Source organism: Rattus norvegicus, chromosome 13, assembly GCF_036323735.1.
Source record: "Rattus norvegicus strain BN/NHsdMcwi chromosome 13, GRCr8, whole genome shotgun sequence".
Classification (NCBI taxonomy): domain Eukaryota; kingdom Metazoa; phylum Chordata; class Mammalia; order Rodentia; family Muridae; genus Rattus; species Rattus norvegicus.
Window position 1 is genome coordinate 98,126,530 of NC_086031.1, and position 71,316 is coordinate 98,197,845.

Sequence of the window (71,316 nt, forward strand, 5' to 3'; positions counted from 1 at the left end):
GAGATTTGAACCATCAGAGCACAAAAAGAGGGACTAGAATTTGTCAAACTCCCATCTGTCTCCGAGATAACAGCCACACTTAGTGGATTAATAAATATCTAAATTTTGAATGAATTAATGCTGTTTGTTCGTTTGTTTTGAGACAGGGTTTTCCTGAGTAGTTCTGGCTGTCCTGGAACTCACTCTGTAGAGCAGGCTGGCCTTGAACTCAGAGATCCTTCTGCCTCTGCCTCCTGAGTGCTGGGATTGAAGGTATGTACCACTGCCACCAGCTCAATCATTCATTTCTTGCTGCTGTTTTTAACAGTCAGGGAGGGAGATAACTATAGTCTTGGGGGGGGGGGGGCTAACCCTGGGATAGGTTCTGATACATGTACCTTGCTAGGCAATTTTGTCATCTTGCAAACATCACATGGACACATGCTAAGTTACTTAGGATATCAGGTGATATAACCACATGATTGCTAAAAATATCGATTTGACAGGATTTAAAGTCACCTAGGAGACAAACATCTGGGCATGTCTGTGAGGAAGTTTCTAGACTGTTTTGACCCAGCTTAAATGTGGGCAGCATCATGTCATTGGTTGTGGGCCTGGAGAAAGTGAGTAGAACACCAGAATTCATCTCTTTACTCTTTGACTGGGGATACACCATGAGCAGCTGCCTCATGCTGCTGCCTTGACTTCCCCACCATGATGGACTGTACCCCCAAATTATAAAACAAGATAATCCCTTCTTTCAGGAAGTTGATTTTGTCAGGTGTTTTTGTCATGGCCATGAGAAAAATAACTCATGTAAATCTTTGGGACCAACATCTTCCGGGGACCAAATAGTCTTATGTGGTATGTAAAAGACGTACAGTCATGGTAGGAAGGAACTTTCTCGTTGTGGGCTGAGTGCTCTGAGTTCACCAGAAGGCGATGGGCAAACCCCAGCTGCCCTGGCTGACTGCCTTTGTCAATCAAATCAGGAAGGGGTAGTTTGTAGCTGTGTAGCTGTGTTCCTCAAGGAAACAGCCTTAGGCAGCTGTACACTGTGGTAAAGATGAGCCAGGGCCAGGAATTTTCTTACTGAATAACAATTAAAGGGGCTGGGGATTTAGCTCAGTGGTAGAGCGCTTACCTAGGAAGCGCAAGGCCCTGGGTTCGGTCCCCAGCTCCGAAAAAAAGAACCAAAAAAAAACAAAAAACAAAAAACAAAAAAAAAACAATTAAGAACCTTTAAAAAAAATGGGTCTCACTGTGAAGCCCTGGCTAGCTTAGAACTTGCAATGTGGATCAGGCTGGCCTCAAACTCAGAGAGGTCTGCCTGCCTCTGCTTCTTGAGTGCTGGGATTGAAAGTGGACCACCGTGCCTAGCAAAAATACAATTTTGTAGCCATCAGAAATGTATCGTGCACCCCTTTAGTTCCAGACCCTCCTGTAAGTGTTGTATCAGGGATTTGGGGTTGAACACAATCTGTGCAAAGTGAAATGAAATCACTGAGCAAGCAAAAAAAAAAAACAACAAAAAAACAAAAAAAAAACCAAGCCAGATGGTGCCACCGAGGGTAAGTACAGAGTTCTTAAGAAGTACTGACAAGGTCGACTGGAATGTGTCTCCTTGCCTCACAGTATGAGAAATTTATTCAGGGGTTCTTTTAAAATACACATCAGGGAGGGATCCTTGAACACATGCAGCCTGGGATCTTAATAATTGAGTGTCTCATAGAGCAAGGTGTTCCCCTGGGCAGTGCTAATAAAATGGCCTCATTCTGTGACTGACTCTACAACGAAGAATGGAGTAACAACTTCCACAGGCATTTTGATAGTGAATTTATTTCAAACAAAAATCATACAAGCAAGAGACAAAAACTAGAAATTGACATCTCATCTCTGGCATTAATGTGTAACTAGCATATCTCGTGCCCTTGAACAAGGTATCCTACTTTCTTAAGTTTTCTTTGCCTTTCTTAGAAAGAAAGCCGGCTGCCATGTGCAATCTCAAAGTTCTCTTTCTCTTGACATATTCATTCTGTTGGGTCTCAGGAAGGATTATTTGGAGAGGTTGGAGACTGGAAGGTGGCTAAGTATATAGCGGACGCAGGGACAAAGCCACTAAACCATTCCAGTTTCTCAGATTTGTGGGTGTAATCTCTTTGTACTATGTGGAAGTATCACCTGTCAATAAAATAACTGTGGCCTATAGGAAAGGAGAGAATAGAAGGCGGGACATCGAGCAGGAAGCAAAGAACTCTGGGAATGCGGGACATCGAGCAGGAAGCAAAGAACTCTGGGAATGAGTCTATTACAGGAGATTCCCCACCCAGTCTCGGAGGAAGTTGGATGTGTGAAACTGAGGAGAAGTAGCTAGCTCTTTAATAAATAATATAGCCTCCGAGTAGCTATTGAAGAACTGGGGCATCAGTGGAAGTCTGTAGTTACACATCTCTCTCAGGGAGTCCAGATACTCAGACTCTGGGATCATTTACTGGAGAGCTCATTTGTCTAGTTGCCGTGATCTAGTGACATTAGTGGCCTCTCAGCAAGCTGTGCATGAGGAGACAAATGCACATGTGTATACATACACACACACACACACACACACACACACACACACACACACACACACACACGCGCGCGCGCGCGGAAACACAAGATCTCTTGAAATTATGGTGTTCTTCATGATGGGAATTTCCAAAGACGCAGATTTACATCTGTGAATACCAGTGTTTCAATTTTTAGCCTATTTTTCACCAGTGTCAACAGGAGGAATACCTCTTCCCTTCCTTCTATGCTGAACTACAGGGACTTTCTCGGTCTTGTCCTGAAATGCAGATATGACCCCAGATCGCTGGGTGATTGCTCTCTTGTATACTCTTTGCTCTGTGACCCACTCTCTCATTTGGTCATGCCTTTTGATTTTTTGTCTGTGTAATCTTACACATCAATTCCTAGGAGGAGGCTTGAAGACAACTCTATGAGTTCGGTATATATCACCTAAGCTTTGGGGGAGTTTGTTTCTTTTCTTGAAGCTTATTAAAACTTTTTTACTGAAGTGGTAGAGCTATAAGGGTGAGCTTTGTGTAGTTGTCAGATATGAAAACCTGGGTTTAGAAAATCAAGAACTTCTAAAATGAGGTGTAGACAACTGCAGAACCCTCCCTCTCCAAAAGGGAGGCCTTGGAATAGGGAGGACTAGCGCTGAGGGTGAAATCAGATGTTGACAAACTAGGAGAGGCTCTTGCTCTGTGGAATGTGAAAGATCACTTTTCCCCTTGCACTTCCTGCTTTCTTATCTGCAGAATGGGGCTGGGAGAATACACCCAAGCATTGTTGTGAAGATCTGAAGAGCTTCAGTCAGAGTCATCTGCAAGTCTCTCAGACCCTGTGAGTTCTCTCATCTGCTAAACCCTAAACCAGCTAAAGGCAGGAAATTTCTATACCCTTGATGGTAACCGATATTTTACAACTAGCAGGACATCCACCAATCAGACTGCGCCTTGGCCTAATCAAAGCAAATGCTTTGAAGAGCCAAAATGGTTCCAGCAGACTGTTCATGCCCACAGGCCTCTTCCATAGGAGCCAGTGGACTGTCTCTCACATACAGGTACTCAGAGTGAATTTAAAACGTCGTTTGGTGAACTAGGGAGGTGCCTCCTTGGGAAAAATACAAACTCTAGGATCTAAGTTTGAATCCTAAGAACCCGTGTAAGGCTGGGCAATGCATCTGTAGTCCAAACTCTTCCAGGGAGAGATAAAAGAGGGAGACAGGAGACACTCCCCCCCCCCCCCGAATTCCCTGGCAAGTTAGCTTAGTGGGTGCTGATGAGTGATACACAACAAAGAGACACTGTATCAAGGTAGACCTCAAGGACTGACACTTGTGTTTGTTTTTCTGGTTGCACGTGCTCGCGCTCTCTCTCTCTCTCTCTCTCTCTCTCTCTCTCTCTCTCTCTCTCTCTCTCTCTCATATATGCTTTGTGAAGTTTTACTCCGTACACATTTTCAATTACAGAAGCAACCCCACTGTAAAGTAACTCTGCCTCCCTTCCCCTAAGCTTTCTTGGGGCCGTGCGACCCAACCTTGCCCTACTTGACTCTATAGCCAAATGTCTTTTATTTTTCAGAGCTCAGTCCCACCTGCCAGTCCCAGAACACGTGCAGCCTCCTTTATTTTACTTTATTTTATGTTTTGTTTTATTTTATTTTTTGCCTCAGTAACAGACTCATTAACCCAGACTTTTTAAAAAATGTTATTTTTAGAACTTTAATCACCCATGTCCTCCTTTCAAGTTCTTTCTAAAATTAATTTCTGACAATAATAATTATGTCAGTCAGGGGCCGGCCAAATATACCTGTGGCCCCTGGGCCAGATCAAGATGGCAAGACGGGAGTTTCCAGCCATAATCTATTTTCTGGCTCCTAACGGGTGTACTACTTTCCCTACCTGCTCCCCTCTCTCTGCCCCACAGCAGGTGAAGTAGTAGACGGGCCTGCTCATCTGCTGTGGCCTGACTCTGTAAATTATATCTTAGGGAACTTGGAGATAACGATGAGTAGTAAATAAATCAGGTCTAAGTCAAGGGCAGACCTCAAAAATGGCAGGGGTCTGGCAGGCATGAGGGTGTTAATAGTAAAACTGGAAGAGAGAAACCAGGGAAGCTTTACAAATAGCTGACAAGAGTGTATGGGGGATGGGGAGGAATCTTATTTTGAAAGATGTTCTCAAGCCACCATTGTTTTCAATGTGCTCTAGGAGAGGGTTGGTTAAAGATAAGTCCATGTCAGTATGGCCTGTCTCTCTTCTTCCTCGCTCCACAACCCCCCCCCCCCCATATTACTGGAACACACCTCTGTCCATACATACAGCATAGAACTTAGGGTGCAAAACCGCTGTGGTGGTTTGAATATGCTTGGCCTAGGGAGTGGCATTGTTAGGAGGTGTGGTCTTGTTGGAGAAAGTGCGTCATGGTGGGAGTGGGCTTGGAGACCCTCCTCCTAGCCACATGAGAGCCAGTCTTCTCCTTTTTGCTTTTAGAACAAAATGTAGATCTCTCAGCTCCTCCCACATCATGTCTGCCTGGATGCTGCTTTGCTTCCCACCTTTAATGGTGATGGACTGAGCCTCTGAACCTGTAAGCCAGCCCCCAATTAAATGTCCTTATAAGAGTTGCCTTGGTCATGGTGTCTCTTCACGGCAGCGGAACCCTAAGACATCCACTCTGATTCTAGTCAGGCTGACATCAAACACACTCACCATTTCTGTCTTAACAATATTTATTCACCCAACAAACACATAATGGGTGCCTATTTTCAAACCATTTACTTGGTTATAGCTATTCTAATTTTTTAAAAGATTGAGTTATTTTTATTGTTTGTGGATAAATGAGTTTCTGCAGATATGTAGTACATGTCTGCCTGTTGCCCTCAGAGGCCAAAACAGGAGTTAGACCCCCTTACAGGTGGGATGTAAGCTATTGTATTGGTGCCGGGAACTGAACCTTGGTCTTCTGTGAGAAGGGTAAAAGTAACTGCTGAGCCATCTCTCCAGCCCCACAGTTTTTAGTCCAAGGAGTAAGGAATTGAGGTGACTCACCTTACTGGCAATCACCTGTGAAGGAAGCAACACCCTGAAAAGTCAGAGATCAAAGAAAGAAACAGTGGTTTCCTAGATGGTGGGTAGGGGCTTATGAGTCACTCCAGATATTTATGTAGAGTATTAAGTGAATGAAAAAAATAAATAAAAAGGAAAGGTATGGTGGAAAAGGTTTATTGTACAAAAGGGAGAGCCTAACTAGAGGCAGGCACATCTGGGAGACTCCAGAATAGACATGACCCAAGCCATGAGCAGAGAAGGCAAGGAGGTAGGGGGAAAGGAGCCACTGGCCAAGAGCAGAGGCCTGGGCCAGGAGACTGACCAGAGGAGAGTCTTAGCCAAATGGCTGGATTATATATGAAGGAGCAGCTGGGGGAAGGGCAGCCCAGGGCTGGAGAAGGGGAGGGGGCAGGTATACCAGCCACACCCTGAACCAGATAGGGACTGAGGGATGCTGGGAGAACCTGGTGGCCAGGTATGCTTTACTTTGATGTTAAATAGGCACCTCTGGCCATTTGTCCCCGGGTTTGAGACTTAATGGTAGGAGCCCCTGAGGGAGCATTCAAGGGAAGAGTGCTCTGATTTGTGTATGCAGCCCTCTGGGGCAAAAGTGTAAAGCAGGGAGTGTCTGTGTCAGACAGCAATAGCTAAGGAAAAACCCAAAGTGGCCAGACTGAATTGGTGACATGGAAGGTTAAAAAAGTGTGCAGTCCTAGGAGATATAAGTACAGGAGGTCATGAGCCTGGCTGAGTAATTGTTCAGGCGAGGTGAAGGAGAAGGGGGCAGACTCCCTCCTCTGTATTCTTGCCCTAGTGCCCTGGTGGAAAGGACAGCAAAGCCACTCACACAGGATCAATGAAGGAAGGCAAGTCAGAAGCTGGACTGTCATTGACATTGTGTCTCCTGGGTATTGCAGTGCAAATGTATGGATAGGTGTTCCCCCCCCCCCTCCGAAGAACCTGTCTTGCACACTATGGTAGCATACAGAGCCCTGCTGGAAGGTAGGGCAATGCTCTGAGTCTGAGAGGGAGGAAACAGCCTCAGCTGCACTAGAGGCCTGACTAGAAAGTTATCATGGGAAGATGGACTTTTATCAGCTCAGTTTTGTGACTGGAGGCGTGTGTCCCTGGGATGCTCTCTGAGGTAGTGCACTTTGGAACATGATGTCTTCCATCGTTGCTGGGGATCATGAAGCAGAGAGGGGGACAGGGAGGGAGGGAGGGAGGAGGAGGAGGAGGAAGGGAGAAAGAGAGAGAGAGAGAGAGAGAGAGAGAGAGAGAGAGAGAGAGAAAATGAGAATGAATGAGAATCTCACTGTCTAGCTCCCTTTCCCTTCCCAACCCTCATCGTGACCATATTTCCTCTAGGTAGACCCCCCATCTCCTGAACTTTCTACAACCTTCCCGAACACTACCACTGTCTGGAGACCAAACATCCAAACCCGTGAGTCTCTGGGGCATGTTCCACTTGTGAGCCATACCACGAGAAACACGTGTTCAGACACAAGCTCTTCTTCTATGGTTTTGCCTGAGGAAGCCTGAGTCCAGGCTAGGGGTCAAGAGAGCCATCAGCGTTGGGTATCTTCCTTGCTCCCTGGAGGATCTTGGCTTCTTTATTTTTTTTTTTAACTGCCATTTTTACTCTTAACATTTGAAGACATTTCCCTACCTTTTGTTCTCACTAAACACAGCCCCTCCCTTTCAAAGGCTAAGAACCCCAAGGCCTGCTGACCCATCCACCCACTCTGCTGCTTCTGTGTAGTACTTGGTGCTGATACTCACCTCCCCACTCCTCTTTCACACATCTCATCCCATCCTCAGCATTTGTCCTCTGTCTGAAAGATAGAACAAAGGTCCTGTAGGCCCTCCTCCACCTCAGAAGAGCTGTTTTGCGATCTCTCTCTCACTGGAGATTCTTGAATAAGAGTCCTCGTCACTCTTGCTCTTCATGTCCTTACTTCACAGCTACTCTATAGCTTCTCTCATGGAGACTCCCTCCCCTTGCACCTATGCTTCTTAATAGCCCTTAACCAAGGACATCAGTGCCTCCCTCGTCCAAATTGGGCGTATGTGTCTGTGTGTGTGGACATGTGTGGAGACCAAAGGTTGGTGACGGGCATCTCCGTAAATCATTCCTCCACTTTATTATTTAAGGATTATTAGCATATGTTAATGATTCACAATATTGGGCTGCATGTGTTTTCATATACATATACTGAAGGGCTCTAGCAGGCTAAAGAATGGCAAACATGGTGCTGGTAGGCCTTGCCCTTCCCCGAAAGCCAGCCACCAAGGTCTACTCTCTTATTTGGGTACTTTCTAACGCCAGATTCACCCCTGAGGCCGATCACCAAGGTCCAGCATCAAAGTATTCGAAGTCCAGCAATCAAAAGTTCCCAGCCCCCACCTTTGGCTAACCTAATTCACATGCTCAATCATGTGTACTACCACATCCTAGCCTGTTCTAACACAGACATCCCCCTTTTTCCCTCTTAAAAATTATACCTGCAAGATGGTTTTCTGCCTTCATTAGAAATCAGCCACTTGACTTTTCTTCCCCACTTAATAAAGGCTCTCTCTGTGAAAATGGGTGCTTGAGTTGCCCCCACCACACACACACACACACACACACACACACACACACACACACACACACACACGGTATCTCAGTAAATAGAAGCTTACGATTAGGCTAGGCTGGTTGCTGGGGATTTGAATCCAGGCCTTCATGCTTGTATTACTGACTAGGCCATCTCCCCATCTTCTCTGAGCAATCCTTCCCAGTTCTCCATACACTTCTTCCTGCAGTCTTCCTCTTCTACAAATGACTGGAAGACATGACTAGTGTGTTGTTTTCTAGACCTGTTATTAAAGGCGTGTGCCTGGGTAATATCAGTCTTATCAAAGGCACCCTTACTGCATGCTTTGGCTGAGAACAGGTGTGGAAAAGGAGCTCAGGGGATGCAACTAAACAGTATACCTACCAGAGACTGCCAACACTTCCTAGAGTGGGGCAGTATACAGTTGTGATGGCTATTCCTGGTTGTCAGTTGACTACATCTGGAATGAACTACAATCCAGAATTGGAGGGCACACCCGAGATCCAGATCTTGAGGCTAGAAGACACAAGTTTCTGACATGGATCTTGGCATGGAGATCTTGAGACATAATGGCCATGAAATACTTAGGCCCAGGCAAGGTAGTACCTGCCTTTAGTCCCAGGAGACTGAGGCAAGGAGATCTCTGAGGTCAAGGTCAGCCTGGGACAAAGCAAGTCCCAGATCCAGGCGTGGTGGTGCACACCTTTAATCTGGGCCACACCTTCTTGCTGGAGGCCTACATAAAGATATTGGAAGGAGGAAGAGTCGCTCTTCTTTGCCTGTTTGCATTTACTGGCCAGTACATTTGTTGGAACCTACTTCTACAGAAGACCAGCTGAAACAATTAACCTCGTGGAACTGAACTACTACTAGATCCTTGGACTTCCAATTGACAGCTGCCCATTGTTAAGGAATATAATGACTGTAAGTCATTATAGCAAATTCCTTCAACATAGAGACATTTTTATGACATTCTAGAGAACCCTGATAATATAATAATTAAGGAAGTAAATATGAGGTGCTTTTTCATTGTGACATCCAACAGACTTATTTTATACCTTAGGAGGTCTTAATTAGGACTGGCCACAGTTTGAGTGATTAGCTACATAATGGCTTCTGGCTTCCTATCCAACTGTGTGGATTTAGATATAACCAGTCTGGCCTGTGGACCAGCAACAACAAGGTTACCATCAAGGGGTCTGGGGGGACATTTCAACAGTGAGGTGTTTGAGTATCCTGTGCAAAGCCCAAAGTTTGATTACTGGAAGAAAATTTTAAACCAGTATAACTTTGGACGGAAAACGTGGACTCTCTGATGTCACTCCTGACCTGTATTGAGTCCCCTGGTGATCTGGGTGATGGAGAGACACTGACCCAGATAGTGGGCCAATGGTTTCTAGTGTACCAGAACCTATGTAGGATTCAGACAAATACTGTATTCATAGCCACGCACACTACACATCCCCAAGAGACAGCTGGTGAGAACAGGGACAACAAGAGGCTTTGAAAAGAAAAGGAATTCTGCTTTGCAGTTAGCTTTGTGAATCCTAGTCCCAGCTAGTGTAAGCCAGCTATGGTGGGCCCCTATGCTGAGATTCCACAAAGATTCCACAGCATGCTAATTAACTTGGGGAAGCAGAAGCAACAAGAACTAACAAAAGTAAGATGTCAACAATGATTCTGGGATTTAAAGTGGCATTCTTTAATACATGCTGTAAAATTCAGAAAGCAATCTGTACTTAACAGCGGGAGTTCCTGACACGTTCAAAATTCAGAATACTTAGGTAATCATTAGATATGTACTTGGGGAAAGGAAACTATCTCTTCCTTCCCTCTGGCAGAATGGGCACAAACCAGAGGCTCAGAAACCTATCTATACTTGTATGTCTGTTCTTCAGACTGCCTCAGAATCCTGTAGCCAGAGCACCCACCTGGATTTTCTTTCTTCTAGTAAACAGCACAGAAATGTGTCTGACTTCTGTATCTGTCCCAAGTTTAGTAAATGAATCTTCATCTTTCAAGGTAGTTTTAAACTCCTGGAAGTAAAAAATGGTAATGAACTCAAGTGGATCTATAGTAGGGCAAGGGAGGAATGAAGGCACAATACGACCTCATCTCTCAGGTTGCCTGTGGCACCAAGGTAAGAATGAGTTGGGATGAAAAAGTCAATCTCTTTCTCTCCCCCTCCCTCTTTTTCCCACCTCCATCTCTTTCCCTCCCTCTCTTCCTCCCTTCTCAGAGAAAGGGAGGAAAAGTTTTCCTTGGATTGGCTCATGCCATAGAAAGATAGCAAAACTCAAGAATCTGTAGGGTTGGGTGGTCAGCCAGCAGGGTGGAGACCCGGGAAGTCAATGATGGATTGAAATCAAATGGCAGAATTCCCCCTCATTGAGGGAAATTTGACTCAAGCAGACATTTGGCTTATTGGAAAAGGCTCACCCACTCGGGAGTGGTGGTCTCTTTACACAAGTTAGTCAATTCAAATGTTAATCTCATCCCCAAACATCCTCACAGAAACAAGCTGAGTCACATCTGCTCACACATCTCTGTCGGGCTGTCAAGTTAACAAGTGAGCTTAAACCATCTGGAGGAAGGTGGCACAGGCTTAAACTGGGGAAGGGAAGAAGTCTGCATTCTTGAAAGCTGGCTGCCGTGTTTGGTTTTTGGACTTGTAGTTTGGATAGAGTGTCTCTGAACATCTCTCAGAATTAATTCCTCAACTTTCCTAGAGGCCTATTTCTGGCCTCTTTTGTCTCAGAAGCCCTCAGGTTTGGGTATATAAACAGCGACTGTCATTTGAATCAGAACACTCCTGCTAAACACCCACCTTCCTCTACAGGAGCAGACATTTGTGTCTTCTGAGAACCATCATACTAAGCTTCCGAAACAAGAAGGCTTAACTACTAAGGACTCAGTAGACCCATCTGTCTCCAGGCCCCATTCTAGGCAGCTTGACTTAGGACATCAACCAGTTCTGAGTTCATTTCTTCTACTTGAATACTCCTTGTCTTCTCCATTTTCACATCTACCCTTTCTAAGCCAGATGTTAAGAAAATTAAAGGCTCAAATATGAGTCCAGTGCTAGCCAGCTTTCTGTTGCTGTGACTTGATGCCCGAGAGAAAAAGGTTAAAGGAGAACAGGTTTGTTTGGCCGGTAGTTTGACTATACATTGTTCCTGGACTTGTGGTAAATTATGTCAAGGTGGGGAATGAACCTGCTCACCTCATTGTGGTCAGGAAACAAAGAGAAGGCAAAAGGAACAGGCACAAAACTATCTTTTAGTGGCCCACTCCCAGTAATCTATACACTTCATCTAGACTTCACCCCACCAAGTTTCTAATACTTTTAGGCAGCACATTAAACTTCAAAGGAATAGGAGAGATAATCTGAATAAGAGGTCAAAACCCTCATGATTCAATCACCTCCTCAAAGCTCTTGGCCCTCCAAGAAAGTCAGTAGAGGGCTGGAGAGATGGCTCAGAGGTTAAGAGCACTGACTGCTCTTCCAGAGGTCCTGAGTTCAATTCCCAGCAACCACATGGTGGCTCACAACCATCTGTAATGGGATCTAATACCCTCTTCTGGTGTGTCTGAAGACAGCTACAGTGTACTCATATAAAAATAAATAAATCTTAAAAAAAAAAAAAAGATCAGTTGAAAACAAAAATGGCCGACTTTTATAGAATCAGTTCAAGGAATCCTAGAGGCTGAGCGATGAGGAAGACCTCCACAAAAATCACAAAGAGGACAGGCTAGACAGTTGGTCTCATCTCTGGTTCAATTGCTGGTTCTGTTTTCTGGCTGGATGAGCTTGGGTAGATCGTGTCTTTGCTGATCTCAGAAGAGAGTTACTTCATCACTGATGCTAGTGTGGAGATTTAAATGGGTCCTTGTTTGTAAATTATCATGGTGCTGCTCAGTGCTGAGCGAGGAGGTCCCATCAACTTCTCCACACCCTAGATCATTAGAATCAGGTCAGGTGATAAAGACATCAGAGCACCTTAGGGCACACTGGGACATCCAAAGGCCAAGCAAGAGTCGCTAAGATTAAGTTTGCAGACTTAGAGAAGGCTAGATATCCCAAGCTCACAGTGCCTGAGAGCAGAGGTTTCAGGTTTACTTTTCCTTTTAGGGTCGTGGAACACATGTACAAACAATGAGCCATTGGGAGGGGCGAGCTCCAGGTGGTTTGAATAAAGTATGTTCCTCATAGACTCAAACATTTGAATGCCTGGTTCTTAGTTGGTGACTCTGGAGAGGTTTTGGGGAGGTGCAACCTTGCGTGAGGAAGTGGGTCGCTAGGGTAGGCTTTGAGAGCTTTTCTTATTTTATTGGTTTTATTCATTTCACAACCCAATATCAGCCCAGCTGAGAGCTTTGTTGTTGCTGTCCTGGTCATTGTTGTTAATTTATTGATTTATTCACTTTACAACCACTATCAGCCCTTCCTCTCCTACCCCCACCCAGTGCACATCGAGTCCCTTTGGACTATGTGTATCCCTCCCCCACTGAGGCCAGACAAAACACTCCATTTAGGAGTGCAGGATCCGCAGGCAGGCAGGCAGGCAGGCAGGCAGGCAGGCAGGCAGGCAGGCAGGCAGGCTCAGGAACAGCCTCTACTCCTGTTGTGGGGGTTGGGAAGACTGACATGAAGACCAACACCGTCTGCCATGTATGTGCAGTGGGCCTAGGTCCAGCCAGTGCTTACTCTTTGGTGATTCATTCCCTCGGAGTCCCTCGGTGATTCATTCCCTGTTTACTTGACTCTCTTGGTCTTCCTTCCTATAGAGTCCTAGTCCTTTTCAGTTCCCTCAGTCCTTCTCCCAAACTCCCCGAGCTCCATCTAATGGCTGTGGATCTTGGCATCTCTTTCAACTGGCCGCTAGGTAGAGAGCCCTCAGAGGACAGTTATGCTAAGCTCCTGTCTTCAAGCATAACTGAGTATCATCAATAGAGTCAGGGATTGGTTCTTGTCCGTGGGATAGGTCTTAACTTGGGGCAGTCGCTGGTCGGCCATTCCCTCAGTCTCTGCTCTTTGTCCCTGCACATCTTGTAGTCAGGACACATTTTGGGTCGAAGGTTTTAGGGGTGGGTTGCTGTCCTTATCCCTCCACTGTGAGTCCTGTCTGGTTTCAGGAACTGACCACTTCGGGATCCATATCCCTCACTGCTAGGAGACTCAGCTACAGTCACCATAGACTTCTGGGACCTCTCCCTACCTCAGGTCTTTGGCATGTCCTAGAGATTGTGGGCCCCACCCCAACCTCCCTTCTCCCTCTCCTTTGCTTCACTTCCTGTTTGCTCTTGTGTGTTCATGGTTAAATATGTGAGCTCTCAACTTCCTGTTCTGGCTAAGTCTACTGCTTGTTTCTATGCCTTTGCACTTTTATGCCTTTGAAACTGTAAACCTAAACTCTTCTGTAAGTTCCCTTAGTCGTGCTGTTGGATCATAGCTAATTTTCTTTCTTTATTGTGTGTGCATACATGTTCACAGAGGGCATGTGTGGAGGTCAGAAGTGAATATTTGGGTTATTATTATTTTTTAAATGTGTGGCTGGTGTGTGTGTGTATGTATGTATGTATGTATGTATGTATGTATGTATGTATGTATTTGTATTGCATGTCTGGAAACCATGGAGCCCAGAGGGGAGTGGATTCCCCTGGGACTGAAGTTAAGGTATTTATAAGCCACACTGTGGGTTCTGGGAATCAAATCCAGATTCTCTAGAAGAGCAGGCAGTGTTCTCACTGCTGAGCCGGCTCTGTGGCCTCTGGGATATCATTTCTCTACCTTCCTTTTTGGGGAGGTCTCTCACTGCCCCTTCGGCCCCTCCAGCTCACTGCTTCAGTTAGACACACCGGGAAGCGAACCTCCAGGATCTGCCTGTGTTCCTCCTTCCGCACTGTGGTGATGGGCACATGCTGCTTTGCCTGTCCTTTTAAGTAGGCGCTGGGGATCTGAACTTGGGTCCTCAAGCTTACACTAAGCTCTTTTACCCACTGGGCTGTTTTCCACAGCCCTCATTTATGAGTCTTAATTCTTTTTAAAAAGAATATCTTGTGGGAGTATGCGCACATGAGTAAAGGTGTTCTCAGAGGCCAGGAGAAGGTACCTGAGCGTCTGGAACTGTAGTTAAATTTGGTCCTGAGTTGCCACAGGTAGGTGCTAGGGACAGAGCTGAGGTCCTCTGCAAGAACAGCAAGCATCTGTAACAACTGAGCCACTGCTTCAGTTCCCCCACTTATGTTTTATATAAATCTTATACACATAACCTGGAGGTGGTTTTATAAACTTTTTAAAAAGATTTATTTATCTTACGTATATGAGTACACTGTAACTATCTTCAGACACACCAGAAGAGGGTAGTGGATCCCATTACACATGGTTGTGAGCCACCCTGTGGTTGCTGGGATTTGAACTCAGGACCTCTGGAAGAGCAGCCAGTGCTCTTAACCGCTGAACCATCTCCATTTTAAACACACCTGCCTTTGGAAATTTCCAGTTGTACTATCATATTGGTGCTCAAAATATATTGAATTTGGGAGCATTTTATATTTTTCACATTGAGAATGTTCAACCTGTGTTAGACCTGAAGTCCCAGGAATGGTTAGCAATGTCACATACAACACAAATTTCCCTCCCAGCACCCTACCTCAATAAGGTCACATGCAGCTCTGAGCCTGGCCCTGGTAGTGACTTCTAAGGGTAAAACCCGATGGTCCAACTTGCTCCCATGGGAAATGTGGAATCTTTAGTGTGGCAACACATCGTAATAATTAGAAGCTGTCGGTGACAGCCGTGGCTCATACATTCGGTATAATCAGACCCTTGGACCTACCAGAATGCCCTTTCTGACAAAGAGCAACAGGTATTTGTGACATCACAAGGCAGTGGCAGTCTACTGGGCAGGAGCAAAGACCGCTTCAGAGGAAGGGGTCTTGCTGCCTAAGTCAAGACCAGACTGGGACTCACCTGTCCAGCCAGTCACCTCTGTGTGACCAGTGGAGGTCAGGCTTGAGTTTTGAATAGATATCTGGACCAAGTCCCCATCTCAAACACGGTTTTGGCTCATGCCGTCTTTCTCTGGGCCTCTAACTGCCTTGCAGATAAATTGATTTCAGAGACACAGAAACAATACAGGTGGAGCAGTCAGGCTCTGCCTTACAAACAAAGACCTCTTTGTAGTCTCTTGAGTAAAACATGCCCCTCCCCACATCTGTAGATCTACATACCTGTGTCAAGTGTGGGGGTAGGGGTCTGTCATAGAGTCCTACAGCAGGTCTCCACTCCCAGTCACAGGCCCCACTTCTAATTCATCCTATCTGATAGCCTAGATGGGACTCTCAAGTCCTGATAGAGTGGTTATCTTCAATACCCAACTGGCTTCAGATTGAAGTAGCCATGGGGGGGGGGGGTTTCCCAGAATGGTGTCATCCAACAAAAATGGAATGAGTAAATCATCTTAAACGCTCTCTTAAGTCATATTTGAGCTGAAAGATGAGTGAAATTAATTTTAATGACAAACTAACCCAGCATCTCCAAGACATAAGCAACCTACACGTTTCACAAGTTTTCAAAAAAAAAAAAAAAAATCCAATGTCTTTTTTAAACTTGATGTATCTTGGTTCCAACAAATCACATTTCAAGTGTTCAAAGTCACATGTAAATGTCCGCTATTCTGAGCTACAAATGTCTGCTACTCACAGGTAGTAGCAAAGATAAGTACTCCTGCCTCCAGGGCTACATGTTGCTCCAATGACTAAGCACATGGCCTGATGACTAATAACAGTATCTGCAGTCAAACACAGAACTTGACTTCCCATGGTTCTTGAGTCTGAGAAAACAGATGAAGGCCACCTCTGGTGAGGGCCTGGCCTCTGCTTCCAAGGTGGCGCCTTGTTACCTTGTAACTGGGAAGAAATAAACACTATATATACACACACACGGGCAGGGAAGACAGAAGGTAGAACTTCCTTCCTAGTGTCATCCACAAAAGTTCTACCTCACGCCATTCCCACCTCAGAAAAGTCTCTGCCCCTTAATGTTATCACTTTGAGAATTGAAGTTCAACACGTGAGTGGGTCTTCATGGCCACTTTCTCTAGGGGCTCCTCCTATCCTAGCAGGCCTAGGCTGGGGAGTGTTGTGAAGTATTTCCCAGGCTTATTCCTATGACTTCATCCCCTACTTCCTCTCTTTCTCTTCCTCAGTGCCATCCCTACTTGCTGATTGAATACCACTTTTACCTGGGGATTTGGTACTGCCAAATTCCTTTCCCTGACTTCATTGTAGAATCTCCAAGAATCTATCTTGACCTTCAGGCTTGTCGTGAAGACCTCGCCATTCTGCCACCAAGCAAGTACCTGACTTAACCTCTTGAACATGTCATGTCCGTTTAGCTATCTGTTTTCTGTCTCTGATCTTGGCCACGGTTAGCTTTGTTCTTTAGCTTTAACACACAGCACAAGGATCTTGCAGAAACCACATGCTTCTCACAGTTTGTAGGAACAGAGCTACAGACCAGCATAAGCATGTGAAGAAGCCCAAGGGCAATGAAGATGCATTACTCTTTCTCTGGGACTAAAACTGAACAGCAGGGTGTTACAGGGTATTTGATACTGTGTTCAAGGCCTTTTGCTGACTGACCCCGTACGTTTAAACAAGGCTAAGTTTCAGAAAGTATTTTTACATTATGACTTCAAATCAGTAATTGAAATCACCTCCCTCTGCACAAAAACATCCTGGAAAAAACCATCTGGAATCTGACTTCTTGGGGCATAGCTATGCAAACTGCCGCCTAATTTAAAAGCCTCCACACCTTTGCATATGTTAATGACCTGGTAGTTATCCATGCATATGCTAATGGATGGGAATTATTTAATGCTTCAAGGTTTGATAGGATGAGTAGTTTTTGTCAGTTTTCCCAATTTTCCAGCCCGGATGACAGACTTTTAGTCAACCGAGATACTATAACTTATCGGTTTGAAACTATAATAATCATCTTATTAAATGATTGCATTTCTTCCTCACATTACCTCCATCAGGGTCTGCGAATCACGACTTACAGGTTGTAGGTACCTTTAGACAGAGGCTCCTAAAGCAAACACAGCCCTCCCAATACCTTTAATCAATAGAGAACCTTGCCCTACCATCCCCACACCCCCCAATCGTTTCCACAGCATCTTTTCATCTTTTTCTGGGCTAGGGAATTTGCGGTTGACAAATGTACACAGTGAAGAACACAGCGAAAGTGGCTGGCAGACAAAGGGCTTGCAGACAAATGGCAGACCTAAGTAATACCTAGCACTCAAATGGACAATGGGGACCCCAGGAGGCACACACTCAGTAAATACTCAGGGATAGATAGTCTGTGATCTTTAAGCTACAAGCCTACAAATTTGTTCTGGGAATTTCTCTTCTGGGTTCTATGGAAAATACACACAGCCTAACTCTTCCACTAGCCGGACTGTTAATCCTCAAAGATCTAAGGACCAAATGCTGTGACCTGGACACTCATGTGCGGACATTCAAGTATGGGTGATGTGGTCAGAATGGAGCTACAGAAAATCCTTTTGCAACACCAGTGTGCACTTGTGTACAAGTACTGAACTCCAAGGGAGATCATGCTAAATTGACCGAGATAGCCAGCTAAGTTGACGGTTGGACATCTTCTGATCACAGATCAACACATCAATGGTGAAAGAATGGCGTCTAAAGTCTGCTTTCAAACACCTCCCATCATTAAGAACGACTGAACCTTCCACAGAGCTGATAATGTTTTATTTCGCTTCAATTACTTCACATTTTGGTGGTCTTCTCTGAGCTAGAAGGGGGTAGGGTATAAAAAGCTCTATTGCTTTAGGATTCTTTGATGCAACTTCGTCACAGTTCATCTGGGCTTTTCCACTCCTTTGAATTCCAGAGTCACTCTTTTGCACCTTCCCTGATACTTTTCTGGCAAGGCGCTGGCAGGCTTGCCCAGCTTCCCACTTCTCTTCAGCGGACACATGCCACGACCATCTACTCCTCTGATGGACAAAGTTCGGGGAGCCGGGAGAGCTGGCGTGGGCCCTTCCATGCTCCTCAACCGCCGCTCATTCTGGCTGTACACCCCGAGCTCCGGCTCCTTCCCTCCAGCGCTTGCTGTTCCAGCCTGGCGCTCCTTGGCTCGCCGAGGGCCCTGCGCCACTGGGGGCCGGGGGCGGCCCAGCACCGGGGGACGGATGTATTGCGGGTTCCAAAACAACACGGCAGGGGAGGCGGCCGAGGAGGACACTGAGACTGGGGTGGGAGGAGGAGGTCGGTGCCGGGGCTGAGGGGTTTGAGGAGAGTTCGGAGGGCCCGGCCACGCCCAGCTCTGCGGGACGGCGCCCACGCTGCCGCTCAGCACGGGCCCCCACTGGCTGCCCGCACAGAGCCAGGCGTCCTCCTCCGTGTAGTTCTCTGGGGTGCAGCTTTCGGGTTCGGAGTCGGGCTCCTGAGAACAGACTGGGGACGGCGGAGGAGTGACAGGGGCACAGAAGTAGGGGAACAGAAGCACCGCGCGCAGCCGCCGCGCAGGAGAGCAGTAAGGTAGCCGGAGGGGCAGCGACATCTGCGGGCCGGGCCAAGCGGGGCTACGGGGAGGCCGGCCCTGTGCACGCTCACGTCCCGCGCGGCGCAGCTACAGCCATGGAGGGACCCTGTTTCGAGTCGTCTCTGGCCTCGGGAAAGTTGGACGGGCACTCTGCCTGGAATCAAAAGGTGGAAAGGAGACCCCGTGAGGCTGTGTCCGCACCAGGGGGCAGGGAAGGGTCAAAAGAACCAGTTTCAGCCAGAGCGACCAGAGCAAGCCATTGACACTTCAGTCCCGGGAAGGGTTAACCGCGTCCAGCTGCCTAGGTTTACATGTAAATAGAGAGCCGCTGCTCCAAGCGGGCCCGGGCTAGCACTTTTAAGTTTTTGATTGGTTGCCAATGACATCACCACCCGCGTTCTAACACACCAAACCCACAAGCGCGTCCGAGCCGGCCTCCATCCCAAGGCGAGGCCTCGCCCCTTTCTCCACCCTCCTTGGCCTCCTATTGGTCAGAGACCACTGTGATGTAGCGGGCGGCTGTCTCTGGGTCCTCACTGGCGCATTGTGCTGTCGCTCGGAGTCAGCCCCGCCTCCTCCAAAGCTTACATTTACGCTGTAGCAAAAGAGAAAGTAACTCTGTGTTGCTGCTGGGGATCAATGAAGCTGAGTGAATGGGGGCGCACTGCGCGAGCGCATAGCTGAAGCGGGCGCCAGATGGTAGAGGGCTACGCTTATTGATGAAGTAAGTGGAAGACATTACGGTCACTCAGAGCTGGAGGGCGGAAGGTTTTGTGTGTGTGTGTGTGTGTGTGTGTGTGTGTGTGTGTGTGTGTGTGTGTGTGAGAGAGAGAGAGAGAGAGAGAGAGAGAGAGAGAGAGAGAGGGGACTGAGACAGAGAGAGATAGACAGAAACAGAGACAGACCCACATCAGGCAAGGAAGATCCTAAGATTTAGGTTTTTGGGTCTGTTTGCCCTGGAATGAAGGGGGAAATGAGTTTTGGTTTGGTTAAGGTGCTTTATGGCAGTTTTCAAAGCCCAAGGCTTTGCTGATGCTCTGTGGTTGCATGGAAGAGAGATGCTACGTACCCCAGGAGTGGGGAATTTTTTCTTCAGTCCATGTTAGTGATGGAAGGGAGATTAGCAAGAAAGCGGGTAGGGGGGTAGTGCTATTTTTTTGTGGGAGGTTTCCCGGGCCAAACCGGATGGGTTTGGAGCTATCTGCTGCAAGGATGCAGATCTCCGTGCACTCTGCCTGTGTGCGAGCAGCACAGTGTAGAGGTACGGGTCCCAGCCTGTGTCTCTGGAAAGTCGTTCCTGGGTCCCCCTCCTAGGGAATGGGCTACTGATCCTGGATGTCCCTACCAGGTAGCACAATAGCAAAGACTTTGTCTGCATTTATGGTCCAGCCGAGACACAGTTACAGTTTCTGGAATAGTACTCGCTATGAAAAAAAAAAATACTACGCAAAGGAGGCAGGGAAAGAGGGAGGGAGGGATCCTTTGCTCCCAACCAAAGGTGGGTGAGAGAAACCGGAGTCAGTGGGGATATGCCTACACGGGTGGGTACGTGCTCCTGGGTGCGCGTGTGTGGATTTTCGCTGGTGACAATTTGGCTCGGTCTCAGAGAACAGTGCCGGTCATGAATAGACCGATGATTCTTGATGTTTTTCCAGACAGCTCTTAAAGTTCCTTTAGATGAGTGGCTTTTGCTTGGGGTTTGATTTCTCTATTAGACGAGTCAGAATTGCTATGTTATAGAGTGGCCTTCTGCCTGGGGGGAGGAGGTAAGTGACCCATTGCAGGCACCCTTGGAGGAGGCAGAGGTAACCCCTGTGGGCACTACTTCCTCGCTTCCCAATTAGCCTGTCTGTAGTAAAGGGACAAGTGAGGTGGCTCTCATCTTTGCTGTTTCCAAGAAGAATATCAGTACAGGACTGAGACATTTTTTACAAGTTCCCACTCCCATGGAGATGTAAAGTCTGCACTGCACTACCCAGGTGAAACTCAAGGGCCCCCCCTTTTTGCATAGGGGCACAGCACAGAGAGGGGTAAGGACAAGTGGGGTCACAGAGGAATGGGTCATGGGCCAGTTTCGGTTGGAGTTCGCAGACCTGACTCCCTTGGCCACTTGGTTTTTGGACAGTTATTCATAGTATAAGGGGAGCATGCAGCTTGATTTGATTTGGCAGAGGCTAGTGTAAGCTTTGAATAGGACGATGTTGAGCTTTTCAAAGGACTCGCCAGAATGGAAGGCACGATTAGCTCCTAGCCATGGAGATTGACATAGGAAGACACATTCCTTCAGATTTGCAGAAGGTTGACATCCAGCCCCTCATGTAAACGTAGTGCGTTTCTGTGCATCTCTGTGTGAGCTCTGAAAATGCTCTTGCCTGTCTCTCTGCCTTGGCTCTGGGGAAAGGAATACAGTAGATGCCAGGGTGGACAGATTCGTCCATCACAGGTCAAGTGGACTTCTGTGCAGGAGAGGAGGCTCAGAAGAAACCTAAGAGCCTCCCCGTCTGCCTTTAGTGCTTTCGGTCCTCTGCGCTTTTACCTTCACTGAGGCTGAACTTCGATGCAGGCCCACGAAAGTAGGTCTCTTAACCATTTCTGACGTCACGTCCGACTTTAAACTTTGGCTTAGCATCAGGATGGATGGGGTCCCTCAGGCATGCATCCTCTCTGAATATATCAAAGAGGATTTTTAGCCCGGGGATTGGATGAGACTGGCGCCCGTGTCATGTGACTGTTCTTTCTTTCTTCCTCTTCTCCACAGACTCTTGAGTTCTTCTTGAATCGCCAGTCTTCAGCCTACTCATGCCTCCGTCCCCTTTAGACGACAGGGTAGTAGTAGCACTGTCTAGGCCTGTCCGACCTCAGGATCTCAACCTTTGTTTAGACTCCAGCTACCTGGGCTCTGCCAGCCCAGGCAGCAATAACCACACTCCTGTCATTGCCACAGCCGTCGTGACCCTCAAGGCTGCGAATCTGACGTATATGCCCTCATCCAGCGGCTCTGCCCGCTCCCTGAATTGCGGATGCAGCAGCACTAGCTGCTGCACTGTGGCAACCTACGACAAGGATCATCAGGCCCAGACTCAAGCCATCGCTGCAGGCACTGCCACCACTGCCATAGGAACCTCGACCACCTGCCCTGCTAACCAGATGGTCAACAACAATGAAAATATAGGCTCTTTAAGTCCATCGGGCGGGGTGGGCAGCCCCGTGTCAGGGACTCCCAAGCAGCTAGCCAGCATCAAAATCATCTACCCCAATGACCTGGCGAAGAAGATGACCAAATGCAGCAAGAGTCACCTGCCCAGCCAGGGTCCTGTCATCATTGACTGCAGGCCTTTCATGGAGTACAACAAGAGTCACATCCAAGGAGCTGTCCACATTAACTGTGCAGATAAGATCAGCCGGCGGAGGCTGCAACAGGGCAAGATCACTGTCTTAGACTTGATTTCCTGTAGAGAAGGCAAAGACTCTTTCAAGAGGATTTTTTCCAAAGAAATCATAGTTTATGATGAGAATACCAATGAGCCGAGCCGTGTGACGCCATCCCAACCACTTCACATAGTTCTCGAGTCCCTGAAGAGAGAAGGCAAAGAACCCCTGGTATTGAAAGGTAATGACTCTCCCTTCGCCCTACCCCCCTCCCCCTCCTCCTCCCTCTTCCCCCCTCCCCCCACATTCCTTCCTCCCTCAGATACCATCCTGATCAGCCAGGTTCCCCCCATGAGATTCTCCCACACGCAGCAGTCTTCTCTTAATTACCCGGGCACCATGAACCAAAAGAGCCTTTCTTCTTGTCTTCACTTCTACCCTCCTCTTATTATTTTGGTTTATTAAGAAAATCTAAGTAGCAGTGCATTGATAATGCAGATCTGAGTCTTGGTCTGGCTTCTGCTTTGTGTTGCCTAAGACATTTCACTTGACATGGTTTGCAAAAGGCGCTTTGTACAGCCAAGACGGTGTCTCAGGTCATGCCTTCTGTGGTAGCTGTTTCAGTTGGTGAGTGGGTTGGAAAGTTTTTGTCTCTCAAGACCTAAGTGTTGAGGGACCAGAGGAGGCTGCATCTACAGGTGCCAGTGCATTATGTGAGGAACGCTTCCTGTGTCTCACCTGGCTGCCTTGATGTTCACATTGCTTATATAGTCATCTTCAACAAAGGCGCACATCTTTATCTTAAAGCCTTATTGAAAGTGTGGGAATTCTCCAAATGCATCCGTTCCTCTGAGGAAGCTCCAAGAGGATAGAGATACAAACTGCCCTACAACCTATTGATCGTTCTGGTATCACCTGACGACAGTTACCTCTGTTTCATCCCTAGAAGGAATGCATCACTTTCCCCTAGTGTAGGACAACTGTGATGACTGGACAACCCCCCCCCCCCAAAAGAGATAGATGACCCAGTCTTCTCTGAGCTTCTAACCATGACCATGTTACCCTGATCATGTGCATGGTCCACTTGTTCATCTTTGTCCTCTAACACTGTCCTTTTGGGCTCCGAGCATCACTCTTCTGATAACAGCTACCTGGTCTTGATGGAGAGTGATAACTATCTCTCTGTTTTGAGCCATTGTGTGTGTGTGTGTGTGTGTGTGTGTGTGTGTGTGTGTGTGTGTGTGTGTATGGGGTTTGGGCAGGTTGGGGGGGCAGTATCCCAACTCCAACACTAAAGTGCTGTTGATCATCATGGTGCTGCCTTCCTTTGAACGCTTTTCATGTTTAACTTGGGATAGGCTGCTTAGGGAAGCACGCTCAGATTTGTCATTGTGGGACATCTCTAGTCATTCTCCTTGCTCTGAGGAATGTGGCTTAATCACCCATTGCTAAGGAACGCCCCTTCCCACTTTAATCCTTTGGACAACTCTCACAAAGATGCAGCTTTCTCTGGGGTTATGTGGGCTCAGTTCTACACAGTTCTAGAAGCTCTGGGTCCTGTCATGGTGGTGGCAAGTTTTCTTGGAGTCACAAATATGTCAGGGTTCAGTTGTGTAGTTGTGTTCTTCTGAATTGTTGTTTGGTTGACTTTATAACCCCCCTGTGCCTTTAGCCTGCTGTTCTTCTCTTGGCATGATCTTGTCTTGTCTTTTTTTTACAGATGAGAAAACACCATCTACAATTTCCTCACCTGTAACAAAAAGCTTTGCGGGCTGCCTTTTTTTTATCTTGTAATTGGATAGGTTTGGTAAAAATCAGCCCTTTTGGTCTATGTAATCTAAGAGGAGTAAGCAGACTTGGTTTATGATGGCTCTAAACTCGAACACAGGGCTTATTAGGATGAGTGGATCCTATTCTCTCTCTTGCTGTGGAGCTCGGTGGGTTTTGGGATGGCCCATCAGTTGCTGAGAAATGTTTCATGGGTACTGCTAAGGAAGAAGGGATTCCTCCAGCCTTCTCCCATAGATCTATCTGAAGATCCCTGCAGCCTGGGTTTGCTCCTCAGTGTCAGTGTAAAGACTGCCTCAGTGGGGCGGGGCTGGACACGCTGCTGACCTCACTACCAGGCGCCCTGGGCAGCTGCGCTGAGGGCTCGTCATTTCGGATTGGTTCGACACCGTGGCGGCCAGCTCGGAAGACGCTCTGGTGGTAGAGGTTGGGTAATTTGTAGTTTTGGGGGGAATTTTCCTTCAACTCTCTTGGAATTTGGTTGAAAATACATAGTTCAGGAGTAAAAGGTTCGCTTGTCTACTTTGTGATCATGAATTTGGTACCTTTTGGAGGAATGGCCTAAAATCAGGACCAAGTTAAGGAGGAGGACAAAGAGATGGGACATTGAGCCCCCCAGTTATCCTCTTCTCTGATCAAACCAGAGGTTCATTTCAGAGCGCTCTCGAGGTAGAGAATGAGGTGCTTTTCTCTCAACAAGCATGGTGGGCAGCTTCTCCTAGGTTCTTGAGTGGATCAAGCAGACCATTCTGGTCTGACTTCTCTTCTGAGACTTATTTTTAGGACTCACCTTGTTGGTAAGCTAAGATTGCATTTCAGCTGGTGCGGGAACGGCACCATTTTGGAATGAGTGGATTTTGTAGGGAGCCTGTGGCTGCTGGGGTGGGGGTAGATGGTTAGACTATATGGCTGGAAGTCCCCAGTTCTTGCTGAATTTATTTTCAGAGACTTTTTTTTTTTCAAAGATGCCTGATCCGTCTGAGACTCTGGTTCATGTTTGTAAACACCGGTTGCTACCCTCCCGTTCCAGCTTTTCTGTCCCTCAGTTTCAATGCCATGTTCTCCATTTTTGGAGCTGCCTGTCGAGCCCAGTGGCGGCTGGGTTGCCATTTTCGTCAAGCAGTGTCAGGTTGGGACGAAACTGATCGGAGGCACAGAAGCCCCTGGGATTAAGTTACTGTTCTAATTTATAGTCCCCGCCCCGCTGTGACCTAGGTCTGAGACTGTGTAGTCTCTGGCTCTTTCTTACCCACTGAAGGATATATGGCACCAGACCCTTGCTTCTGGTCAACCTCATCCGAGTGACCCAGATGAATAAATCGTTAGAGATTCAGTCTTTGAAAGAATTGTAACCTTTCCCACACCAATGTTGGTTGTTTTGATCAACTGTAACTTGATTTCAAACCTAAGTAAGGAGGCTGGATCGTCCTTCTAAAATGAGAGGTGTCACTTCAGTAAGACTCCCATCCTTTTTAACATCACTGGGGTCAGGGAAATCATTTGTCCTTTATGTATGTGGGAAGGGCATGTCTCCTACTGTCCCCTCATTGTAGCCATGGCCTTTAAAATTTTATGATCAAAATTTTCAAAATGAACACCCTTATTGCCAACCAGATCAAACATGTGTTTCCTTTCTTCGTCTCCCCCTTCCTTGTTTTTGAAATATTCTGTGTCGTGTGCTGTAGTCTAATGTCAGTGTTATATATTTAATTGAGCTGGGAGTATTTTACAGAGTGGTGCAGACACTTTTCTTTCCCAGCTAAATACTTAGTGTAATATACTTGCCCAGGAATGTTCTTCAAATGTGGAATGCCACTGTTAGTGACTGGGTCTTGAGTCTAAGGAGAAGCCTCCTTCCCCTTCTTAGGACCCCCTCAGGGCCTGTCTCTGCCTGTGCATTCCGTGTGTCAGAGTCCAGGCCTGTACTTGCTGCCTTACAAAATGAAGGTAGCCTGTCTGCTGTGGGTTTTATAGCTCTGCTCTCCACCAGAAGCATTTTGGAGGGGTTGTGGGGGTCGGGGGTAAGGACTCAAAGGACTGGCAGAGAAGTAGCTGAAAAAGATTGATGCAGAGAGAGGAGTCAGGCAAGGGAGTGAGACCTACACTAAAAACTTCCCCCTACTCCCCACCCCCTCCCCATCTTAGAAATATTTTCTATTAAAATATTCAGGTGCAGTTGAACTGTTTTCAATGGTAAGATGGCATGTATGTAAGAATACGTAAGTTCATGCTCTGCATACCCATCAAAAGCTCCCATACCTTCCTCTTAACTCCGGGATAAAGAGCAAATTGGGTCTAACAGTTTTCCTGAGTCGGAATAGTTCCTGAAATACTCACTAGTAAGCAGTGCAGACTGAATAGCTACGCCAAGAAACTAGAGACCCTGGGAAAGTCTTCTTAGTCGGCTTTCTTTGGGGGGGAGAGTAACATATCCCTCCTTGCTTTGTCCACCCTTTTAAGACACATCTGCATTGCAACCTTATTTTATTCTTGTAATTCCGAATGCCTGATTAATACTCAAGGCTACGAGCCAAACATTCGCTCTATAAGAAAACGTAGAGAAATGTAGGAAGCACAGCCGATCGGCAGGACACTAGGTTCCTCCATTTGATGTCCTTGGGCAGGTTGCTGAAACCTTGAGTTCTCTGGCTTCCTCATTGGTAAAAAGAAGGCACAGCACTGGTGTTGTCCTTGTGATGTTCACTCAGGAGTTCAGTAAGCGAAGGCTTGCAAAGTGTTCAGCAGCAGAGCCCCGGATGCACGCTGAGCACGCTCTCCGGGTAGCTCGGCAATATTTCTGTGGATTGAAATGTGTCAGTCAGAAAAGGTGGTTTGTCCTCTTCTCTCCCGGGAGTACAACCACCTAGGTCTAGCTGTGTGTGTGTGTGTGTGTGTGTGTGTGTGTGTGTGTGTGTGTGTGTTGCTAGGGCCTAAAAATAACTTGGTGACTGTTACCTAATTTAAGTAGCATACAGTTGTGCCAAGTAATTGCAAAAACATGTTGGGTCAAGAGGCTGAGTAATTTGGGCATACCCTAGAATTATTTATTTGTAGGAGAGCTTAGGAAAATGGGATGATAAATCTGTCCAGCTAATGTCCTGGATAGAATAATGAAAGTATAAAACTTTTCAACTTTGTCTTCGCTGGCCTCTCCTCGATTTATTTTTGGAAGGAGGATTGTAGTCTGACTATAAAAGGGTAGATGATAGAAGGAGGGGGTGTGGGCTGCTGCAACCCTGAGTGCCAGAGCGGAGCTGGAGTGTGAGGGAAGAAAAGGAGCTAATGCTTGCTCATTTGAGTGGGTCCTGAACGTTCCCCTGAAGGAACTTGCCTGCCGGCCTTGCCTCATTGCAATCCAAGTGAAAGACCGTGGGCTTGAGCACGCCTCCCTCCCAACCCTATTCTTATTGGTCTGCTCCTCATAGGTAGGTTTTCCCGTGACCCTACAGCGCACATTCTTGTGGAGTTTGAGTGACCCCCTCATTGGTGACCTCCCAGGCTCTTAGGTTTGCCCTATTGTGAGAGCCCGTAGTTCCTCATGGTATGGGATAATGGAGAGTGGTCTATAAAGAGTAGTTGGTTCAGCTAAGCCAGCCCCCTGGTCTTTGAGATGTCCTTGCATCTTAAACAGAGGGAAAGGGCAAGTTGGCCTGAACCCAGGACTCTGGGGCAATACCAGGTCAGACCTATGAACCGAACTGAACTGAACTGGGATCAGCTACCTGGGCTGTCAAAAGAGGAGTTCAGGCAACTCTTGGCAGTGGGGTGAGTGGTAGTCACCGATTGCAAACATTAGCACTAGGTCAAGAAACTGACAGGAAAGCAGTCCGCCTGGCTACATTCTAAAGCATGTTTCTCTAGGAGGCGTGAGTCTGGAGAAGGGTGACGAGGTGTGTTTCCCTGCTTGGTCTGTTTGTGCCAACCCTCCAGTTGGTCTGATGAGATTTCAAGGGCTGAGACCCTCAGAGGCCAGGGAGGAGGCCTCTGTAGCAGGCCATGTTTCCTCAGATCTTCTCGCTGTGATAGCAGTCCTCTCCATTCTCCAAGATCCCTGGAGAGCAGTTTGGACGCAAATTATGGCCACAGGTAGTGCTTAGGCAACTCTGTCCACTTTGATACCAAATAACTAACCACACACTGAAGATATTCTGTTTGCTGTTTTGAGATGGGGTCACTGTGGAGTTCAGGCTAGCCTTGAACTTGCAGCGATCATCTTCCCTCTGCTGCCAGACGCTGAGATTATGTACAGGTGCTACCACGTCCAGCTTAAGGATAGAAATCATCCTGATCCCCAGAATGGTCTTCTAATCCACTCTGGAAGGCTGTTGATTCTACGCTGTTACGAGTGGATGGTTGACAGTCTCTGGTGCTCAGGATCCTTGCCTGCCCTTACCCTCTCTCACCCCCACTAAAGGTTTTGATTCATTTGGTCTAAGGTACAGCCTGCGCACATGCCAAGATTTTGAAAAGCTCCCCACACGATTCTACTGTGCAGTGAAATTGGAAAACCATTGATCTAGTTCAAGCTCATTATGCAGTTATGGAAATGAGGCCCGGAGAGGTTTATGACTAATCCAAGGTCACATGCGTGATTAATTTCAGAGCCTTGGTCCTTGGTGCTAAAATAGGGTCTTGGCAGGCCGTAGACTGATATGTGTGTATGTGTACATTATGTGTATGTATATGTGTATGTGTACATTATGTGTATGTGTAGCAGCATCCCATGTAGAGTGTACGACCTGAAATAAAGTAGTCCACTTAGTCGTTTTGAATACTAGTACCTTTTTGGTTTTCAGGTTTCCATCTAGAACAAAACCAGACTTAAGTGAAAGGATTTTGGAAACCAGTACCTGAGGGTCACAATTTTACCTAGGTCCTGGAACATGGGCCAACTATTAGCATTGATTTAATCCCATTTTCTTAGCAACTTAATATTTTAAGGAAGAGCTAAAAAAAAAAAATTTGCCAAGGTACATGCAAATAAAGGGTTGGGAAAGGGCTTTCTAAATGGAAAGTGCTTGCTTGGCAGGTGCAAGGGCCTAGGCTTGATCCCCAGAGCTTCAAGCATCTCAAGTTAACAGCTCTTTGGCGGTTCATGGTAGTGCAAGCTGGTGGGTAGAGAGGTTAGACCACAGGTCTCGTAGCTGCCGACAGTCCCTTCTGTGTGTGAAGCACTGTGTGAATCTGGAAAATATGTTCTGTCAGTGTTTGTAGTCTCACAGTAAGGGAGAGAGCATCCAGGGGCCTTAGACTGTGCACGACCGAGTTCCAGCAAGCAGCTTGTTTAGGGCATGGTTTATCTTCAGGAGATGTTGTTCTGCTAAGCATCTTTGTGCTGTTTCCTCTAGCCTTCCCGAAGTACACCAAGGGCCTACAGAATTTCTTTCCAAGGCTGCAGCCTGCAAAGAAACAGATTTGTTGTTTTTAATGGAAAGGGAATTATTACACGCTCTTTCTGCTTCTGCAGTTGTGGCAGACAGGGTCCCTCTGTGTAGCAGAGTGGAACTTTGTCGTTTGAGCCTCAACTGTTTGGACATGTTTCTGATAGGAACAAGACCTGTGTTTAATTTTACCCCGTGTCCCTTGTGAGAAAAAAAGGGCACTAGAGGTAAACAGACCAGTCAAACAGTGCTTCAGAGACAAGGTTTTGGCCTGCTTTTATCTTTTAACTTTATATATATATATTTTTAAGGGCCATTTTGCAGTACGAGGCTAGGATGAGAACACAGCTCTCCTTGGTTCCAAAGCCTTTGCTGTATCCCTGTATGATGAAGATCCCCATATGGGTTTCTTTGTGCTGTTACTGTGGGAAGATGCTCCAGCCAGAAGCCTGGAAGGGTTTCTTTTGACTCACAGTTTAAAGGGACCTTCGTTTACCGCCGAGAAGATGTGGTGGTTAGAGCTTGAGGCAGCTGGTTCTGTGGTATCTGCAGCTAGGAAGCAGAGAGATGGGAGGCTACACTCGGCTTGCTTTCCTTGTGTTCTCCCCAGGTCCCAGCCCCACAGAAATGGTGGCACCCACAGTTAGGGTGGGCCTTTCCCACTTAACCTAGTCAAGTAATCCTTCACAGGGTTGCCTGGACGCTCTTTTTTTTTTTTTTTTTTTTTTTTTTTTTTTTTTTTCTGCTGATTTTAGGTCCCTTCATACTCCCTCTTGGATAAATTTTTACTGGCTAACATTTACCATAGACCATATGTGCTGCTGTCAGCTTCTGACCTTACTGATTGAGAAAAATTAGAGGTGAGCAAACAGTGAATGGGCATAGTGTATTGTCGATAGTTGGGCCCCTGCCTTAGAGCAAACTTTTATCGTAAAGTAAAAGGAGGCACATTTTACATTCAACTTGCTAGTGCTTTCTAATCGTGATGAGTTTTTTTTTTTTTTTTTTTTCCTATAGATGTTTTCATCCAGAACCCAAGAACAAAATCTCCCAAGTTATGTTTGTTTTCAGGATATATCTATGTCAGATACCATTCCTTAAAAGTTAGGAAATTGGGGTTGGGGATTTAGCTCAGTGGTAGAGCGCTTGAGGCCCTGGGTTCGGTCCCCAGCTCCGGAAAAAAAAAAAGTTAGGAAATCTGTATTCCCTTCTGCCAGCAAGACCCACATTTTATGTAATGTAAAGAAAAGGAAGGTTGGTTTTCCTTTGCATAGGAAATCAGCTGAGCCTGCTTGGAACTTCCATAGGAGATAAAAGCAGTTTCCTCTTAAGTACTGTTGCCCTCCTCACTGCTGTGGAAAGCAGGGTAAGGGGGGAAGGTTTTATTCTGGCTTACAGTTTGATGGGGAAACATATCGTGTTGAGGAAGGCCCAGGGGCAGAAACAGAAGGATGTTCGCTCTTGTCCGGGCTCACCAGACTTCCCTCTTTAACTTGGGGCAGACCCCCAGCCTATGAAGTGGGACCCCTACATCTTTCTGAAACATTCTTATAGGCACATCAGAGGTCTGACTCCTACTGAGTTTCCATCCAGACGAGTTGACAAGATGAGAGACCATAGTAGGCCTGTCTCTTGTCAGCTTGGCCTCCAGACACATCACTGGCAAACCATCGGTCTGTGTTCTGCCCTGGCAAAAGTAGAAGTGCCTTTACAGAGAGGACGTCAGGGCAGATTCAGTACATTACCTGGCTTCTTTCATGGTTTATTTATGACAAAAGGCCTCCTCACAGCCCCACCCCAGACTTGAATTTCATGGAAAAACAAACCAAGTCCAGCTGTTCTTTGTGTTTCCAGAAAGGGTTTGCTTCTTGTCTTACACAGGGAGTGGGACCCCATTGGGCATCTGCTGTTCACTCCTATTATCAAGTGTGTAGAAGGAACACGCCTGACCCAGGGATTGTGTCTGTCGTAAGAAGCACCGTGAAGGGTAGGACATCCCTGCCCAGTCCAATACCTTCTGTTTATTCCATGGAAGGAATAATCTCACACCCTTTGAATCATGGCCCTGAGGTGCACCACCACGGCACTAAATAGTGCCAGATGTTGCTACTGGAAAGAGAGAAGGAGAAAAATAAATCAGATGGGAGGAGGGGGCAGGAGTTGCGTGCATGTGTGCGCGTGCGTGCGTGCGTGCGTGTGCGCGCGTGCGTGCGCGTGCCTACAGTGCAGTTATAAGCAGGAGCTCAGGTGGTAGCTGCAGACCTCCACCCTCAGGTTTGGTTCCAGGCTGAGTTTTCTCTGCCTCCATCTTGAAATGGTAAGACTAGAGCAGACTTTTTAGGGGACAGTCACTGAAGCAAAATGGATCATTTTCTTGTGTTTTGTGACTTCCATGCTTATAAAGAAAAAAAAAATCACTTCTTTCAAACTGGTAAGATTTTGAGAACAGTGAGTCACATGATTCTCTCGATGTGATATTTTAATGCACCATTCCAGTCGTCGGACTGGCTTCCAGTCTTTGGGACTTCAGTTGCCCTGAATTTAAAAAAAAGAGCAGGCAAGCCGAGGGGTGGGATGTGTGTGTGTTTGGTGATCGAGCCCTTGGCAAGGCCGTGGAAGCCCTGGAAGCCGGGAGGTTGGACAAGCACAAAAAATGTTCTTTTGATTGCAAGTGTAAGCACCTTTCAGCTTGGTCGCATTCCTATTTAAAAGTGGTCAGGGTCTCCTTGATGAGTGTATTGCCTTGTAGGTACTTTAAACACAACTTCCCTTCCCCCAATCCCTTGGCTGTCTCCAAGTGAGAATTCCAGTGGTTTTCAAGAACAGTGTCCTCCTCTGTCCTTAAAGCTGACCTTGCAAGGGATCTTAACCCAGGTTATATCTCAGGCTTAGGAAACTAACGTATGTATCATGTGCCAGAAGTGTTTGTTTTGTTTTTTGTTTTGGTTTTGTTTTGTTTTTAGCAGTAACTCAATTAGAGAAACCTTTGCAATGGCAGTGTTATTTCTGGTATTTGTGAAACATTTCTGTACCGTCAGTGTCCTCTGTCATCAGAATACCAGGGGCTTAGAATCGGAGGTTCAGGCCCTTGACCTGGTACATGGTGGAACTTGGAGCATCTTATGATGGGGTTTCTAACTAGTGTATTTTTAAGTGTCTGGAACCTTAAAAATATAGATAAAGGTGTTAAGTATTACTATATCCCACTCTCCGTAGTGTCCTTGATGCAGGAGAAGAAAGGCAGGTACAAAGCAGGTAGAATGAGTCAGAAGACGATGCGGGGGTCCCTGTGCCTCCATCCCTGAGTGCTCAGAGCTCTGGCCTTTGCTGTCTAGTTAGTGGGGATTGGGACGGTGAGTACAAATTGTCCATTTGCCTTGAGAAATCCTCTGAGATAAGCCTGCAGACCCACCCTCCGACTGTTGGCTTGGTTGCTGGGTTTTGACCTCTCCTTTCCTGTTTCTTCTGGCCTGTTCTGCCTTCATGCAGTCTAAGGCTGAGATACCACTAGGAGTTGGAAGAGGGTGAGTAGCTCCGTGACCTCAGGAGCCTGTACTGAGAGTAAGGTGCTCTTAGGCAGGTTCCTATCCCTGGATCAGGCACCCCGCTTTACATAGCGGAAATAGGGAAATTAAAAAGCTGACTCTAAGGTGTTATCACCTCTCCCCAAACATCTCAGGTCCCCTCCCTTCCCTTCTCCCCACTCCATTCTCCCTCCCCCCAATTCCGAGACTTCTTTTTTTCCCTCTCTTTTTCACAGGGTTTCATGTAGCTCAGGCTGGCCTTGAAGTCCTTGTTACTGAAGGTGACCTCTTGCTACTTCCTGCGTGCTGAAGCTCCAGGCTTGCACCACCAGACCTGACCCTCCTGGGCTATTTGGTCAACCTGTGTTTCTGCCTTGCCTTATATACATACTCAACCTTCCTATTATAAATGTACTTATTCTCTCCAGAGGAAGTGGAAGTTGGTCGTTAGGAGCCAAGTTTCTGGGGCAGATGGCTATGACTTGGAATTTTGATCTTGTCGTTTCACGCTTGGACAAGGGAACTTTCAAGCGCCTCAGTGAGAATGGAGATAATAATGACGATGTTCACATGGGATGGGGGTGCGGGAAGATTAAATTAAGTAGTTGTTTATCTAAGTACTGTAAACGACGTCTGGCCTGTAAAGGCTGATGTTGATTAAAACTCACCATAATTATAATATAAAATAGTTAAGTAATAAGCCATCCACTTTTTTCTTTTATGAGAACTATTAAGTATCATCACGCCATAAAATGATCTGACATCATTACTAAAGCAATAGGTCAAACTTCTCTGCTTTCCGGATCTCCTCATTTCAATGTTTGGAGAAGCGTCAGTACCCGGTGAGGTGCAGGTCCTTTTGTTTTTCTGAATTGGTGCTATGCTGGGGGGAAGGAAAACCACACGCAATTTCTCTTTAAGAAAACTGCAGAAGCTTAAGTGTTAGTAAAAGCTGTTAATATACACTTATTGTTGGAACATTAAGAACATTTTACAGTGGAAAAAAAAAGTCTACTAACCCTGCCCTCACCACCCTAGTTTCATTTTTACATATCCTCTTCTTCCCTTACCCATATATGTGCATGTTTTGCAGATTCTCATATAGAAACTCTAGCTGATTCTCACTTTATGCCGTAGGCTCCCTTACTTCCTGTATGGTCATCGTAGATTTTTGTCTTCAGTGCTGTCATCTGTTTAATAGCCACATTTTGCTTAACCAGTTACCTCTTAATGGAAGTTACAGTGGTATCCAGGGTTTTTTTTTTTTTTTTTTTTTTTTGGTTCTTTTTTTTTTTTCGGAGCTGGGGATCGAACCCAGGGCCTTGCGCTTCCTAGGTAAGCGCTCTACCACTGAGCTAAATCCCCAGCCCCGTATCCAGGGTTTTAAACCCCAGCCAGGTCTGGAGGGAACCCCCTGCTTCAGAAGTGTCTCTAGCTTACTCTGACCCCCTTTACAGGAATGAATGCTAGCTGTAAGTCTGCTGGGATTTCTCTTTTCTGTTGTCCTAATTCACTTTCACTTTTTGGATCCTGCTTTCCCTCTCAAAATACAAGATTTAGCTGCCAATCAAAGTCCTCAGCATTAAGGGACGTCCCTGTCCTTGACCCACTGCCAAAGCTCAGCCCAGTGTGTATACTGTATGTCATCTGATACCTGGGCTGTGATCCTGGGTTTGTTCTTTGGGTGGGGCACAGTAAGGCAGTTTGGAAGCCCCAAGCAGCCAGATATTTTATGGAACTAGAAGATTCCAGGGCTACATACAAGCCACTCTCTGTATCCCTCACAGTTTTACACTTTTAATAAAACACATTACGTCTGGGGTGGGTATATTTGTGTGTGTGTGTGTGTGTGTGTGTGTGTGTGTGTGTGTGTGTGTGTGTGTGAGAGAGAGAGAGAGAGAGAGAGAGAGAGAGAGAGAGAGAGAGAGAAAGTGTGTGATGTGTATGTACACGGCACAGCACAGCACAAGTGTGGAGGTGAGAATTCAGCCTGTGAGATTCTTCTCACTTTCCACCATGTGGGTCCCAGGATCTCAAGTTATCGAGCTTGGCAGCAAATACCTTTACCCTCTGAGGTATCTCATTGGCCTTGATAAAACCCATTAAAACATCAGTGCAAGCAGAAAGAGCTAGATTCTGCGAACTGCTCGGTATATACATCTGTTTCTCCCCATGTCCCATTTTTAGGTCCACTAAGGTCCCCAACGTCTTTAAACAAACTCAGGGACACAGGACCTCGAATAGAATCAGAACGGGAAGAATTCCCATCAGCCCTTTTTTTGCAAATGTAAAATACCCTTTTAAATAGGAGTTAATTCTCTAGCAGATAATTAGCTTGTCTTTCTTGATAAAGTACAAGTTGGGTTGAACTTATTATAATTAATTTTGCATGTCATGTAAAAGTCCACCAGGCCTGCACTTCTTCCATGGATCTCTTTATTCTTAGCTGAAGGAGAGCTAGACGCCCAGTCCACTCACTGTCGTGAGCTTTCCTGGAACTAGAGAGAAGCCCGGATGATGATGATGCCTGGAAGCCTCCCCTCCAATAGGGGATGTGACTGTGAAGTTCCCCATCAACAGGCATTGAGCTTTCAGATTGATGAAGGCGTGTGTGTGTGTGTGTGTGTGTGTGTGTGTGTGTGTGTGTGTGTACACGCACTCGTTTGTGCACTCTACCTGTGAAGGCCAGAGGCTAACTTTCAGGAGTCTGTTCCCTCCCTTCACTGCAGGGTCCAGGAACCAAACTCAGGCACTCACAGGTGTGTACCTCACCCTTACCTGTTGATCCATCTCACCTGACTTCTGACTTACCTTTGCGTCTTGCTCTCTCACCGAACCCTAGGCTCACACTTGAGCTCCATTGGTGGGATCATGAACACTGCCCCCACCAAGATCTTTGTCTCCCCAGCCGACCCCTGAGGTATGTACTACTACACCTGGCCTTGGCAGGGTTGCCCAGGACTGCAAACTCACGTCCTCATGCTTTGTCACTTGTCCTTTACTGGGCTGTCTCCCCAGCCCACCATCCACATCTCCTGTCAAAAGATGCTCCAAAGCCACCCAAAGAATGACCTGGACACTCATCTCCTAGGAGCCACCATTGTTTTGCTTCTCGGTGTATAGCTTTTCACACTGTGGAGTGGGGTTCCTGGCTGTGTGTGACTGACTGGTGGTGGCTGGCGGCTCTGATCATTTTGTGACTTAGTAGGTCCCAGCTCCTTCTTTCCTTCAGCTTTTCCTCCTTACCTTTCTAAAGCTCTTCAGAGCTCTTACACCTTTCTCATCTGGCCACACAGTGTCTTCCAGGGGTCTTTGGTATCAAAAGCCATTATCCATGACTACTTGAAGGATTGAAGTATGTGCTGATGCGACATGCAGGCTTAGGAACAGAACTCTCAACACATAATGGGTTGGAGTGCCCTTTTTGGAGAAAAGAGTGGCTATTTCATATCTGTGGTGGAGACGGCTCACTTTCTGGTACAGTGTAGCTTGTAGAACCATCAATTTTTATTATTGGTCACTAACTCTGTCCATGTGAACACATGCACACACATACAAACACATCCTCCTTTCCGTTAACATGGCCAGAGACTGACTCTGGTACTCAGCAGGGACTCATTGAATGGGGACATCCCTTCTACCTGAGCTGATGTCTTCTGGTAGCTGGTCGAAGCAGCTCTGAATCATACATCTCAAATTTCAAAAACCCTTCTTGGGTTGCAGTGTGAAAGACTCAGCTGAGTGTTGAAACTGTAATTTGGTCAAATATATCATTAGTTTTAATTTTGGCCTGTTTCCCCTTTATGCCGTTCAGTGTAGTGACTAGAAAAATAGTCCTGCCGTGTAGCTTGTTGACATTTCTATCCAGTGAGGCTGATGTTTGTATAGTGATAAGTTATCACTTCTTTCTAGATGAGAAAATAGAGGCCGAGAGTGGTTCATGGAGTCACTCAGAGTCACACTGAAGTCACCTGAAGTCTAGGCTGACTCCCAGGTCCCCAGTGTTTATGGCTGTGTGGATTTGTTGTAAATTGATTGTTTTTTTCCTGCCCTCTGTCCCTGAGTTGTGGAGATGACCTCTCACCCTCTGGAATCTACAGAGAGATAAGAGTGCCTGAGCTGCTCCTGTAGAGCCCCTTGGCTCACACCTGAGTTTATGTTAATGAGATGACTCAGGGGACAAGCTGGTCATCTATCTGAAGGGCCAGCCCTGTGACTGGCCCTGAAGCTTGGCATGTAGCCAACCTCTGCAGAAGAGGCAAGCCGCACTGAGGATTAAGTTCAGTCACGGGGCTGATGCTGATCAATTCCAGTTGCACCTAATGAAACACTAACAGAAGCCCGGTCCCTGAAGCTCGTATGGGCACCCTCCTTGCACACAGGGGCATGGCAGCAAGGTGGAGTGTTTTCATTTTCACACGACTGAACACAGAAGTGCACGGTTTGGGATGTTCAGGCCTACCCTTTCCGCAGCTTCATTTTGCTGACCCTGGCGGTTTGCATCCTTCATAGTAAAGCCATTAGCACAAACAAAAGTGCTTTCCCCAGTTCAGCGAATCGCCCTAGTGGATTCTTGAATCCAAGGTGTTATGGGGAAGTAGAGAACAGGTGACTGTTTAGTCAGAGGTGCCAGTGGCCTGAGAGACTGCACTTGCAACTGGTGTTGGCAGTGAGGGCAACCGAGTTGAGGTCTGTGGTCTTCCACAAGAGTCAACCTTGGAATCTCTGTTGTGAGAGCCGTGTCAGAGCTGCACTATGTTTACCTGAGATTACCCGGCATCTGCTTGAAGGCCCCGGTGGCAAGAGAATACCACGGCACTTGGTAAGACAGCAAGACTTGCTTGTTTCCCGATCCTCACTTCCTTGGTGACAACAGGCAGCCTTCACTCTAGTCTTATAACATGATGTGGTCTTGGGAAAACTGCTTCCAGGTCAGCAGACAGACGGGCCGTTATTTCTAAGCCCCAGACTTTCCCAACTTTGGAGGCCCCCTCTGCTTCAACTCCTCGGTGTCACCTCAGGGATGTGGTGGCCAGGCATGCTGGCATCTTATAAGGATTCTTGAGTACTGACGTTGGGTCTTTGTTCCAGTAAGGAAACTGATGTATGGGAAAGCCCTAAGTAGAGGATTTGCATTATTTGCTCATTTGCATTGTAAGGGTTCATACTGGTGCTGTGTCTTACCGTGTTTCATAAATACACTGTTACATCTAATGGTGCCTTTTCTGTAGACACTCTGGATATTTTAGCCGTGATCTTGTATGGTTATTTTTGTCTATGTTGTTTTCCTTTCTCCTTCCTATCTTAAAATAGACAAGGTCTCCCCCATGGTCTTGCGAGCCATAACTTTTTAGCTACGCTCAGACTAGTCCTGTCCAGCGAAGCCTTCTTAGGTCACCAGCTCCTAGAAAGTTTGAATTCTCTAGGCACATGATAGGGCCACCCTGGAAGGGATTCTAAGAAAAGAAAAGAAAACCATCATTATTTGAGGGAGGGTTCCTACAAGAAACAGGAACGAAACAGAGTTGTGGGATCTCCTGAAATCTGTTGGACCTGGTCTTGCCCTGGGTGCTTCATACTCTGTCACCAGCGCAGGCTTGATCGTTAGAGGTTTAATGGTGGCAATAGTCCAGCCAAATAACTGATAGCAGCTTTCACTGAGGGGGCTAGCAGCTTTCTCCCCACCCTCCATGAAGGTCAGTTTCTAAATGAGGTAGAACAGGTGATCAAAAGTGACTGAAAGCCCCAGCGTTGGATGCACCCTTCCCCAAGCTACTTCCAAATGCTTGCCTTGCTATGAATGAACTACAGGGTTCAGAGTGCACCCTTCAAGGCACAAGTATGTGCTACAGCCCTGTGAGAGAGCTAGGGATGTAAGAATCCTTTTCAGGAGAGCCGAAACTCACCATTGAAGTAAAGCTCTTAGGATATAATCCCAGTATCTTATTTAGTTTTATTTTTGCATGTCTATGTGTGCACTCATGCATACATGCTCTTGGGTGTGTGTGTGTGTGTGTGTGTGTGTGTGTGTGTGTGTGTGTGTGTTCGTGTGTGTGTGTTCCTGGGTTTGCCTGTTATTTGCAGTGAGCCCCTGGGACACTCCTGTTTCTGCCTCCCACAGATGGCTGGATTCTTCTGTGGGTGCTGGGATTTGAACTCACATTCTCATACTTGCCCAGCAAGCATTTTACCCACTGAGCTGTTGTCTCTCCATTTCTTTGATAATGTGATTTTAAGTGACCTTAAATGTAAGTAACCAGCCTGCCAGTTCAGAGTTAATAAGGCAGATAAGAGGGACTAGGGATGTCTGGTTGTAGATCTGGTATTGTGGGAGAATCTGAACCACCCGGTCAGTGAAGACCCTGTCCAAAGTATCTGTGACTGTTGACCCTGTTTAGATGGAAGAGCTGCCAGGTCTAATGGCCAAACCAGACCTTTCTTAGACGCCATTGTGAGCACTTCATGAATGCATGCTGACCTGAATTCAGGGCCTGTTTCCCAACTTCCCTCAGCCTGGGTATCCCTCATGACCTTTCTTTTTCACAACCTTTTTTCATCTACATCTGTCATCTGTTGCTCATAAAGGATGTCCAAAGACAAGGGAGAGGAGGGAGGGGCTAGAGAGGAGGGAGAGGGGCTAGAGAGGAGGGAGAGGGGCTAGAGAGGAGGGAGAGGGGCTAGAGAGGAGGGTGAGGGGCTAGAGAGGAGGGAGAGGGGCTAGAGAGGAGGGAGAGGGGTTAGAGAGGAGGGTGAGGGGCTAGAGAGGAGGGAGAGGGGCTAGAGAGGAGGGAGAGGGGCTAGAGAGGAGGGTGAGGGGTTAGAGAGGAGGGAGAGGGGCTAGAGAGGAGGGTGAGGGGCTAGAGAGGAGGGTGAGGGGCTAGAGAGGAGGGTGAGGGGCTAGAGAGGAGGGTGAGGGGCTAGAGAGGAGGGTGAGGGGCTAGAGAGGAGGGTGAGGGGCTAGAGAGGAGGGAGAGGGGCTAGAGAGGAGGGTGAGGGGTTAGAGAGGAGGGTGAGGGGTTAGAGAGGAGGGTGAGGGGTTAGAGAGGAGGGTGAGGGGTTAGAGAGGAGGGTGAGGGGCTGGAGAGGAGGGTGAGGGGCTGGAGAGGAGGGTGAGGGGCTGGAGAGGAGGGTGAGGGGCTGGAGAGGAGGGTGAGGGGCTGGAGAGGAGGGTGAGGGGCTGGAGAGGAGGGTGAGGGGCTAGAGAGGAGGGAGAGGGGCTAGAGAGGAGGGAGAGGGGTTAGAGAGGAGGGTGAGGGGTTAGGAGGGAGAGGGGCTAGAGAGAGGAGGGTGAGGGGCTAGAGAGAGGAGGGTGAGGGGCTAGAGAGGAGGGTGAGGGGCTAGAGAGGAGGGTGAGGGGTTAGAGAGGAGGGAGAGGGGCTAGAGAGAAGGGAGGGGTGAGGGGCTGGAGAGGAGGGAGGGGCTACAGGGGAGGGAGGGGCTACAGGGGAGGGAGGGACTAGAGGCCACCAAGTGTGGCAAATCTCATTCTCAATGCCACTTACTGGCCTACTTGTCATGCGTAAGGCCGGGCAACTGGTTCTTTGCCTCTTCCTCATCTTTCCTGCACCTGCTTGCATGAGCTGTGGCTTGTGGTGTTCATCCAGGCCGGTCTCCCAGCATTCTCAGAACATTCTGGCATCGACATTTCACTACAGTTTTCCTAATGTTTCCTCATCCTCATCCCTTCTTTTCTCTCCAATTAGATTTATCTTTGGGGACTATTTTTAATCTCCCAAATCTCTAGCATAATGCGGAACAACACATAATTAATGGCCCTTTCTGGCTCATCCCGATGTTCATCTCATCTAAAAATATTTAACGAGCACTTGCTATTCAGAGCAGACGGTACAGAGTGAATGAGTACAATTTCTCTGAATAAACTCATTTAGTAGTGGTTCGTTTAATTATTGCATCAACTCTGTTGCCCATTGATGCTCTACTTTACCCAGAAGTAAACTAGGATCTGAAGACGCCAAACGACCTTCCGGAGCCTGTACCGCAGAGGCGCAGGGCAGCCTGCCACCAGCACCCTGAGCAGACATGCCCTGAGTCCTAATGGCACCCCTGCTTTCCACTCCACTTTTTAGTAATAATAAAAAACAAAGGACAGCATCAGTGTTCTGAAGATAATAAAACTCTGTGATATATGTGGTCAAGGAGTGGGCTGAGAGAATACTGAGGGAAGAGACCTTCTAGGAGACCACCGTCACTGAGCCCTGCGTAGGTCTCATAGGAAACCAGTGCTATCTGCTCTGCTATAGTTAGGATATGGTGGGATGTGGCCCTCAGGTGTGTTGCAAAGTTGTGACACCTCATAGGAGGTCAACTTGGGGCACTGCCTTTGGAAGTGCATGAGACTGGTTTTATGGAAACCTGACAGAGTCTGTATAAAAAAAATAAAGATGAGGAAAGAAGTGGACAGCCCAGGGTCGCTGTTACCCTGGTTTTCTGTCCCCTTTATTCCACCATCCCACCTGTGATGCCACCTGTCACAGTGTGACACAGCCAAGGTGACCTTCACCAGAGGTAGTGCCATACTGTCTAGAGTTTTAGTCTCTGAAAACTGGGGACTAAATATATCTCCTTTCTTTATATTCAACCTCAATTATTTTGTTATGGGAACAGAAAACAGACTCCTGCTCCCTTCCCGTACAGAATAGCTCTTGGAGGTTTCTTCTGTCCCTCAAATAGTTCCTCAGCCGACACCAGCAAGATGTCCTAACAATTCTCACAATTCCTTGGAAATCATGTAGATCCCACAGGCCAAAGGCCCAAGTGCACCAGAACTCCCCACTCCTGGTACTGGTTGGCGGTCCCAGGGTATCGGCTTGCACTTCTGACCAACTAGCTGTCAATGCAAGTTCCAGAACTCATTCTCTAGATTTGATTCATTTGCCATGACATCTCACAGAGATTGGGGAAACATTTAGTGACCTTGCTTGTTATACAGGATATTATAGAGCATGCACATGGACAGGCAGAGATGCGTAGGACAATGTGTGGGAAGGGGCATGCAGCTCCTCCAGTCACTTCCACGTGGCCCAGCCATCTGGAAGCTCTCCAAACCTTGTTCTTTTGAGTTTTTATGGAGTTCTCATTAAGTCGGAATGATTGATTAAATTTTTGGCCACAGGTGAGCAATTCATTTTCACCTTCATCTCTAGATGAAGATTGAGGGCTGGAGCTCAAGTTCCCTAGCCTCTAACCCTGTTCTCTACTTTATGGTACCTCTTGGTACCACCTGGAAGGTGTTAAGGACTCCCAGACTGCCACTCACCTCATTGGCACATAAATAGTAACTCTTACCTCTTCGGAAGTTGCCAGGGTCTCAGGAGCTGGGTACCAGCAGGTAGACACAGTTGGGGGGTGCATTGCGTAGTCTCACAGTTTCACACAGGGAATGACTTGAAAGAGTGACCAGCAAACACAGAGAGCCCTGGAATAGATTGTGGAGGTCCCACACCTCGGCAACTGACTTTGTTCTTGCTGTGCCTCAACTTCCGCCTGCTTTGTATTGTAGTGGGGCTTTGTTGGGCTTAAGGGGAGCTCAGGGGAGGAAAGAATGAAAGGATTACCCTGGAGCTTGCTTCCAAGAGGTTGGCAATAAATGCCATAAGCAAGAACCCCAAGTCCCTTCAGCATGGAAAGAAGAGCTGCTCTGTGAGTCCTTGCTGTAAGGAGGTCTTCCGTGCTGTACCCTGCTGGATATGGCCTCCAGGGAATGTGCCTGGAAAGTCCTACGCTGCCAGATGTGGAGTGCATACAGGGTCAGCTTTCTGTTCTGGGCTGCAGAGACGGTGACTGGGATGGTTCTTCAGTAACTTTGAGTTCAGCCAGCTCAGACGGCTATATTGGTTGGGCCATAATGTGGTCTACCAGATGTGGATACTCCAGCTCTTGCTTGACCTGTTACTATAACCTGGCACCACAGCCACCACCACCAGAGGTTTCCAGACCCTCCTAAGCCATGCCTGGTTTCAATTTGACCTTGCAGAGCTCAGCCATTGTGGGTGATTTGACTATGGCATGTGTCTGCAGAGACAGCTCCTGCCTCCTCTTTCTGGCAGTTGATGGTTAAGACTTATCCTTGCTTACTGTTCTTGCCAAATATAGACTTTAGCTCCGACTTAAGGAATCGGTTGCTATATTCTTTTTGTGTGGACTGAAAACATTGGCCCAGGAAAACATTTCAAATCGTGACAGGAGCAGTTGAGCCTTTCCCCTGCCGCTTCCTGAATTGCCCTGGCCAAAGCCCTTTGACCTTCAGATCATTCCAAAATCCATGGTTGCAAAAGCTATTGTTTGAGTGTGGGGTTTCCTTCAAAACAAGTTTGGCTCACGGACTTGACTAGCCAGCTCCGTTCATCACCATGGGCATGGGTCCCAACCCCAGTCTCTACTGTAAACCTTTTCTTTTCCTCCCCTCTTCTGATCAGGGATGATGTTTGATGAACTTCTCTCTGAGTGTAATTTCCAGTGGGAATTCTTTGTGTCAGAAGAATGTAGTCCCTTGAGGTGTGCTCTTTATGTCTCTAAAGATTTATCAGACTTTACTTAACTGCCATTGGGAAACATGTCTTCGCTGTGAAGTTGTGATGTGTTTAGTTTGGGGTCTAAGATAAATGTGGTCCTGGGGTAGATGGATACATGGGTAGTGGAGCGAATTTTCCTCTTGTGCCACAGGCTGGTTTAATGAGTAGCTTTATCTGTTTGCTTAGCAGTGTTTGATTATTTAAGCTTTTTCTGCCCTGAAAAGTAAAGAATATTTGCCCCGCCTTCAGGGAATTAAATGAGCAGCATAGAGTATGTGGTTCACTCTTGGGGAAAAACATGGGTTTGTCTAGTAGCCCCTCACTATTAACATTCTTCCTCTTCAGCTCCTCAGAGCCACCTTAGTATGCCCCCCTTCCCCTCTGGATTAACCCGAGAAGGTTGGGTTTCCCAAACAGACAAAATGTCTCCAAGGAAGACAATCTTTACTCAGAAAGATGTCTCAGGGTGGGCTTGAGCCAGGGCTTGTCCGTGATGAGGTTGAGGGATTCCTTTGAGAAAAGATAACTTCTGTGAATTTTGCTGGCATGTAGAACTGTAGTTCCAGAAGGTTCTATGCGCTTACTTCTTATGGCTTGCCAGGTAGGCTGGGCAGCCTCTCAACCTCACCACTCTCTCTCTCTTGACCTTGGACCGTTTCTGGCTTGGTTGTAAGATATGGTATCCTTAGGTTGGCTCTCAGGAGCCTTGTCTTAGGGAGCCCACAAGTTCTGGTGAGACTCCTAAAGAGTAGGAATTCTGATACACATACACTTATGTAGAGTTGTACCGAGAAATAAAATGTAACGTCGTACTATATTAGTTTGCTTGGGTTATGTAATAGTTTTCTGTTGCAATAATAAAAGACTGTGCTGGATACTTTATTAGGAAAATATTTATTGATTTTGTGGTTTTAGGAGTCAGGAGTTCAAGATCAGGTGCCTCTGTTGGGCTTCTAGCGAGGACTTTGCCGTGGATAACATTTCAGTTGTGGAAGTATGTGCCAGAGAGATCATATGTCAAGAGTGGAAGCCAGAGACACTCAGGGCCTAGGCCTGCTCTCACTGGTACTAACTTGGGTCATATACGAAATGTATTCACTCCTTCCAAGCCCAGCAGCACCTGTTGACCTTATGACCTCCTACTAGGCCCCACCTGATAAAGGTTCTTCCGCGTGTCAACATCACCACACTACAAAGCTCCGAGTATTTGAACTTTGAGCACTTGCTCAAAGCACATCCAAACCACAGCACCTTGCTATAACAAAACATCCCAAGCTGGGTAACTTAAGCAACAGGAATTAGCTCTCCCACAGCTAAGGGCCAAAGCTAGAAGACTTAGAAGAAACCAGAACATGACTGTCCTTTTACCTTCTCTTACCTGTTCCTTCACCCAACCTGTTTCCTGTTGTTTGTGTGGATGGCAGGCACACACATGTCACAGTATAGCGTTGAGGTCAGAATAGGGGAAAGGGGTGGAGCAGGAGGCAGAGGCCAGCTGCAGGTGCATGGGAAGGAGCCTGGGGCTGCTCCCCCTTTAGAATCATGCTGATTTGTGCAAAGCCAGAGCCGGCTCCTGGCACGGGACTCAGAGATCTTACAGTTTAAATCCGGTTCACATAAAAGTCATAAGCGCGTGAAAGCAGGCCCAAAGCGCTTTAATTGTCGTCGTTGTGGAAAGTTACATGACTGTCATCAGCTGTCGCTTCTGGCAGTGCTTTCTGTACTAATGTAAATAAATGAGCTAACAGGTTTAAAGAAGCAGCCTGTATTTACATACTTGTGAAGCAGCCTCAAACAATCTGCTTGTGCTGTTCAAACACACACACACACACACACACACACACACACACACACACAATGTGTGGCTTCCTCAGTGCAGGCTACTCATTAAAGCCTGAAGTCTTCAGGTTATGATGAGTAAAGGAACCCCACCCATCCACCCCAGCCCCATGGGGCTTTGAGCTGAGCCTGTCTTTTTGATGAGGAGAGGCTCTCCTCAGCAGGCTGAAGTTTAATCCCAGCCATTTTCTATAGCACATCTGTAAGGCATGGACTTGGGAGAGCCCTGGACTGCTTCAGAGGAGGGGAGAGTGAGGTGGCAAGGGCAGAGAGGAATCCCGCAACCTCTGATAAAGCACACCAGAGTCGCCATATCTTGGAAGGCTTCCAAAGAAAGCTAGATTTTTCCTTTTATTTAATAAATCATAAGGTCCTTCTGACTGAGTTCCACGTTTTGTAGATAAATATTCAGGCAAGAATTTTTGAGGGGGAGGGTGTACATGTAGCTCTCTTTCTTTCTGTCTCTGTGTTTTTCTGTCTCTCTGTCTCTCTCCTCTCTGTATCTCTGTCTCTCTGTGTGTGTGTGTGTGTGTGTGTGTGTGTGTGTGTGTGTGTGTGTGTGAATGATGTGAGTGTGTGTATGTGAAGGTCAAAGGTTGACATTTTGTCCATTTTCTGTCTTCCTCAATCAGTCCACAGTACTGAGACAGGCTCTCTTGTTAATCCTCAGGCTCACCGACTCAGCTTGGTTTGCCAGCCAGGGAACTCTGGGGACCCTCCTGTCTCTGTCCCCCCAGTGCTGGGATTCGGGGCACCCAGCTGTGCTTCTTATGTGGGTCCTGGGGATCCAAACTCAGGTCCTCACGCTTGAAAAGTATGGCCTGTATACTGACGAGCCGTCACTCGGCGTCCCGGCGCGATTGGGAAGAGCGTATTCCTGTTAAGGTCACTATGAAGGCGTTACCTGCATCTCAGCGATTGCATCAGCCGTTTGGACATATCCATCCACAGACCTCAACACAGACGCGGTTCAGCATAATATATCTTACAGACGACAGGATTATTGGCATATAATAAATATTATTTCGTAGCTCCCCCAGTGGAAACAATAATATGGCATGAAGTCTCCTGAGGTTCTGTAGCCACAAAGATTAGGTGAAAGAATAAAACCTGTCTAAGGCAGAGATGTCCGGAGACGGGGGCAGAGCACCTTAGTAGGAAGAGTACAGCTACAGCCGTCAAAAGGGTCTTAGGTGCTAGAAGACAGCGCCTTTGTCCCTCTTCTCTCTCAGTATAGCTTCCCACAGGGCCAGATCCTAAGGATTTAATTCATGCCTCCTGGTACTAAACCTGAAGTCAGTGACTACTCTCAGCTATGGAGTATGTGGATACGTTCATAGGAAATGAAGTGTAGAAGGGAAACTGAGGAAGAGACAGGTGGGGAGCCTGCCTAGGATCTCACAGCCAGGCTTTGAAAGGCCAGGCTCAGCCTCCAGCAGCTTCATCCTTACCGGATGGAGTGTAGGTGAGGGCCGTGGTCCTGATGTGAGCATCGTGAGGTAGAGTGTATGCAATGCCATGTGATGTAATCGTTTTTTGGTTCTTTTTTTTTTTTTTTTCGGAGCTGGGGACCGAACCCAGGGCCTTGCGCTTCCTAGGCAAGCGCTCTACCACTGAGCTAAATCCCCAACCCCATGTGATGTAATCGTAAACCTTCATATAGGTGTCCTTTACCTGTGTCCTGTGCATGGGCTGTATTTTATACACGATTGGCGATAAACGGAGCCTTCTTAAGGGAAAGGGATTCTGACAAGGTCTTAGGAGGCTGAGGCCTCAGAGGCTGGGCCCATGCATCTCCACCCATTGTGTGTGTGTGTGTGTGTGTGTGCGCGCGCGTGCGTGCGTGTCTGTCTGTCTGTCTGTCTGTCTGTCTGTATTTGGCTACCGTGGCTGGCCAGGAAGGTATGGGGATCTCCCTGTATCTTCCTCCCCAATGCAAGCATTACAGACATGTTCTTTGCTTTCATAGGGATACTGGGGATCCAAACCCAGATCCTCACGCTTGTGAAGTGGGCCATATACTGACTAAGCCATCTTCCTGCCCCTGTGTAGTCTTCTTCTATAGTCGGGCCAAACAGAATTAAAACCCCCTCATTAAGTAATCGTTTGATGGGGTCTGGAGGGCCCAAAATGACCCTGTTAACTCTGCTTAGCTCTGTCCACCCTCACCTTCTGCTGCTCCCATAACTCACCCCTGACAGGTACAGACACCCCCTGTGCAGGCCTCTCTGGAATATCCTTGTAAGATACTGCTATTTCATGCCGCCTTAGAGGCCATCCAGGAGAGAGTCTCCATTTCAGTGTGACACTGTACATCACCCTTGTGTGAGGACAATGCCTGGCATGAGCAGACTTAGCTGGAGGCTGAGCCTTCAGACCCTCAGTGAGAACTTCCTTGTCAGCTGAGACGTTACAGTCACATGAGGCCTTTCCCCTTTCTCTCCCTACAGATAGCCATAGTACACAAGCAAACTTTCCCACATGGCTCAGACATATAATTCACATCATTTCGCATAGACACACGCAGCACCCTGTGGTCGAAGCTTTCTGTGTGTCAGACTCTCTCTGATCCTCCCCTCCCCCATGTTTTCCCCCCATTAGGCAAATGGAAGGCCCCTTGCCACCTGTTAGCATTACGTCATTGGCTCCCCAGAACACAGTTGTACCCAAGGCCTTAAACAAAGTAGTGCTTCTTGTATTGTTTGCATTCAAAGAGCTGATATCATGCCAGCTGATGTCATTGTGTGTCTTTGTGTGAGTGCCATGGCAACTGGGCAGGTGGGGAGCCTCCGGCTGATGTCACTGGGAAAGGAGGGGTAGAGGCTGAATTTTAAAGAGCTCTATGCTGGGGGTTTTTATGTGTGTGGGGGTGGGAGGGTGTTTTGGTATGCTTTTATTTTATTTTATTTTCTGAATTAGCTGCTTTTAAGACAAATGACAGCTTGAATACATAAATAAGAGCTGAGACGACTCCTCCCCCTCCCAGCCTCCTCTTTTGAGTTTAGTTTCCCAGTCCTTCCCCCTAACTTATATGGGGAAAAAATGTTACAAGTGCCTTTTTTCTTCAGAACGTGTGAATTCGGTTCCCCTGGCACCATCAGCATGGGGGCTGTTTACTGGGGGCTTTGTGGAGCCCAGCAGATTTCCACACAACTCCTTCCAGTGTCCTCTGTGGAGTTCGGGACAGTGGCAGTGGGTAGTTTTATACTCTTACTTAAGATCACTGGTGACTTTTTTTCCCCCCTGTAGTCTTGTATTTCTCTTTGTAGTTGGAAGGTTCCCCCTGGGCTAGCCACCTGGGTCTAATGGTATCACCACAGAAGACAACGACAAGGGCAGAGTTTAATTACAGAAGTGAATTCAAGTGAAGTCAAAGCTCTTACGTACTCTCCCTTTTGTTTCTCTTCCCCTGTCTCTTGTCTGACTGGTAGACTGGGTACAGGACGGCCCTCCTGAGCTGACTGTGAGTTCTTGTCATTCCCTACTGAGAATATGACTGTGTTCTGTTATATAGTAGGCTGATGCAATGGTTGGGGACAAGCCTTGTACAGGCCATCCAGTCTAGTGGTCAAAAGTGAGACTTGCGGTCTGGAAGGATGTGGTGTCAGTTGAGAGGCTGGTGGACAAGTGGACTTCCTGTCCTGTTAGCAGAGCTGTACTCTGTTCAGGCTTTGTTCTTATGCCTTGGGACACTCAAGGCCTCTGTGACTGGGAAGAAATTCACATCGCTTCCTAGAACTTGCCAGGGTCTCACCCTTTTCTAGAAGACCCTACATCTCCCTTGCTCTACTGGGGTTCCCACTCATTGGGTGACCCCTCCCCAGGTTTCCTAATGCCTCTCTCATATGCATTATAGAATTTGAGCTCCATAATCCTTCAGGTTTGGCTGTGTGTAACTATGTGTAACATAAGAAAGGAGGGGTTAAGCAGCAAACGCTGACACGTACATTCAGCTGTTTTCCTTTTAGCATCAAATAGAAGCCCTTTCTTTGGTTTTATAGCTATTCCTTTAGTGGGCACATGCTATCCCATGGATGGATTTAATAGTTTAATTTTGGTATTTTACTTAGCCTTTCTTTCCTTTTAAAAAACCTATCATTGTTGAGTGTATGTCTGAGTTGTTTGCGTTTGTGTATGTGTGTGAGTTCGGAAGTCAGAGGCCCACTTTGTGGAGCCAGTTCTCTGCTTCCATCATCATTAACCAGATGGCGCTTCATGGACAACCCCATGCGGCTCACGTCACAGCTGTGCCTGAGTGAGTTCTGTAAGTGACTCCATACTTATAGAAGGCCACGTCTGCATGCTGAAAGTGGGGAAACTGGTGCAGCTTTAACCTTTGAAGTGTTGCCGACTCAAGAGTGAGAGCAGAGCCTCGAGCTCGGAGTGCGCGTTATTAGATCCATCAGAGGTCACGGTTAATGGGTTAGTGTACTCTCTGTCCTCTAAAAGCTAACTACAGGGAAATGGGCCAGTCTTAGATGCCATTCTCCTGGAAGTCTAGATCTATAAATGTCAAGGACTTATGTGGAAGAAGTCATACAGTAGATCCTGAGTCACTCTTCCAACACTAACTTACCTTAGCCAAGCTTCCCCTCCGCTTTTTCTACCTTTGGGCAGCCATAGAAGTAAAATGAATAGAAATAGCTTGTTTGTGCAGAGTGGCCATGCAAGGCTGGGCATTGGGGGTGAACTGAACACTTTGCCTGTGTTTGTCTGTCTCCGACTCACACTCAGAGAGACATGCTTGTGCAATTCAACCGTCAGCTCAGCAGTGCCAGCCGGATGCTAGCCAGTGTAACCTGTCTTTCCCACAAGCCCTGCTTGCAACTGACTGCTTTGCTGCCGAGTGAACTTGTCCTTCTGTAAAGTGAGTTATAAAGGGTACAGGACATGTGTGCACAGTACCAGGAGACCAACAGAAGTCCTCTGTAGGGTGATGTCATCTGTGCTCTTCTCAACTTCCAAAGTACATGGTTCCGTATAAGTCAGGGACCCTATGTCTGTTAAAGGCAAATCGGATTTTCAGTTGATGAAATGGCTGAGCGCTGTGAGGAACTTGTTCCCAGGCACCTTGGCCCAGTTTTGCAATAGGGAGCACAGTGCCCTCTGTAGCTGCCTCTGGGTGTCCAGAACAGACTTCTGGTTCTTGTTTTTATTTTAGAAATGTTAAGACACATACATGACTACAGTGACACCCATTTCTATGGGGAAGCTGGCATTTTTTAACCCCACTGTGGACTTTACTCATATATGATTTCTGTGTTTTCCTTCCAGGGGGACTCAGTAGTTTTAAACAGAACCATGGAAACCTCTGTGACAACTCCCTCCAGCTCCAAGAGTGCCGGGAGGTGGGGGGTGGTGCCTCTGCGGCCTCGAGCGTGCTACCTCAGTCTGTCCCCTCCACCCCTGACATCGAGAGCGCAGAGCTGACACCCATCCTGCCCTTCCTGTTTCTTGGCAATGAGCAGGATGCTCAGGACCTAGACGCCATGCAGAGGCTCAATGTCGGCTATGTCATCAACGTCACCACACACCTTCCTCTCTACCACTATGAGAAAGGCCTCTTCAACTACAAGAGGCTGCCAGCCACAGACAGCAACAAGCAGAACTTGCGGCAGTACTTTGAAGAGGCATTCGAATTCATTGGTAACTGTCTCCCGCAGCACGGGGTGGGGATTGGGGGAGGCTCCTCTTTGGTTCTCTCTTTCCTCTAGTTCTGGGTTTGATACAAGGTCCAAAGTTTATTCCTATGTTAGGGAAAGCAGCAACAATAACAAAGCAAAGCCAACCTCGATTGCCTGGATGGACATAGAAGAATAGTTGAGTCAGTGAGCCTTCCGTTGTTGTGGCTGAAATACCAGAGAGGTTATCTCAAAGGGAGGAATTATCTTGACTTATGATCTTAGAAGTTTCAGTCCTTGGTAGTATTGACTCTGGGCCTGAGGTGAGACAGTGGGGTGTATGATAAAGGCGACTGGCTTTATGGTGACTAGGAAGGGAGGGACTGGGACAGCATATGGCCTTAAGTAGCATAGTGTCTACCCTACTTACTTCCTTAGGCAAGCCTCTGCCTTCTAACGTTTTGGAAACCTTTGAAAGCCGTACCACCAGTTGGGGACCAAGCATTTGATACATGAGTCTGTGGGATCATTTCACATTCACATTAAAGCAATAAGCACCCTCTTTGTCCAACATCCTTTCCATAGGAAATCCCTGTCCTCCATCCTCCCATTAACAAAGACACCGTGGTGGATGTTGGCACTTAGATGTCATATGACCAGAAGCTTCAAGGGGAGTGTGAAGAACTGCTCAGAGCTATTCCTGCTGCCTGTTCTTTGCCCTCTAAGCCCCAAAAGAAGCACCAGGTAGAGACTGTGACATCACCTTAATTGTCCCCAAACCTCCACAAAGTACCTCCCTCCCCTTTATTCACCCAGCACAGAGTAGGAGATTTCCACTGGCCACCATGAGTTATACTGAGTCACAGTGTGTGGCCTCTTCACTTGAGGTCAAGGCAAAGGCAGTATCATGAAAGGGCTGGTTCTGAAGGACCATCTTCAGAAGCAGGCCATGCTGTGGTGAGTTTCTCTACCCACTTCATCCTTGCAGAGGAGGGATGGAAGGGTGGTGTGAATTGTCTTCTTCCATCCAAGTGATCTGAGTTCTTAAACACTGAGTGACAAGGACAGACATTAGTGGCCATGAGAGGTACATGTTTCCTTTGGCAGCTCAGAGAAGCAGCAAAGATCAAGACCCTGTAGGACCCAAGAAGGAAAAGCCTAGCAATAGTAGGCTCTTACCTCAGAAGGAAGCAACCACCAGTTCTATGCTGAACTTAGCTTTTGTAGCCCTTGTAGCGTTGTGGGGCGACTCAGGGTGACTAGGGCAAGAAGAACAGTTGACAAACGTTCCATTGTTTCCAAGAGACTCCAGCTTTTATCAGCACATAGAGAGGTAGCCCAATGCTCTCCACATTACTGCCTCGGGAAGAAAACACTCATGGCTGTTGCTGGTTTTGCCAGAAAAAAGATCCCAAGTTTAGCAGCCACCAGGGTGATTTTTTTTTTTAAACTTTTTTTTTTTTTTTTTTTTTTTTGGCAATTTAGCAGCTTTAAACGGCTGGTTTCCCTTTCTAGTTTGTCCTTCAGGGCCTGGCTATACCAGGGACACTCTGTCAGAGTGGTCTCTAAACTCAGAAGTAAGCGGACCTTTCCATGTCCAAAATTCTAGTGTCAAGAAAGAACTGGGGGCTGGGAGGAGATACGATGGGGAAAAAATGTTTCCAAGACCTGAGTTTGAATCCTCCAGAGGCCATGGAAAGTCAGCAAGAGTACATAACTGTGATACCTTCTCCTGAGACAAGATAGGAGGCAGAGAACCCCTAGACACTCACAGGACAGCTAGCTTGGCCTCCACAGCAACACAGGAAAACCCATCTCAGAGAAGGAAGTAGGCAAGGCCTTGCATGACCTCCACATGTGTGTCATGGCATGCCTATACCTGTTAAGAACAAAGGACCTAGTGTTCTTGACTTCTGGCCAAGACACTTTCCCGTGTTTACCATGCCCCGTTAATTAGTTCCTAACACTGGGTACAAAGATGCCCTGGGTTCTTTTATTCATAAAATCTGAGCCAAGTCTTGAATCCTGAGCAAGAAATGCTGGTCACCAGGTCGAGGAAGTTTCTGGTTAATTGAGGCCGTTATAAAGGGGAGTCCCACCTGCTTAATTTCAGGTGGAGGAAGTTGGGAATTTGTTTTCTGTTTAGAGAGTGGCATGGGATAGGCTGGTTCTAAGAGATTACAGTCACGGCGTTTGCATTCCTTCTGGATTATTCAGGCTTACCTCCCCCTTTAAAAGAAAAACAAAACTAATAACAAGCAACATTTAGCCTGCTGAACAACTCAGGATCACGTGAGTGGGCACGGTTTTGTTCTCCTTGTCCACTGATTGGATAAACTGAAATTTTATAGCGTGGCTTCAGGGGGCACACAGCAAGGCTTACAGCATAATAACATTCACCTGAGTTTAATATAAACTAAGCAGTGTTCACGTTTAGTGTTTAACAATGCCAGTTTAACACCAGAATCAAATGACTTCATTTCCGAAGTTCCAGAGGCTAGTGAGCTAGTGGTGAGCTACTGGTGAGCTAGTGTCCTTTGTATTATGGAAGAGGAAGACTGAAGTCCTGGGGGTCAGAGGACTCCCAAGGTCACTCAGCTAGTGTGTTAGTAGAACAGGTAGTCACACCCACCTTACTCTTTCTCACACCACCATGTTCTATGGTCTTAGTTTGGAAAGTCATTTAGTGCTGACAAAGGGAGACTTTCCTGAAGCACTGCTCTTGGGTCTCTTGAAGCAAGCTTGTCTACAGATTGGTGAGAGAGATAGTTACATCCTGTTTGCTTCTTAGTCTGCTGGGAAGCAGCCAGTGTGGGCAATTTAAGCTAAGAGACAAGTCTCTGTACTCCCTTTTCTACCTTATCATTGGCCTGCATTCCTCTGGGGACACTTCCTGGGGGGTGTGTTTTAATCTAGAAGTGTCACTAAAATGTTGTCCAGTGCTCACAGGCATCTGAAACTTTTAATATTAAACATGCCACTTTCTGTTGCTCTCTCTTCTGAGCTACTTAGGAACCCTGCCTTCCCAGTGGTCACCATGTAGGGTCAGCATATGTGGAGATGAGGAGTCAAATACTCCTGAGAGGGCCATCAGTAGATCAGTACTCCACAAGGCTCACTGACAACATTTGGCGTTTCTGATGAGAAGCTGAGAGTAGGAACGCTCCAGCTGACCTTTACCCCTTCCCTTTCATGAAGTTTTAGCCAAACTCTATATATTAAATGTTCTCTTATAGAGAACAGTCTATAGGATAAAGAATGGTGTGTGTGTGTGTGTGTGTATGTGTGTGTCTAGCATGTGGAAGATACATTGCTAATAGTGCTAGTTTTTATGAGGGACATAGTCATATAATCTGGAAAGTGGGATTAACATTGTTAATCAGAAGACCTTTGTCACATGCCCATATGTGTTCGTAACATAATCTCCATGTCTTCTCTCCTCCTTTTTTAACTTTTTCTTCCCTTTATGCCAGTGGTTTTAGAGAAAATAGAAAAGGAGCAAGGTTGTCAAGAAAGAGATCTCGAGGGGCTGGAGAGGTGGCTCAGTGGTTAGGAGCACTGACTGCTCTTCCAGAGGTCCTGAGTTCAAATCCCAGCAACCACACGGTGGCTCACAACCATCTCTAATGAGATCTGATGCCCTCTTCTGGTGTGTGTGTAAAGATAATAAGTAAATAAATCTTTAGAAAACAAAAGAGATCTAGAGATCCTGGTGAGCTCAGTAGCTTGCTCCTGGCTGTCAGTCTGTCCTTCTTTAGGTATAGCTTCTGCATTCCATGATCCCTGTAACATGCACTATCTTCTCTAAATGTAGAGCTGTAGGGGGCTGGGAAGACGGCTCAGCTGTAAAGCACTCAGCACAGAAGCATGAGAATGTGGGCTAGGATCACCAGGACCCACGGAAGTCGAGTAGCTCTAGCAGCTTGCCTGGAGTCCCATGGCACTAGGGACTGAGATGGGGCACTCCGGGGCCAGCTGGCCATCCTGAGCAGCAGAAACTATGAGCTCCAGACTCAGCAAGAGATGCTGCGTCATAGAACACAGAAGATCAAGTAGATACCACACGATGCCAACACATGGCCTTCCACAGACACATGTGAACATGTGTACTTCCACATGCACAACACACACACACACACACACACACACACACACACACACACACACACACACACATCTATACACACATGCACCCTTCCCCCTCAAAATAGTGAAGGGCCAATGAGCTGGCTCAGTGAATAAAAGATACTTGCTGCCAAGACTGACGACCTGAGTTTAATCCCTACCATCTCAAATTGTGGAAAGACAGAACTGATTCCTGCAAGTTGTCTGTTGACCTCCCCATGATGCACACTGTGGCATGCATACTGCCCCCATTTTTTTTTTTCTTAATGATTTAAGAAAATGCAGACCAGCAGCTCCTGATTCCTGATTATGGCCAATTCTGTAGCTTGTGTTTTGATCATGTAGACTTCATCGGTGCGTCACGCTTTGGAAACATTTCAAAGCATTGTCTCTGCACAAGGAAACACTGCCGACTCAAGCACAAGTTAACCTCCGTCTGTCCCCCCCTTTCTCACCACCTGTCTCTTTATCCCACAGAGGAAGCTCATCAGTGTGGGAAGGGCCTTCTCATCCACTGCCAGGCCGGCGTGTCCCGTTCTGCCACCATTGTCATCGCCTACCTGATGAAGCACACACGGATGACCATGACTGACGCTTACAAATTCGTCAAAGGCAAACGACCAATTATCTCCCCGAACCTCAACTTCATGGGGCAGTTGCTGGAATTTGAGGAAGACCTAAACAATGGCGTGACACCACGGATCCTTACACCAAAGCTGATGGGCATGGAGACAGTTGTGTGACAGCAGACAGGCTAGAAAGGGTCATGCTCTGTTAGGAGCAGAACAGGAAGGAAGGTGGATTCTGGCTTGTCTTTCTTCCTCCTTTCCTTCCTTCCTTCCTTTTTTTTTTTTTTCTTATTTCTTTTTCTTTTTTTTTTTTTTTTAAGGTCAGGGGTGTTTGTGAAAGGAAACAAACTTGTCGAAAGACTCTATTTTTAATAAGTGTAAGAAGACTGTAACTTTGGATGCCCATGAGACTCACTTCTCTTAAACTGGTATTGCAGTTAAGCTAAAGAGATCTTTTTTTTTTTTTTTTTTTAAGCCAACAAATAAAAATACTATAAAACTTGTTTCTCCCCAGTTTCCCTTGTAAGCTTACTGTAGAGTTTTGACTCAATAGTCTGTGCGGGCTCATAGACAGAAGATACCACCCTTCAATTACAAACAACCAAAAGGCAACGGAAAAGACTCTAGACCTGGAACCGACCTGGACAACCATGTCGAAAGCAAGCCCGTTAAACCGTGCACAGCTGTGCTCACCGGTGCGAAGAGAAGGGCGGGCAAACCCGGTGGTCTCAGCTCAGCTCACCTCACACCTTCTCTGGGGAGACAGGCTAGCATCGATTTTGTGTGCTCCATGCTCCCGACAACTTTCTCCCTTCTCTGGGTCTGAGAGAACTTTTGTGTGTGTGTGTGTTTGTTTAACACAAAGAAACTGACGTTATACCGTGTGCCTTTGCTGGCACTTGTGCAATAAAAATGTGTTTGGAGTGTGAGGCTAAGGTAGGGCTGGCAGCTGAGTGAGGACTGGAGTCAGCTTGGAGGCAGGAATTCAACAATACCAGTGGCTTCCCCTCCCTCCTTCCTCCCTTTTCCCCCCCTTTCTTTCTTCCTCCTCCTCCTTTAATTTTTTTTTTCTTTTTGGATTTGATTCTGGTTACAGTGCCATAAACCTTGTTACATATGTATATCAGAATGTAAAAAAAAAAAAAAGACAAAAATTTATTTAAAAAATATTTTTCGCAAAAAAAAAAAATCCTTGGTGTGTTTTTGTTGATGGTGTAAGAATTTATTTTCATTATATAAATGAAACTCGTTTGGGGATGTGTCGTTCTTTGCACTTGTCTTCTCTGGTTAGGCTCGTGCCTCTCTTGCCTCTGGAGCTGTACACGTAACACAACTAGGAACAAGGCAGAGGTTTTTATAAAGAGTGGGGATGAGAACGTAAAGCAGGGACCACTCACAGAGGGCGAGGATCCCAGCGCTGGTCCACCCCTCTGCTCCCTCCCGTTCTCTTCCTGTGAGACAGCGGACTCAAAGATTTGAGCAGCTTCCACCAGGCTTCATAACCAAATCACAGCCAAACTGAGCATTTAGAATCCAGTTCTCTCCCTGGTAACTACAAGTAAATATCAGTGACATGCTTGTATGGTTTTCGAAGTCCCACCTCAACTGATGCTAGCCCACGTGACATGTAGGGACATTCACCCTGTAGTACAAGCTGCTAGATGTACTCTTCCAGTGTTTCTCCCAGCTAGTAGAAACCAGCTCTGGGTACACACTGACTGACAGTGCTGGAAATTCCACCCACAGACAGTTGGAAGTGGGATGGGAGGGAAATATAATCCTAAGCATTTGGACATTTTAGTGGAGTGCGTATCTAGAGGGACTTAGCCACCGGGAAGACTCGAAGTGCCCCCAAGTTTGCGTGGTTCGAGTAAGCCCTGAAGAATTCTGGCATGTCTGTCCCGGAGTGACTACATGTGACATAAATACTTTTGTGAACATTTGCTTACAAATGTTACACCCAAAATGTTTTGACATTGATTTCTTTATTCAAATAGCTTGTCTGCCAAGAGTCATTTAAATTTTTCTTTCATTAGAAAAGTGGAAATTGGTCACAACTGGAACTGAGAGCTAACTGGAATTACTTTAGTCTAAGTATGAAGTAGTCAAAAAGTAAATCTCTTTTGGGCATTTCTATCTTGTCAGTAGGTTGTGGTTGGTCTTTTGTTTGTTTCTGTCAACTGTCAACTAGAGCAGACTGAAGGAATCCACTTCTGATACACGGGGACTTAGAATGCCTGGCAGATTTGTCATTTTCTAAGTCAAAAGTTGGAGTTCTGTTAGAGCATAAAATTTCTCTCTCTCTCTCTCTCTCTCTCTCTCTCTCTCTCTCTCTCTCTCTCTCTCTCTCTCTCCCCTCTGCTTTTTTATCATGTCTTCTGCAAAGGAAGGGAAAGAATCGATAACTACATGGACATGATTTATGTGTTTGGAAGTTTATGAGCTTAGGAGAAGATCTGCCTTGGGGCAGACAGGAATCTTGCCAACCAGCATACCAAGAATTCTGAGAAGAACTCGTGTCTTTTCTCCTAATCTGCTCTGAGTCACTTCACCTTCATTTCTTCAAGAGGAATGTTAATCATTTCATGAACCCACTGGATCAGCAGAGCCATTTCTCTGGAAAGCAGATTCCCTAGCGTTCTGAACCTCTCACTAGCTGCCTGCAACCCTTGGGATGGAGTTGGGAAATGATTGTGTCTTCTGAGAAAGCATAGTCTCCATCCACCTCATGAGTCATTCCCAGGGCCCATGCTGAAAGAATACAGTGATTTAGTAGAATGAATCCATAGTATATCTATTGACAGAGTAGACATCATTCCCTTGGTCTGAACAACTCCAGATCGCCCACATTTATTTCAATAGTTGACGTACTTTTCCAGTCAGCATCAATGAGTAGAGACAGGTCAGTTCACAGACAAGCTCCAGCTAGCCACATTTGGACCAAGGTAGGTGGAGTGGAGAGTGAGGAGGGGAAGCTGACAAGAATGTGTATGCAAAATAATAGAGGAAAATTTCTTAGGATGCAGTGATCACATGTTGGCAGCAAATGAGAGATGACCCAGAAAAGCTAAAGAGATAATAAATGGGGAAATGGGAAAGGGAGTAGCAAGAGTACTATTGTTGAATTAGCATCTAAATCATACTCTGAAAATTGAGAGAGACAGGCAGGGAGACAGCCAGGAGAGAGAGAGAGTGCTGATTTCTCTGGGTCTTCTGAAGGATAAGCCTGGTGAGCCCAACAAAGATCAAACTGTCTTAACTTTCACCTTATTTGAAACCTGGCTCTCGGACATAAATTATATAGATGTATGTAGGATTATTTTTGACCACAAATCTCAAATGTTTTTGGGACAGGGCACAATAGAATATATTGAAACACTGGTACTCAAAAGCAAGAGTTCTGTCATATTCTGGAACTGTAGTGGCCCCAGCTTCACCCACCTGCCCTTTGGAGGTGGTAGGGAAAGAAGGCATTGCTGTCAGTCATCCCTGATTTTGGTCTCTGGTTCCCTTCATCAATGGTGTGAAATAACCAGGCTCTGGAGACATTGGAAGACTCACCAGCAGGGTACTGCTTCTATGTGACATGGCTTGGAATTTCTGTGTCCATAAGGACACGGGAGACAAAAGCTGAACATGAAATAGAGGAGTGTTGTGATGACATTACAAAGGTCCTGAGCTTGTGGCTTGATGGTTAAGGAGGAGACTGGAAGAGAACATAGGAGCTGAGATCATGGCTCCTGCTCAGTCAAGGTGGGTCACAGGGTCAAGGCAAAAGCATGCTCACTCTAATTCTTCCAGTTACCCCTCTAAAGTGGGATGGCTGCTGCTTCTCTTTTTTCCCCCAACTTGATGTAAATTTCCTCTCAGACTTAGTAAACCCAGTTTGAGACAGGTAAGGGAATTGTGGGAAAGCCAGTTCCCATCTAGGCTGATTTTGTCATCATGCTGATATTTGGAACCTCCCTCTCTCACTGCTCATTCTGTCCCTTTGTCCTCAGCAAGCACATTCTTCTTCATGGTACTTTGCCTTCTGAAGGACCCAGACCCTGACCACTGAACTTGCATTAGATCATTTTCCACTTATTTTATTATTGTAACAAGGGTAATTAAAAATCACAACAATCTAAGAGACATTCTAGCATTCCAAATGTACTTTTCCTTAACCCAGTACCAGCCCGGTTCCTTGTGGCAATTACAATCACGCCAGTCAGTATAGCAAAAAGTACTTTACTCTTGATCGTTTTTTAAAAGGTCTATTTCTTTCCTTTTTAATGTGTGTGCATGTGCACGCCCGTGCACATGTGTTGAGTATGTGCATGTGAGTTCAGATACCTTCAGAAGCTAGAAGAATGTTTTGGATGCCATGAAGCTGGAGTAAGAGGCAGTTATGAGCTGGCTGACGTGGGTGTTGGGAACCAAACTACAAGAGCAGGAAATGCTTTCACAGATGAGCCGGGGCTCTACCCTATGTCTGATTCTTAGTGTAAAACACCCAAGGTAGTTGTCGGTGTCAGCTTAGAGCGCAATGGATCCATATTGCATCTTCCAGTAGAAGTGTCTTTACCTTAGGAACTAGAATGTCTACATTTGAGGGTAGAAAGAGCAAGCTTTGTAAGTGGATCATTAGTGACGTTAGCGAGAGATGCTTGTCCTATTTCTAGCCTTTGATTCCTTTAAGTATCTTGGATACATGTTGGGGGTTGTTCTGGTGCTCCTATGTATTCAAATGACAAATTCTGGCCCCCAAGATCTGGTTAAACCCCCCTCCCCAAGCTGATCCTAAAGTATACCAAGTGATGCTATGTAAGCCTTGCTCACCAAAGTAAAACTATTGGTCCAATAAAAATGGCTACAGTCAGCTCCTGGGGAGAGTAGAAAGAGGCAGTTTCCATTTATTGGGGCTGGGGGTCAAGGGAGGGACCATGAGGGAAAAGGAGAGAGGAAAAGATGGAAGAGGGAGGGTAGGAGAAGGAAGACAAGAGAGGACAGAAGTTCTCCATTAGACGGATGGACCAGGAGCAGGTGCCTGAGTGAACCCCCATCCCCAGGGGGCAGATTGCTGGAGCAAAAGTAACCCGGGAGGGACTCAAACAGCAAGTACTTAAGGAGGGATGCCGGGGAAGTAACCAGTCTAGCGTTTGCAAAATAGTTTAGGGGTGACCCCCCAGTTATTTTGCAAAAGCTGATTAAATAAACCCATAGGACTCTGCCTCAGTTACTGGGGGTCTGGACAGGTCCTATTAATAACTAATAGAATTTATTAAACTCCATTTACAGACAAGGGAGAAACAGCAACATACACTGGCTGATGACTCTGACTTTACTTCGTCTTTCAGGCCGTTACTCCAGCCCTGTCTGCCAGCATAGCAACTGTCGTGTCATAACTCTTCTGCCTTTCTACGGCTTCAGAGTGGCAGCTAACATGGTTGGACTAATGAATATCAACCTGTTTCCATACACAACTCACCACAAAGGAGGTTCCTTAGAGGCACGACATGAAATGTCATGGTGGTGGATAAGAAGACCTCTGTGGGGGTTGGGGATTTAGCTCAGTGGTAGAGCGCTTGCCTAGGAAGCACAAGGCCCTGGGTTCGGTCCCCAGTTCCGGAAAAAAAAAAAAAAAAAAAAAGAAGACCTCTGTGAGTGGCCAATTGCTGGATTTGTCAAGGTGTTCGTAGGAAAGGCAAACCCTTATGAAAAGTCGGTTTCTATGGAGTGAGGAGAAACGGCATCAGATAGCTGAGTAATTCCCCCAGAGGGAAGTTTGCTAGTCCAGGAAACCAGTGCTGCCTCATTTGGAGTTGATTGGGCACATATTAGCCGCTGTAACCCGACTAGACTTGGGTGGGTAGATTATCATGTGCCTGATTGCATACACTCACACCATGTGGACTGGCATGGCTACTTTGATCAGGAGTTCATTGATCAGTAGAAAAGGGAGACTCACAGGTCCTCAGGATGGGTAAGTTTAACCAGTCTTAAGGTACTTGTTAGAGGGCAGACCACAATCTGTCCCCACTAGGAGAAGCTGATACCTTTCATGTTTCAAGACTTTCCAACCCAGTGAACTCTGCCATGTTTCTTCAAAATCTCTAATAAGCTACGAAAACTGTCAACTGCTGCCATAAAGCGATGTAGATTCATATCTTTGCTCCTTTCTCTGTTATGAAAAAAATTCAAAGATGAAAGTTATGCCTACTGGAACGTCTTCCCTTTATCTGTTTCTTCTGGATCACCACAGAGTAGAGATACAATGATGCGGCCTTTCTCTCTGGATGACAAGATAGTACACAGAACCTTCTTTAAACAAGGTCAATTTGTCTTTCAATGACTAGTCACCAAGAACGCTCCATGACTCTAGAGATCTAAGTTCTAAGACATACTGGAGCGGGCAGTGGGTCTGTGGGTCAGTGCTTACAGATTGGTTGGGCTGGGGAGGGTGTATCCCACCACCATTGATAATGAAATGCTCTTGTTTATGCTCTGCGTAGATACATGCTGGGCTCAACAATCCTTAGCTCATAATGGGAAATTTGGGTTGTATTGTAATTTTATGGTCCCAGTTCAAGCTTTCCAGTAGCAAAATGGTATCTAAAGAAAGGATAGATTTTCTAAAACTCCAAAGCAAGCAGACAAACAAACAAAAATTCTGCCATGGTGTTGCTCCTGAATTCTATCTATTCTGACTTCTATTCTGTGATTTTCTTAAGGGGGCAATGGCTCCATACAGGATTGCTGTCGCATAGAGAGACATTTAGTGCTGCCACCAGATCTACTGGATTCAGGTGTAAAAACATCTAACATGGTAACCTTGAGCCACAATAGAGACTCCATAGTTCCGGATTTTACTCAAAAATAATGACCTTTCATCGAATTAAATGGATTCTCTCTCCTAAATAAAAAAGGGCCCTTATGTTTCCTTCTCTGTGGTAGGAAGTATAGATGGTAGAACTTTGTTACTTTGTCCATAAAGAAGATCTACTAGAATACTTACTTTTAAAAGATGTATTTATTTTATTTCTATGAGTACACTGTACCTGCTTTTAGACACGCCAGAAGAGGGCATCAGATCCTATTACACATGGTTGAGAGCCACTACCTGGTTGCTAGGAATTGAACTCAGGACCTTTGGAAGAGCACTCGGTGCTCTTAACCACTGAGACGTGCCTCAGCCTCCTACTAGCATTCCTAAAACCCCTAGACTTCTATATGTTTACTGGTTGTAGGCCCCTGAGTGTTTTGGAATGTATTTCTCAATCTTCCCATTACTAAATAGGAGAGAGATAGGTGAGAGCCAAGCTAAGCTCATTGAGAAAGAGATGACTCAGGTACCCATGGTCTGTGACAATCCCTGCGTTATCTCAGCAGCATATCTACACCGGTTATTTCATTGTACTCATCAGACACTGTGAGTGCTATCACCCATGTATGGTGTATGAGGGGATGGATAGACACCTATGATCCCTGTGTACTGGATCATGACAGGGACTATCAAGTTGAAACAGCCCTAAGGTAGGATTGTGATGGTCACTATATTATTCATTCTGAAGGCAAATTGCTTCTGATGGCCTTAATTAGCACTTCACAAACGTTTTGTATAAGGCAATAATAAGTAATTTAGGATTAGAAGGGTACAGGCTGGCTATCAGCTACTCTAGAGTTGGACCACAATGGCAATCACAGACAATATGTAGAAGAATAGTTGTAAATTTATATTTTAAATACAGTCATCTGGATTTGGTCCATGTTTTATACATTGCTAATTTCTGTTCTTTTTAAACAGGCATACATCAACCATAGAGAGATAAACATTTGTGATACCAATAGATACTTATGGGCTACAAGAGTCATGTTGAGTGGCCCCATTAATCAAACCACATCTGGCATAGCATCTGTAGTAGAAACCAACAACTGTAAGACATCTTTACAATCTACTGTCTCTTAAAATCCATCTCTTTTTTTAGCATAGGAAAAATGATTGAAATAAAGGGGGAACATGTAAGGAATGGCATCTTTGCATTTCGTCTCAATTCTTTAGGAGATTTGTATTTCTCTTGTGTTTGCTACCTTAGTACCTTATAGCTTCATAACAAACTATAGTGACGTAAAAGAATTCAATTGTTGGGTTTGTTCATTAATTTGTTTCAAGTATGTTCAACAGACAGGTCACTAGAACCATAAACTCAGAATCAGAACTGAGGCTGCTTGTTGGGGCTGGTGAATGTGTTTCCAAGGCCTTGCAAATGCTGCTCTAACTGACTGGGAATTCAGCCATGGTTGTCCACTAAATACCTGGGATCCTTTCCTCGAGGATGCTTGGACTTTCTCAAGACATGGTAGCCACTTTCCAAGTGATCAAGATGAAAGTTGCAAGGCTTCTAAGATCATATAAACATGGATGTCTCAGATCACTTCGGCAAAATCCTATTATTAAACAAACTCAGTTCAAATTCAAGGAGAGAGAGAGCAATTGAGAGAGAGATTCCACCTCTCAATAGGAAGAATAGCCAAGGATCTGCAAACATTCTTAATACACTGTAGTCCCCTTTGCTCAACCAAATCAGTGTGTGGAAAAGAGTCAGGCAGTGACATCAGCTTCCTTCAAATATTGCTTCAAATAATGTCGTAATTCAAGGCTAAGGTTGAACCGTTTTTTTTTTTTCTCTCTCTTTCTCTCTCTCCAAACAAAGCTCTGAGGATAAGGGTAAAGGTCACAAGGGGAAGATTGCATCTGTTGATGACTGGTGACCTCCTGTTTCTGGTGGTATACCAGCTCTCAGGGCCACACGACTCACTGTCTTGTCTCCTCCACATCATACTTTGACAGTGTACTAGATTTTTAAAGTTACTGCTCTGAGAGGCATGTGATACTCCACAATTCATGCCCAAATCCCTGGGGATATTTTTGTCCTTCAGCTTGCTATATTCCAAAGAGAAACCCGAATGCATCCAAAGACAGACAGACAGACAAACAAACAAGGGACATTATGTGCCTCTGTCTTGTCTCTACATATTATGTGATGCCTAAGAAACTGGGGACCAAAATGTAGGTCCGCCATTGGTTTTTGGATTGGTCCCTTGTCATCACTGGGAGATGGATGTCCCATGTGTCTATAGAGCATGAACTTTTAGATGTGTCTTCTATGGGGGGGGATCCTTATTTTGTATTAACCCGTTGTGTGACAGTCGAATTAAACTTTAATTTCTCTTTGTTTTGCTTTCTTCTGAAGTAGATCTCAAGGTAGGGGTTTTCAAAGAAGCAGTTGACGAAGTGATCCCATAAAACTGGCAAAGGAGATTAGAACTGAGGCCATGATGGAGGGAAAGGGATGGAGCTTGTTTCCAATGTAGAATGTGAAAGAATTATCCTAGTGGAGGAGGGGAGCCGTTGCATTTGTTCATCAAGATTCTCTGAGTAGATAGATGGTGGATGTCAATCCCCAGTGTTTCCAGGTTTCCTAGAGGGATGGCACCGAAGCCAGAGGAAGTCCTCAGGAAGTCAGAATCTACCTGACAGCCCATACTTCATTGTCCTGGAAATTGTAAGTGATACAAAAATGGACTGAACACTATCATCTGTGCGACAGGCCTTACAGCAAGTAGAGTTCTTGGAACCTTTTACCTCCGACCACTTTCCCAGTCCCATGAAAATACATTCAGCAAAAGGATAAGGGGAGGTCTAATGGGAGGAGAAGTCGTGCGGTGTAGGAAACCCACCTTGTCGGCTTGTCTCCTCTCTTCTTTAACTCAAGGACTCTGAAACCTTTATTCTTTTATATCCTGCCCTTTCTCCCTCTCACCTTCCTTTTTTTTTTTTTTAATTGAAAGAGTTAAACTTGCTGAAACCCAATCAGCTTCTGAAGAGTCTCCAGACTCTGGTGTTGGCTTCCTACTTTCACACCCTAGGCCTCCAACTCTTCAGTTTCTCACTCATCTCATGCCCGTGCCCTTCGTCTGACCAGTGTGCTTTGAGATGTGTGTCTGTTATTATCGAAAGTGAGTAAATGGGGAGATGTGCTTAAAAAGAATTCCTCAGAAAAACCACTTAGGTTTGGTACTAAACTCAGATTGAAGCTTTGCTCACGAGGCCCCTGAGTGCTCCATAGGCATGCATATCAGACCGATGATTACTTTAAGAAATGATTAAATTATAATTATTTCCTCCCAACTCAAGTGTGGATAAATCTGAAGTTCAAAGTGAGGCATGAAAACTCGAGTCAATGATCTATTCCCCATTATCACATTCATCCTGAGATAGGCAGGGTTTTGCCTCTGGGTAAGTACCCTCTGAAGTATGCTGGGAGATTAAATACCACACTTTTTTTTTCTTCTGAGTTTCTCTTGAAGAATAGAAACTCAGGTCATGAGTGCGATGCATCACTTGCTATGTCATCCCGCTCCCCTCTGAGTCTCATTTGCCTGCTTCACATTTTTGCAGGGTGAAGTGAGCTAATGAACTCATAGGAGCGAAGTATGTAGCAAGTGACTAAGACACAACTAGGAGTCGGACAAATGTCACTTCTCCAAGTTGAAACTCGGTGAGACACTCATCAAATCCCACAGATACTTCTGACTCATGGGCGGGCCACTGGGCAGAAGTTCAAGTGACTGGTCATCTACTAAGAGACCAAGGCATAGGCTCAAAGAAAAGAGTACATGAGGCTTCATCCATAAGTGAACCAAAGTTCAACATGTATGAAAATCTTCTGCAATGCACTGTTTCTCTTAGTCTGGATGTGGCTGTTTGGAGTTCTCGTGGCAGTGATCATTTTTCCCCAATGCTTCAGCATTTATCCATTCAACAACACTTTAATCATTCATCTTTATATAGCTATGGCCCAATGTGTAGCCAGGCTGATCAAACACTTGAGGGGACCCCACACCCACCCCAGAGTCCCAAACAGTGTGTTAGACTACATAATTCCACAGGACATGCTCTGCCTCATCAGCTCCTTGATGGTCATATTGCTTATCATTTTATTACTAACCAGTAAAGAGAGAGCCTCTTTCCCCCATTAGTGTCCTTCATCTAAAACAGTTGTCAGATTACAAAATTCCAGAATATTTAACTGTTAGCTCACAGGAGCTCTGTGAGCTTTCCTGGGCCAATGTATTTAAGTGTGATTGACTGGAGTAGCTACCGCGAGGTTTCTGAGGCTATGGGAGCAGACAGAACACTTTGATTCTGTCCTTTCTTGCTCTGGAAGGGAGAGTTGGAAGTAAGATGGGGGACAGTATTAGAACTGAGGCAAAATAATTACAGTTGGGATAGTAAGTTCTGCATTTTAACGGCTTTTTATTTTCAAAAGGTTCACAACACTTTTATACATACCTCCTTTAAATTCAAAAGTATTTGGGAAGATAGAAGACCAAGTACATTAGAACTTTACTCATAAAAAATTGTACATTAGAAATTTACTCATGAGTACAATTTAGTCAGTGTGAAGTAAATTTATTGGAAATTGAACTGATGGAAGACTCAGGAATATTTTAATGACGTATTTTTGGACAAAGAATGTCCAAGGGCATGGGTCTTCAAGGGGAGCACTAAAAATAGGTGTTAATGGAGTTTCACATAATGGCTAGAGACACAGGGGGCAAAGTCATCAGGGATCAGGCTAATGGAAATCACCAGCTCTTCATTCTAGCCCAACATCCTTGTAAGATGTATTTTAAATGACCTGGCTCCAGGACTCCAATAAAAGACAAAATCTCTTGTTATTGTCATGACAAGAGAAGCTAAAAGACATGGAGTAAGAGGGCAGATAGGGAGTGAGGATCATCCCTTCCCATCCAGAGACAGGATGTCTATGACCGAGTAGGAGGAAGCTAAGCAGCATGGGAGGCTGCAAACATGGAGGCTCTTTCCCCTAAAGTTTTTGAATCACAGAGATCACATTATAGCTTCAGGGTTCTGTTGTGCCCCTTGAACCCATGTGCAAATCCATGTGTTTAAACATGTTCAATACTATAACAGTATCTATACCTCTCATCAAATTTCCCAGGGTCCTCTGGGTAAGGAACTGCCTGAGCAGAGAGATGCTTTGAGAGTTGAATTTGGTGCCATTCCTGGAAGCACAGCCCAAGTCTCACTCATCCCTCGCATGTTGGGTCCTTGCCTTCTCTTCCAGTTTGAACAAGAGCAGCAGAAAGTATATACAGCCAACTTAGGGAAAAGACCTGGGTTCAGAACTATCACCTTCTACTTGGCAGTAGTGTGCTTGGGTGCAATGTGCTGGTTTTCTCTACTCCTCTGCTGCCCAGGTTCCCCATGCCTCGAATGATGCTAACAGTGGTGAGTGGTGCATCCTTGGTCTGCAGGCACACAGAGCCCCACCAAACTGACCTCTTTTCACATCACGCATCACGTTTTTTCTTTCCCCCAGAGTCTTTGCCCAAGTCAGTGTAATAGTAGCTTTTTTTTTTTTTTCCTTTTTTTTTTTTTCGGAGCTGGGGACCGAACCCAGGACCTTGCGCTTTCTAGGCAAGCGCTCTACCACTGAGCTAAATCCCCAACCCCAATAGTAGCTTTTATTCACCTGACATAATTGTCATCTCCAAGGCTAACCTAGGCCTAGTCCTGGAAGCTTCTAACCTCCTTAGAATCTTATTAGGCCCCATAGAATGATTTCATCCTCAAGACTTACAGCAGAATAAACTCACCTCTTTCTAGTTCTTTCTGACCTCTGGCTGGCTGGTTCAACTCAGCTGTTTTGGCTCAAAACTCCTCTGCAACCATGACTGATTCAATCTGACTTCTCTGGGCTTCTCCTGAATTGCTCTGCTTGGCCTCATACTAATTTTGGCAATATGTTATAATCTTCTGGCTCCTTCTCATTCTCTGGCTTGGTCTGTCTTCATCCACACCTAGCATGTTATCTCTCTACAATTTGTCTCTGTACCATTGTCCCAGTAAAAGTTGCCTCCCTGCACCTCTTTCTCTTATATTTTTGGTTGTGAGCCTAGCCTTTAACAGCTGAGCCATCTCTCCAGTCCTGCTTTCTCTTAAGTAGCCTCTTTCCTCTCTGTTCTTGTGAGTTGGGCATAACCTATTCTGTCAAATCTTTCTCTGATTCATCACTTTGGTCTGCCACTCAATTGGACATTTCAAACATGGGTGCTTCCTTCTACAAACTAACTTTACCTTCATTGTTTGGGATTAAAGGTGTGCACTAAGGGTATGCCTGTGTTCCAGCCAGGGGGATTAAAGGGCTAAGGGGCTGAGCCACAACTAGAAATGGGTATTTGCAGTAAATAACACAATCTCAGAGTTCAAATATTCTGCAACAGGCTAGTCTCTTACCTGGAAAGAGTCTTACATCGGATCCTTCTCTTGACAACTATAGAGCTCCATCTAGCTATCTCAGTTCAGATTCTGTACACCAGGGATACTCTAAAGGCCATAAGTCTACTCAGATGTTCTATCTGACCCAGTGACGTGCTGGAGTTGGCTCAGAGTGACTAAAGAGAGCTGATTGCTAAATGTTCTAGAATTTTTTGAGCTAGCAACTTCTTTTTTTTTTTAATTTATTTTTTTAAGATTTTATTTTATTGTATATGAGTACACTGTAGCTGCCTTCAGACACACCAGAAGAGGGCATCAGATCTCATTACAGATGGTTGTGAGCCACCATGTGGTTGCTGGGATTTGAACTCAGGACCTCAGGAAGAGCAGTCGGTGCTCTTAACCACTGAGCCATCTCTCCAGCCCGAGCTAGCAACTTCTTTTTTTTTTTTAAAGCAGCCAGTATTCTTTTTTTTTTTTTTTTTTTTTTTTTTTTTTTTTTTTGGTTCTTTTTTTCGGAGCTGGGGACCGAACCCAGGGCCTTGCGCTTCCTAGGTAAGCGCTCTACCACTGAGCTAAATCCCCAGCCCCGAGCTACCAACTTCTAATAACTAACTACCAGTCATGCTGGAAAGATTTACACTGTGGAAATTGGAAGATGCTACTAATTGGTACTTTGGGTTTTTAAAAGTGGTTTAACCAGAATCACTGACCATAGCATCCTATGCATTTCCTTCGTTGCATGCACCACAATGTTAACCGTGCAATCTTTCCATTACTTAGGCTTGCCTCTGCCTCCCTTAATGGGGGGGGGGGTGCAGAAAAGCTATAAGTATGATCCCACTTAAGGCTAACAGTAAAATTGCCCTTGTGATGGTGTCACCAGAGAAATACAGTGTCTGCTACCTCTAGGCACTTTGCAGCTGAGAGCCTGTCACCTGGGTGATTGTGGATGCCTCCCCCTTGTGACTTGGTAAAATATAAAGAATTTGAATGCTACAGCCCACATGGCTGCTCTAAAATAAAATAACTGGGCTGGCTCAGCAGATGGGATTCAGAGGTCTGAGCTGTGACATTCATCCTAGTGCTTCAAGCCCCAAGAGCGACCTTCATAGCCAGCAGGTCCCCGAGTTCCCAGAAAGCAAGTGACTTCCTTTCCTTTCTCAATGGGAGTCATTTTCCATCAATAATCCACTCTTGACAGGAATGGCTCCTGTCACTGCACGGAGATCTGGGAGAATCAAGGGAACTAGCACGCCTAGAAGCTTGAGTCCTTCTCAGGAGGACCAGGAGTATGACTCTGAGCCATGTCCCCTCTGGAGCATCAGTCACTGACCTCAGTAAGTGGAGGATGCCGCCCTAGAACATTAGCCATGAAGACAACTGAGTCTCCTAAGCTGGTCAGGGGAGAGGACCTGGTACTTTATTTTTTAAAATGCAATCCAAAAGGTATTTGGCCACAAACCTCATCCAACGACCCAAAGGGCACATATGGAGGATACGACCGAGAGTGAAGTTACAGACAACTGAGGCCCTTTCATAATGGACACCTAGACCTTTCTTTCTCCATTATCCTGGGGGTGGTAAACTTCTCCGGCCAGCGGGATGAAATCCAAGCAGCCTCACACTGGCACAGCCGCACACGGTCAACTCCCCTCAGCCTCACATTGGCTCATCCTAACTCCGCTGATCTCTGCACGCAGGAACCCAGCAATGCCTCCTGTAGGGCACGCCTTCAACCCTGGATGCTGCTGTAGATCCTATGAGGACATTATTAAAGGGCGGGCTCTAGCTCAGTAGACCATGCCTGAGACCGTGCCACATTTCTGCCACATTCTCAGGTGGTGTTTGAATTGTTCACACTTGGAGTAGTGGGACTCAGAGAACACACTCACAAAGAGGGGTGTGTCACAGAGACAAGCCAGAGGACCTCCCGATATCACCCTGGCATGTAGGCTTTGCTTATGTACCTAACTTTACCTACCACCTCCCAATTTCTAGAAAGAAAGAAAAAAAGACTCTAGGAGACTCTAGAATGCATAGCTGACACTTCTCATCCTCAGCCCCTATGGCGACACGAGAAGATAGCTTAAGGACTACATGAATTGTCAAATCCAGGTCATTGTGATCTGCTTACTTAAGAGTTTTTGTTACAGGACAGGAAATGCTTCCTAATCACCCAAGGTTCCCACAATCCCTCAGAATCGAAGGCTGCTCTGATAATCACACGTTCCGGGCCTCCCCCTAGCCCATTCCATCCTCTTCCTGTTCTTCTTTAAGTTATTCTTGTGCAAACATAAGAGATGCAGACACCCAGTATTCCTCCCTTGGCCTTAGTGAAAACTGAATCATCCTCTTAATGGGCAGCTGTCAGATCTGCGCCTTGGCTAATCTAGGTCCACGAGTGCCAGGAGCTTTTCTGGGACTGATCGACTCTCGCTCCTAAACTCCACGTGCCATCCCAGCCCATGTTGGACTAAAAGGCCAGGGTGCTTTTGGCTCTGGCTCTGCAGGTTGAAGTGAAAT

At 46.3% G+C, this 71,316-nt stretch overlaps 1 protein-coding gene across 3 annotated transcripts; it reads left to right on the forward strand.

The window, feature by feature from the left end:
- Window positions 1–18,787: 18,787 nt before the first annotated feature.
- On the forward strand, window positions 18,788–56,775 carry Dusp10 (dual specificity phosphatase 10). 3 transcript variants are annotated; one of them, XM_039091057.2, is made up of 4 exons: window positions 18,788–18,921; window positions 21,513–22,364; window positions 50,462–50,833; window positions 55,411–56,759. In XM_039091057.2, the coding sequence occupies exons 2-4, from the start codon at window positions 21,554–21,556 to the stop codon at window positions 55,674–55,676; spliced, it is 1,449 nt and encodes a 482-aa protein (XP_038946985.1). In that variant the 5' UTR covers window positions 18,788–18,921; window positions 21,513–21,553; the 3' UTR covers window positions 55,677–56,759. The 3 variants fall into 3 exon arrangements, with proteins under 3 accessions (XP_038946985.1, NP_001099204.1, XP_038946986.1); NM_001105734.1 differs by lacking the exon at window positions 18,788–18,921 and adding an exon at window positions 19,364–19,478 and having other exon boundaries at window positions 55,411–56,775; XM_039091058.2 differs by lacking the exons at window positions 18,788–18,921; window positions 21,513–22,364 and adding an exon at window positions 48,041–49,451.
- The last annotated feature ends 14,541 nt before the right edge of the window (window positions 56,776–71,316 follow it).

Bases quoted from the DNA above. Each gene is read 5' to 3' on its own strand.
- Dusp10 (XM_039091057.2), top strand. From the start codon at position 21,554: ATGCCTCCGTCCCCTTTAGACGACAGGGTAGTAGTAGCACTGTCTAGG. The intron at 22,365-50,461 runs GTAATGACTCTC...TTTTCCTTCCAG, and splicing joins AGAACCCCTGGTATTGAAAG to GGGGACTCAGTAGTTTTAAA. The intron at 50,834-55,410 runs GTAACTGTCTCC...TTTATCCCACAG, and splicing joins AGAGGCATTCGAATTCATTG to AGGAAGCTCATCAGTGTGGG.